Source organism: Rana temporaria, chromosome 4 (genome assembly GCF_905171775.1).
Source record: "Rana temporaria chromosome 4, aRanTem1.1, whole genome shotgun sequence".
NCBI classification, from domain to species: Eukaryota; Metazoa; Chordata; class Amphibia; order Anura; family Ranidae; genus Rana; species Rana temporaria.
Window position 1 is genome coordinate 103191996 of NC_053492.1, and position 72089 is coordinate 103264084.

General features: G+C 43.7%; 1 protein-coding gene across 1 annotated transcript; it reads left to right on the forward strand.

The window, feature by feature from the left end:
* Positions 1–30305: 30305 nt before the first annotated feature.
* Positions 30306–53395, forward strand: LOC120936400 (C-C motif chemokine 2-like). The gene is made up of 4 exons (XM_040348690.1): positions 30306–30448; positions 38751–38871; positions 42649–42847; positions 52952–53395. Exons 1-4 carry the CDS (start codon positions 30355–30357, stop codon positions 53012–53014), a joined length of 477 nt encoding a protein of 158 aa, XP_040204624.1. The 5' UTR covers positions 30306–30354; the 3' UTR covers positions 53015–53395.
* Positions 53396–72089: the final 18694 nt, after the last annotated feature.

A 72089-nucleotide genomic window follows, 5' to 3' on the forward strand; every position in this document is an offset into this window, starting at 1 on the left:
GGACTGCACTAAGGTAAAGGTAACTATTTAGGGGGAAAAATACCTTTACAACCCCTTTAAGTCTCTTTGTAAGTCTTTTGACTAAAATGGCATTTTAGTTTTAGTCTTATTTTAGTCTTTTGACTAAAATGCTATTTTAGTTTTAGTCGTATTTTAGTCATCTCAATTGTTTTAGTTTTAGTCATATTTTAGTCTACTAAAATGGTATTAAGTTAGTAAAGCGGAGTTCCACCCATATAAAAGTCGGCAGCTACAAAAAGTGTAGCTGCTGACTTTTATTAATAGGGCACTCACCTGGGCGCCGGCATCATGGCTGTGGGCACCCGGCCGGGTACGCACTGCGCATGCGAGAGCCGCGCTGTGCGCCGTGATTGGCCAGGCAATCATCTTGGACCTGTGACGTGTCTCAGATGATTGCCAAGAGGGGGGGGGGGATAGGTGAACTTTCTTCTGGCGCCATGGACCCCCGGGAGGAAGTGGGAGCTGGAACCCTCTAAAAAGACGGTTTCCGCTCCCCCAACCCCCCCCAAAAAATGGCATGCCAAATGTGGCATGTCAGGGGGTCACCTGCCCTTAAAGAGGAAGTTCCATTTTTGGGTGGAACTCCACTTTAACTAAAATGTTTTAGTCGACAAAATTAACACTGCTGAGAAGTCGTCACTTCTATAGGAATCATAATGCTTGGTCAAAGAGAAGAATAAGAGAAAAAATGGATTAAAGTAATTTTATTTTATTATTTTATTGGGGTTGCCAAGCCACCAAAAAGTACCTGCCCAGAGAACAAAAGGGGGGTGGTGAGAAGTTATAGGAAACTGCAAGTATGTGGCTTAGATCTTGAGCTAAGAAGTGGAAGCAGTAGCTGTGGTTTATGTATACAAAAAAAGCCACCCGCCCCTACGCTAACTTCTTCATCTTCCAGTACTTTGTCAGTAGCCAGCGTAGATATGCCACAAGAGATTGCAGAATCAAAGTGTCCTTAGAGTTTTATTTTTATAATAATGTACACATCTTAGCAAACTTATTTATGGTGGTTTGTTATAGCTCCTGCTTCTGTCCCTGTATTATCTGTGCACTAAATTAGGAAACAGAATTTCCAAGATTTGTTTTTGCAAGCGCTTTATTCTTGTATCATTTCCTGTCCTTGACCCCTGACAGGGGTGTGTGACATGAAGGCCAACCCAAGATATATGACTTCTACATACATCTTTCATGTTAACAGTCATTGTATATTGCAAGACAGTTAAAGTGGTTGTAAACCTCAGACATGAAACATGAGCAAGGCACATCTCTCTATATAGTGTACTTGGCTCAGTTAAGAGCGCTAAAGCCCTGTACCAGTGTCATCTTAAGAGCATTATAGGCCCCCGGGCAATACAGTGCACTGGGGCCCTGTCTACACAATCACGCACAAGAATTTACTGACAAAAATCATAAAATTTACTGGCAGAACCACATCATTTACTGCCAGTGCAAAAAAAGTACCTAAAATTACAGTTTTCAGTGCCGAACAATGCAAATGTCAGTATTTAAACTATAAAATGTCTTCATTGACATGAAGGTCAGGTTACTATAACCCAGCCAGCACAGAGTTTCCTCTTACATCAGAGTCTGCAGGATTCCCCCTTACAGTGAAAGGGAACTCTTATGTAAAGGGGAACGCTGCAGATCATGATCTAAGGAGGGAACGCTGATGTGGAGGGGGGCTCTGGTGACCAGAGACAACCTTATATCAGAGTTCACTGCTTTCTCTTTCCCACTTACATCAGGGTCCGCAGACTGAGTTCCCCCTTGCATCGTAAGGGGGAATCCTGCAGACTCTGATGTAAAGGGGAACTCTGATGTGGGGGGCACTCTGGTGACCAGAGACCACCTTCCGTAGAGTAAATACACTAAGGTAAGGGGGGTCACTAGGCATGTGCAAAAGGGAAAATTTAGTTTTGTTTTGTTTCGTTTTAATTAGTTATTTAATTAATTTTGTTAAGTTAGGTTCGTTACATGTGTTAAATTAGTTTTCGGAACTTTCGTTTCGTTTTTCGACCGAATTTCGAAAAATCCGGTCGAATTCGAAAGTATTTAGACCGGATTCGACAACAAATAGTCTATTTTCGAATATAATTTCGAAATTCGATCGGAATTCGAAAAAAAAAAAATTCAAATTCCAGAACGAAAACCCGCGGACGAAATTCGATCGGAATTCACAAAAAAAATAAAAAATATATTTTTTTTCGAATTCCAAATCGGAAACCCGCGGACGAAATTCGATCGGAATTCGGAAAAAAAAAAAAAAATCGAATTTCGTCCGCGGGTTTTCGATTCGGAATCGAAAACGTTGGTTCGGATTCGGTAAATTCATTAATATTGCAATTCGGGAATTCGTATGCATCCGAATGTCCGAATAATGAAAAATTCGTACGAATTTAGATTCGGAACGAAACGAAATGCACATGCCTAGGGTTCACTAATATAGGAGGGGGAACCTTTATATCAGTGCCCCCTTACATTTTTGCATTCACTCCCCCCTTACATCAGCAACCCCCCCCCCCCCCCCGCACTAGTGGAGGACCGGATCTTCTCTGTGATTTCCGCAAACTGGGCATTAGCAGTTCTAACCCGTCACTCTCCACAATTTTTTACTGGAGTTGCTGGGCAGCCGGTGGGGCCCCCCAGGCAAGCGGGGCCCCCGGGCAACTGCCCAGCGTGCCCAATGGAAAAGATGGCCCTGCCCTGTACACACGATCAGTCCATCTGATGAGAACGGACTGAAGGACCATTTCATCGGTTCACCGATGAAGCTGACTGCTGGTCTGATGTGCCTACACACCATAGGTTAAAGAAGCGTTCGGTTCAGAACGCGGACACGTAAACCACGTACAACGTCACTATAAAGGGGAAGGCCAAAGCCTTTGGCGCCACCCTTGCCTCTGCTTTTGCTGATTCCGTGTTACCGCGTGTTAGTGAAAGTTTGGTGAGAGACGATTCGTGCTTTTCAGTCCGTTACAGCGTGACGAATGTGCTATCTCCATTATGAACGCGAGTTTTACAAGAACGAGCGCTCCCGTCCCCTCATTTAGTCTGAGCATGCGTGGACTTTGAACCGATGGTCGTGCGTACTAACCATCGGTTTTGACCGATCGGTTAGGCGTCCATCGGTTGAATTTTAAAGCAAGTTCTAAATTTTTCGACTGAAGGATAACGGACCGATGGGGCCCACACACGGTCGGTTTGGACCGATGAAAAGGTCCTTCAGTCCGTTTCCATCGGTTTTGACCGATCGTGTGTACGCGGCCTAAGTGTCCTATCTGTGTACTCGTTTGTTCCTCTGTTATCAGCATAAAGCTTTACTGACACCAAGAGAAAAAAAAAGGAGACCAGGTAGGGATCTCTAGCTTATTGACAGCCTCAGCTCTGTTCCTGTGTGCTGTGTGAAGGTGGGTGTGTTCCTTCCCTCCAATCAGCTCTCAGAGCTCTCCTTACTGAGCTCTGCAGTGTGTAACTTCAGCTCTCCATCCCTTTTTCTGACAGCTTAGACAAGCTTTTAGAAATGTTGCACTTTCAATTGATGTAAAGAAGAGAGGGTGCAGATAAACAGGTACAACTTATGTAGGAGGATTTGTTTCATCTGTGTACCCCCGGAGGCCAGCCACTTCACTGGGTTTATGTAAGGGTTTACAACAACTTTAAGTTATGCAAGACCAGTTTGCAGGCCAGTGTGCAGGTCAGTTATCACAGTGAGGACCTTAGTTTAGGCAGCTCTCTCTGATGGCCATGTTTCAATCTCACTGCAAAATCTTCCTTAGTTCTCCTGTGTAGTGCAAGGGTCTGCCTGATGGTATTTAAGTTGAATGGATTTTTTAGAAGGACCTGTAAACTACATACTTGTTGGTGATTCTAATGGAGATTGTAAGAAACCTGTCAATCACATTGTAATGTGTGTAGCCAGCTGTAGGAAAATAGGACACATCATTAAACCCTCTGTCTTCCTGTACTGGCACAGAGGAGAAAGTGAACAGATGCCAAACCAGCACGCATCAAGGTCTGTTGTAGCAAGAACCAAAAGAAAGAAAACCCCCCAGATGGGACTTTAAAGGGTAACAACTCAAATACACAAAGTAATAAAGATAATAATAATTTATTCAACAATTATACAAATGATTAAAACCACATGATAAGTGCACGGTGCTTACATTTCCCACGAGGATCCAGTTGAACCCAACGCGTTTCGGGACTCCGTCCCTTCGTCAGGGGCTAATATCCGAGTGGGATCACACTATATAATAGAAATGACATCTTTTAAAAATGATTGTACATGATACATTGAATGTCTATACATACAAGCATTAAAAAACACGGTGATCACATAGTACACAAATCGTACCCATCAATGCACTGTATAAGCTCCTGGCCGAACTGGCGTGTGCCCCAGTGAAGGCAGAGACACAACTCCCGAGGGTCAAAGACACACGGGTAAAGGGGGTCCACCAGAAAAAATTCCAACAGATCTCAGATGCGCCGCACAGATGTGGGAAGAGATGCCACAACACCGACTCCCAGTTCCTAGACACAACAGAAATGATAATGGAGTGTGATATAGACTGAAAAACCCCTTTGTAAACCTAGCCCCCAGCCAGTAAACTCCATGGGGTAGATTCAGATAGAATTTACGCCGGCGTATCCATAGATACGCCGAGTAAATTCAAATCTGCGCCGGCGTATCTACTTTCTGTATTCAGAAAGCTAGATACGCCGACATTAGCCTAAGATACGACTGGCATAAGTCTCTTACGCCGTCGTATCTTAGGGTGCATTCTCACGCTGGCCGCTAGCTGGCACTCCCGTAGTTTTCAGCGTAGAGTATGCAAATTACCTAGTTACACCGATTCACAAACGTACGTGCGCCCGGCGGTAGTTTTTTACGTTGTTTGCTTAAGTCGTTTTCGTCGTAACGTTGCTCCTGCTATTAGGAGGCGCAGCCAATGTTAAGTATGGACGTCGTTCCCGCGTCGAAATTTGAAAATTTTACGTAGTTTGCGTAACTCGTCCGTCGAAGCCAATGACGTCCTTGTGACGTCATGTAGCGCAATGCACGTCGGGAAATTTTAGGGACGGCGCATGCGCAGTATGTTCGGCGCGGGAACGCGCCTAATTTAAATGATCCACGCCCCCTACCCGGATCATTTGAATTAGGCGGGCTTGCGCCGGGGGATTTACGCTACGCCGCCACAACTTTACAGGCGAGTGCTTTGTGAATCAAGCACTTGCCCGTAAAACTTGCGGCGGCGTAACGTAAATGTCAGATTTGCCCGATTCTACGTGAATCTGGGCCCATGTCTATATTATCTGCAATGTTTGTTGAAAAACAGAGAATCCCCCTAAATTGTTACCTAATAATGGTAGGTAGGTTTTATTCCAAACTTGCCACTGGTATCACTGGTGAGCAACACTAAACACATGAGGCACCCAGTGAGGATTTTTTTTGTTTATTGTTTGATAGATGATATCCTCACTGGGTGCCTCATGTGTTTAGTGCAGTCCTCCTTCACTTACCTCATCCTTCCATTTTACTTTTAAATGTCCTTATTTCTTCTGAGAAATCCTCATTTCCTGTTCTTCTGTCTGTAACTCCACACAGTAATGTAAGGCTTTCTCCCTGGTGTGGAGTGTCGTGCTCGCCCCCTCCCTTGGACTACAGGAGAGTCAGGACGCTCTCTACGTTGCAGATAGAGAAAGGAGCTGTGTGTTAGTGGGCATCCTGACTCTCCTGTAGTCCAAGGGAGGGGGCGAGCACAACATTCCACACCAGGGAGAAAGCCTTGCATTACTGTGTGGAGTTACAGACAGAAGAACAGGAAGTGAGGATTTCTCAGAAGAAATAAGGACATTTAAAAGCAAAATCGAAGGATGAGGTAAGTGAAGGAGGACTGCACTAAGGTAAAGGAAGCTATTTAGGAAATACAAATTGTACCTTTACAACCCCTTTAAAGTGTTACAAAACCCAGTAATATGAAAATACTTCATCCGCCCCCTGGCAGTGCCCACAGCTTATAAATCTTATTTTTACATAAAAATACTGCCACTGTATACCTTTTTGGCTGATGTGTATACCACGGTCACATGATAACTGCAGGGTCTGCCTAGTGCTGAGTGTTTAGGTAGGAGGAGATTTCCACTATAGCCTGTGTCCTTATGCTGTTATCGGAGGCGGATCATCCATCAATCAAGATGTGACATCCCACGCACTGTGTTCTTTTTTTAGTTACTGGGCATGGAGGAGGAGGGAGGGGCTGGGCTGTCATATAGGATCTGTAAACATACCCACATATGTGATGTCAATATCATGTCACCTGAACAGCTCAGCTCAACAAGGAAATGTTCTCTCTAGCACTAGAGACCAAACTGAGCATGTGCAGCAGGACTACTCTGACTGTGTCTTATCTGGCCTTGCCCACAGTGACCCTGCAGAAGGGGTCTGTGCATAGAGGATCAAAGAGCCCTTTTACACAATGCAGAGGATTAACCCCTTAAGTTCCACAGTGAGTATAACAAGCATGATATTCTGCATATACTAACAGATTTTACTGTTTTGGGTTTAGTAACACTTTAAGATCAGGTAATATTTATTCTTCTCACCTCAGATAATTAATTACAATTAGAGGCTCTGTTGGGTTTTAATTGCAGTTTGTATCCCAATTTGAGACATTTCCCCTCAGTCAGTGACAGTGACAATAACATTGAACTGTCAAAGTCTGGTTCCCTTATGCCCCGTACACACCATCAGAATTTCCAATGGAAAAAGTCAGATGGACTTTTCCCATCGAATTTTTCGATCGTTTTTTCATCGAAAATTCTGATGAATTCCATCGGACTTTAGATATAGAACATGTTCTATATTTTTTTGATGGAATTCCGTCGGAATTCCGATGTGATTTGGCCGGGCAAAAGCCTGATCGTGTGTACGCGGCATAAGAGCTGGTTCACATGTGCAGCTATCATAGTTGCTTCTCTGAAACGCGATCTACAGTAGATCACTTTTGATAGGGCATTTAACAGGCATTGACACAGTGCTATGTCACATCCTCGCTGCCTGTTTTAACACTCAGGTGCCTCACCACTTAAATGGGTACAAAAGGTGCACCTTTTACTTTTGCCAGAGCTGCAAAGCAAGGCACTGTGGCCACAGCATGCATGCCCATGGCCCAAGGCCAGGTTTTAACACCTGGAATCCAGCGCGGTGTCTTCACCCCAACTGATTTTTCAATAGACTCTCGGGTGCTGCCGCCGCCATTTCTTGTAAGGGAAACTGGTAGTGAAGCCTTGCATACTGAGTATGCATGAAGTGTGCTGTGCTTTGTGATTGGCCTGGTGGTAAGGGAAGGAGGGCAAACTTCCGGGGGGACTTTGCCGTGGTGAAGTCACCAGGAAGTGGGAGCGGGTACCTGTCAAAAACAGGTGCAAAATGTAGCAGTGGGGGGGGGGGGGGGTTTAATAGCAAACAAGCGGAGCTTCCCATTCTGAGTGGAGCTCCGCTTTAACATTTATTTCTACTATGAGGATAGGCGAGTGTGTTAAATATAGGTGATATTGGAGGTGGTTTTGGCACACACGTTTTTGTATGAATTGCAAGCAAGCTGTGAAAACAAGATACCCCAAAAAAAAAAAAAAAAACTCTAAATAAATTAAAAATTATAAATTAAAAGTGCTGTGTATCCCACGCCTCCTAAATGAAAAAACGACTAGCTAATAATTAAAGTGATTAATTCACAAAGCACTTGCGATGAAAACTACGCCCGCGGCCTCCAGCGCAAGGCGAGCCAATTCAAATGGGCGTGTGCCATTTAAATTAGGCACGCTCCCGCGCCGGACCTACTGCGCATGCTCCGTTTTCTAACTCCCGCCGTGCTTTGCGCGCTGTGACGGCATTTTTTCAAACGGCGACGCGCGTAGCGTACTTCCGTATTCCCGGACGTGTTACGCAAACAACGTTAAATTTTTCATTTCGACGCGGGAACGACGGCCATACTTTAGACAGCAATACCTTTGCTGACTAAAGTTAGGGCACCTAAAACGACGACTAACTTTGCGACGGGAAACTAGACTAGCGGCGACGTAGCGAACACAAAAATCCATCGGGGATCCGCCGTAACTCCTAATTTGCATCCCCGACGCTGGTTTACGACGCAAACTCCCCCCAGCGGCAGCCGTGGTACTGCATCCTAAGATCCGACAGTGTAAAACTATTACACCTGTCGGATCTTAGGGATATCTATGCGTAACTGATTCTATGAATCAGTCGCATAGATAGAAACAGGGATACGACGGTGTATCAGGAGATACGCCGTCGTATCCCTTTTGTGAATCTGGCCCATAGTTCATACAAACCATCCTTATGTACTGATCCTTCTTCTTTCAGATACGGTGACACCCACCACCTTTCACCATTGCGCTCACCTCAAACAATGACCTGTTAATTCAGGTCAAAACATACGCAGTCCCCAATGGGGTACATATCCAGGCTCCTCTCTACCACTCCTCCTTGTATCCTCTGTTATTCTTACACACTTCTCCAGGCAAATGGGTGTGTGGCCCTTTAAATCTGTGGGCGTGTGTCTAAATGCACACTTGTACAGAATGGAAGGCTCTCATGGTGTAGAATATATGGTGAATGCCTTTTTATTAAAGTGGAGTTCCACCCATAAATATAACATTACTTAAGTAGTTTTAAAAAAAATGTCATTAGTCCTTTATGAATTTTTTTTATTTTTTTTTAGATGCCTTCAAAGTGTTGTTGCTAGGCAGAATAGTTAATCTTCCCACTTCCTGCACCTAGGTGCTTAATGCTTCCTAACCTACACCGCACAGACTCCTGGGAATGTAGTGGGTGTAACTTTCCAGGAGTCTGTGCACTCCCCAGTCTCAAAGAATCATGTGACTTGGACAGCACAGGTGCTGAAACCTGATCTGACACTGCTTGTGCAGCACTGAGCATGTGCGAGATCTGCAAGGCTGTAATCCAGGAACTCATACAGTCTGGCTTCATGATGCCTACACTTAAGATGGCCCCAGTCAATTTCTATTTTATAAAGTGTCTAAATGCTGTAACAACCTAACAAAACGGACCTTAGTTTACAGACTAACTTTACTAGAATACATTAAGCTTGTGTATTACATGGGTATTTATATTTAAAAAGTGAAATTGTGGCCGGAACTCTTTAAAATAGATTGCGCTTACATTTAAAAATGGGTCAATCTTTTTGCCTGGCTTCCGATCCATTGCACTGCATCACCCGACTCCGCCCTAGGCGTGTCGTCACCTAATACACATAGCAATACACATGCCAACTAACAGCAGATAACATCTAAAATTAATAATTTGTACATGTATGGTCACCCTAATGCCCAACTCCAATCAAAACATTTTACTTCTTTTATGTAGAGCAGGGAAGAGTTATTGCCTCCAACAAGCTTTATTGCCATCTGTGTCACCATTGAGGATATTCTCAAGGGGCAGGAAGTGATAAGGAATCTCTAATAGTAATATCTGTATTTATTAATGTTTTTGTGTCTGGAGTTGAGTTTTAAGTTTAGGGGGATAACTTTCCTTCTCTGGGTGAGACCTGCACTTCATAGACAGAAGTTACACAATGCTAAAAAGGAAATATTAAAATGCAGATAACAGGAAAGGCTGGGAGGATAACAGATAGTAAAAAAGTATGAAGTTGTGAGCGCTTGAGAGCAACATGTACTGATAACATAGAGACTCAGGAAAATGCTTGTCAGCTTGATGGAAGTCTTTTTCAGTTTCAATAAGTTTTTATTTAGAAGTCTTACAAGCAATACAGCCATAAGTATAAGTTGGCAGTTATCATTGTACAATATACGAAGACAAGACCTGGGTGCAAATATAGTACATTAGAATTAAGTCTCACGGTGATCAATTTAGAACGAGAGAGGCAGCCAAGGAATTATTGTATTACGCACTGTCATTTTAATTGTCTGAAATAACTGTTGCTTTCCTCATACACTAAAGCCTTGTACACACAATCGAATTTCCATCGGACAAAGCTTAGGACTTTTGTCCGAAAGGGCGTTGGCCAGGAACTTGTATTGCATACAAACCACAAAGAATTATCGGTCAACAAACACAAAACAATGTGGTTTTTCAACTCTTTAGCGCCACCCTTTGGGCAACTTCTGCTAATGTTGTGGTGAGCATTGCTTCTGAGCATGCATGTTTTTTACTTTGGAGTTTAGTCCAACGGACTTGTGGACACACAATAGGAAAACCCAACAACACACATTGGCCCGGATTCACAAAGCACTTGCGCAGACGTATCTCGAGATACGCCGCATAAGTGCAAATATGCGGCGTCGTATCAATGCGCCGGACTCAGAAACTAAGATATGCCTGAAAATAGGCTTCATCCGACCAATGTAACTTGTCTACGCCGGTGTAGAGTGGGCGCATATTTACGCTAGACGTATTTGGCGCTCCCATTGATTTTCTATTCACATATGCAAATGAGGGAGATACGCCGATTCACGAACGTCCGTCCGTCCGACGCAGTGTGCGTAAAGTCATATGCCCGGCGTAAAGTTATGCCCCATAAAGGAGGTGTAACTCAGCAGCATCCATGCAAAGGGCTGCAACAGGGAACACAAGCCGACGTATTTTACTCAGTTTACGTAGGACGTGAATATGACTAGGCGTAGGTTACGTTCACGCCATAGGCAGTAATCCGACGTGATTATGTGCATGCACACTGAGGCCGCGTACACACGGCCGAGAAACTCGATGGGCAAAACACATAGTTTTGCTCGTTGAGTTCCTTGTTCGGCTGTCAAAAAACTAGTCGAGCCAAATGTTCCCATTGCCCAACGAGGAAATATGTTCTCTTTTTGGCTCGACGAGTTTCCCGACGGGTTTCTCGGCGAAAAGTGTACACACGACCGGTTTTCTTGGCAGAATACATCTCCCATCGAGTTTCTTGCTGAATTCTGCCGAGAAAACCGGTCGTGTGTACGGGGCCTGAGATGCACCAATGGGACGGCGCATGCAAAGTTGGCGATTCGTATCTGTCTGGCACTCGGCCCATCATTTGCATGGGGTCACGCCTCATTAGCATGGCTCACGCCCACTTCCACTTACGCCGACTTACGCCTTGGAAACCCAGCGCAGATTTGGGAGGAAGTGCTTTGTGAATTCAGTGCTTGCCTTTCTGCGCTGCGTCGGCGTAGCGTAAAGGAGATACGCTACGGCGGCATAAATATGCGCCAGTGTCTGTGAATCCGGGCCATTGTTGTCGAAAATTTTTGAAACATTCTATCCCAAATTTGTTGGCGGAAAATCCAACAACAGCATACAAATGGTTGGATTTTCCGACAACAGCCTGCCATCACACAATTTCCATTGGAAAATCCGATCGCCTTTAGAATGTTTACTTTTAGCACTGGGTCTGAAAACATTGCTAATACCTTTTAAAAGCATGTAAGAACTTTGGAATTAATCTTCATACCAATATGTGTAGATTGACACTAATGCAGGGTTCCTGTGATTTTAAAGCATTTTTTTGCATGTTTCGTACCTTCCCAGGCTTGAGCATTTTTGCTTTAGCTAATGGAAATTTAGTTACTAAGAGATGGTCGTTTGACACCAAAAACAACCATTGGGGCTGGGTTCACACTGCAGAACACAGCGGCTTACAGCAGGAGTCCGCTGTGTCTTCATTCACCATTTCAGGTCCGATTTCAGCCTGAATTTGGACCTGAAATTAACCAAAAGATGCACAGGACTCCTGTGCAATTTGCACTAAAGCTGCTGTGGAGGTGTGTGAACCGGCTCCACAGAGAGCCAATCACAATCTCCTGCTATGCAATTTGAAACCCGCATCCAATTTGCAATAGTGTGAACCCAGCCTAAAGCAAAAGTACAACCATAGCTTGTTTGATTGTACTTCTCTTGTGGATCACAGGAGTGCAGTTCATTCTGCACTCCTGTGACTCGTTTTCAGCAGACAGAGCCGGTCCAGGCGTGGGAAAGATCACAGCCGTATGGTCCGGATCCGCCCACATACCTAGACCAGCACCCAGCTCAGCTTTTCATCTGGGCTGTTTTTTTAGCACATTGGGGGTTATTTACGAAAGGCAAATCCACTTTGCACTACAAGTGCAAACTACAAGTGCAAAGTGCACTTGAATTTGCATGAAAGTGCACTTGGAAGTGCAGTCGCTGTAAATCTGAGGGGTACTGTAGATCTGAAATGAGGGGAAGCGCTGCTGATTTTATCATCCAATCATGTGCAAGCTAAAATGCTGTTTTTTATTTTCCTTGCATGTCCCCCTCGGATCTACAGCGACTGAAATTCCAAGTGCACTTTGCACTTGTAGTTTGCACTTGTAGTGCAAAGTGGGTTTGCCTTTCGTGAATAACCCCCATTGTACTAAAAAACAGCCCAGATGAAAAGCTACGCTGGGTGCTGGTCTAGGTATGTGGTCGGATCCCGGCCATACGGCTGTGATCTTTCCCGCGCCTGGACCGGCTCTGTCTGCTGAAAATGAGTCACAGGAGTGCAGAATAGTGTTTATCTAGCTGATTAAAAAAATATATATATTTTTAGTTTTAATCTCTTAAAAATTTGAGATATTAAACAGTTTTCAGCAGTTTTATTTCTTACTAACATCTGATTTTGTCATCTAACTTATAACATAAGCCTTGAGAAACAGAAATAGTCCCTTTCTATGCTGCTCATTCTTCCTGTGCCCATGGAAATAATGTTTTCTAGAATTTCCCCCTGTAAAACAATATAAAGGAAGGAGGTAACAACACTTTGACCACACAGCCATCAGTTAAGAAGAGTGAAGACACAATTATCTGTGCATATAGAATCACAACCATTTCCTTTACTCAAGCTCATACTGTGCATTAGGCTAATAATAATTAAAGAAATATATATACAATTTTTAAAGAAGTACAGCCAAAGCTCATTTGGATGTACTTTTCCTGGGGATCACAGAAGTGCAGATCATTTTGCACTCCTGTGACCAGTTTTTAGCAGACAGCGGGCCAAAGTTCACTGTCTGCTAATGTCACAGAGCAGGTCCAGGCGCGGGAAAGATCGCAACAATGAAGTCAGGATCCACCCACGTGCCTGGACCGGCGCCTGGCTCAGACTCTCAACGAGTCACTAAGAGCTTGAGCCAGCCGCTGCCTCTCCCTCCACAGCCCAACGCTCCAGTGACTAACAGTCACCAGCTCTCTGTTCAGGGAGCTGTGAGAACTGAGCGATAAGCGGTGCCCTGCCCTGGTTCACACTGGTTAGATTTGATATGCCAAATCGCATGTCAAATCGGTGGCATTTGCCGGCACTAGCACCATCCTAATCAGTGCGACGCTGCATCAGCGGCGCTGCACCGATTTCAAAACGTTATTTTTTCCCATCCCCGCACAGTAAGAAACACTCCCTAGGGAACACATTTAACCCCTTGATCGCCCTCTAGTGTTAACCTGTTCCCTGCCAGTGACATTTACACAGTAATCAGTGTATTTTTATAGCACTGATTGCTGTATAGATGTCAATGGTCCCAAAAAAGTGTCAAAAGTGTACGATCTGTCTGCCGCAATGTCGCAGTCCTGCTAAAAATCGCAGATCGCCGCAATTACTAGTAAAAAAAAATGCCATAAATCCATTTCTCTATTTTGTAGATGCTATAACTTTTGCTTTTGCTTTTGCAATTTTCGCTTATTGTGATTTTTCTTACCAAACATATGTAGAAGAATAGATATTGACCAAAACTAATAAAAAAATTGTTGTTTTTTTGGGGGGATATTTATTATAGCAAAAAGTTTAAAAATTAGTTTTTTTCAAAATTGTGGCTCATTTTTTGTTTATAGCGCAAAAAGTGAAAACCCAAGAGGTGATCAAATACCACCAACGTTTGGGTTTGGGTACAACATCGTGCAATTGTCAGTTAAAGCACTTTAGCGCTGTGTCATGAAAAATGGCCTGGTCAGGAAGTGTGTAAATGCTTCCGGGGCTGAAGTGGTTAAATAACCTGTGAGGGTTAAGGTAAGTAATACAACCTCTTAATTCCCCCCCCCCCCCAAGCATTTAACTCCTGTACTGCAGGGGGGTCCCACTGTAAGGATACGTATTACCAAATTCCCAAAGTTCCTGGTAGTCCTGCCATGACAGTCTTAGTTAAATCCGGACGTAGATAGATTAGAATTTGTCCAGGCGGTGCAGCAGGAACTGGCTGAATTTCAATCCATCTATGGACAGGCTGGTTGTACTGATCTATTGATTGACTTCAGTACAACCAGCCCGTTGGGTTTTTTCATTCAATCACTTCTGGCGGCTATAGCCACCAGAACTGATCATTGTATTTTGACAGCTGGGAAACCTCCCAGTGTCAGAATACAATAGCACAGTGGGAATAATTCCCCTATCAACACTGACTGTGGTTGAAGGAAAGAAAATTGCATAATGTATGCCTACCGTAGGCATCGTCTGTTATGTAGTAACAATGCTCTCTTGGGCCCGGATTCAGAAAGCCCGCCATAACCTAGTGAGGCAGGTTCTGTATTCAGAAAGAACCTGCGCCTAAGTTATGGCGGCGTAGCGTATGAGGGCCGGCGTAAGCCCGCCTAATTCAAAATAGGAAGATGTGGGCGTGTTTTATGTCAATTCAGTGTGACCCCACGTATCCCAGTGCGCATGCTCCAAATTACGCCGCAAAGCCTCATTGGTTTCGACGTGAACGTAACTTACGCAAAGCCCTATTCGCAAACGACTTACGCAAACAACGTAAACAACGCAAAATTCAACGCTGGCCCGACAGCCATACTTAACATTGGCTACGCCTCATATAACAGGGGTAACTTTACTCCGAAAAAAGGTAAGGTAAACGACGTAAAAAAATGCGCCGGGGGGACGTACGTTCATGAATCGGCGTATCTACCTAATTTGCATATTCTACGCGTAAATCTCCGGAAGCGCCACCTAGCGGCCAGCCTAAATATGCAACTAAGATACGACGGCGTAAGAGACTTACGTCAGTCGTATCTTAGCCAAATTTCGGCGTATCTTGCTTTCTGAATACAGAAAGAAGATACGCCGGCGCATGCTAGAATTTACGCGGCGTATCAATAGATACGCCAACGTAAATTGTTTCTGAATCCGGGCCTAGCTGTCTCCCAATTGCTCTCCTATGTTATTACTTTTTCACATGTCTCCAGTGGGGACCATAGGCAGCAATGCTGACGATCATTGTGCAGACATGTTCCACAGTTGTCCCAAACAGAAGACTAGCTCTGAAAAAAAATTAAAGACTGTATTAGAACAAATAGCAATTGTTTGTGATTCACATATTCATGGTAGGCTGGCATCAATGCAAGGCATGTTAACACGCAACATCACACTCTGCAATCAACTGCTAGTGTTGGAATGGGCCCTGAAGTATAAAGTAATACATTTAAAATTAAAAAGATTGTTTTTCTATGATAAATAATATTTAAAATATATGTTAACTGTATTATTTGTTTTAAAGCATAAGCGGTTGCTTGTAAAATGTTTATAGGAAGTAGCAGTAAGAATGCACAGGTCAAGGGTTACTTTAGATAAGATGACCTACACAAGGGGGTAGCTGGTAAACATTGTTTTTTTTAGAAAAGGATACATCATTTAATACGCATGGGAAATTATCTCATATACCACTCTGTGATCAGTTAAATCATTTTTTTACAAGCTCGCTTTTGGGAGTTAACCATGTACAGCGACTAGTTTAAACTAAAAACAAATCAGATATATTTTTGTCTTTTATAATGAAGTATCAATAATAGTATCAATAATAGCTAAAGCAACTAACTTCTACCGCCCTTCATTCTTCGCTTGCGGTGGGAGAACAATTAAAATTCATATGGTCCAGTCATCAGTACCTGGCAGTTTTCCAAAATGTCTGAGCCCACTTTTTCCAGAACATTATGCTGCCCAACTCAAGTTAATGCAGGGAGAAAGCCCCACAGCATCATGGGAGGCAAGCTTTTTACTCTTAGACATATTTTTTCAAGATATTGTAGGGAGGAGTGGTACATCTGTACAAATATAAAAGACGCAATTTAATGCGGCTCTGTATTAATTAATTAATTATTGAAAGCACATTTAGGGCTAGATTCAGGTAGGGGGACGTAAGTTTGGGCTGGCGTAGCGTATGTTATTTACGCTACGCCGCCGCAATTTAGAGAGGCAAGTGCAGTATTCACAAAGCACTTGCTCCGTAAGTTGCGGCTGCGTAGCGTAAATCTGCCCGCGTAAGCGAGCCTAATTCAAATATGGAACAGGGGGGGCGTGTTTTATGTTAATGACTAGTGACCCGACGTGATTGACGTTTTTAACGAACGGCGCATGCGCCGTTCGTGGACATATTCCAGTGTGCATTGCTCCAAAGTATGCCGCAAGGACGTATTGGTTTCGACGTGAACGTAAATTACGTCCAGCCCCATTCACGGACGACTTACGCAAACGACATAAAATTTTCAAATTTAGACCCGGGAACGACGGCCATACTTAACATTGGCTAGGCCAGCTATTTGTTCGACTAACTTTACGCCGGAAAAAGCCTTACGTAAACGACGTAAAAAAAATGCGCCGGGTGCATGTACGTTTCTGATTCTGCGTATCTAGTCATTTGCATATTCTACGCCTGAACTCAACGGAAGCGCCACCTAGCGGCCAGCGTAAATATGCACCCTAAGATACGACGGCGTAGGAGACTTACGCCGCTCGTATCTTAGCCTAATTTAAGCGTATCTGGTTTCCAGAATACGCTTAAATTTACGAAGGTGTATATTTAGAGTTACGACGGCGTAACTGTCTCTGAATCTAGCCTTTAAAATGCAAGCAGTGTAAATTCATTTGACCATGTGTCAGCCTCTTGAAGCCCCTGCATAGCAGAGCTAAAGCCAGCTACAGATGACTCAAATCTCGGCCGGTTCAGGAGGGACTGGCTGAGCTTAAAACCTAGTATGGGGGAGCTGATTGTATCCAAAATGATCGTACAACCAGCATGCCTGATTTTTAGGATGTGATTATTGCCAGTGGCTATAACCGATAGCAATAATCACTGTGTTATCCTGGCTGGGACAGCTCCCCGCACTCCCTGCCGAGAGAACCCAATGACTCTGAAGGATGCACCCATGGTTGCAGGAAAGAAAATTGCATCATCTATGGCCAGCTTCAGACTGGGAGTGGGAGGGTTAGCACAAGGATCTAGAAAGCTGTGCTACAGTGATCATGAGCTGATAAGGATCTTGATGGTAGGAGGAGAGAGCAGAGTAGCAGATGAGCTCATCAGTGTTCTTCAGCAAACAATTATCAAAGTGACAAAGAATCACTCCATATTTAGAACAAAAGATTACAGCGCACACATACAAAAATGACATTTAAATCCTGCAAGGCTATTTAAAGCACCTGAACATATTAAGCAAATAAGCAAAAATATGGGAATCTGCTCACACTATAAAGCCATATAGTGCTTAAGCCCACTACTGCGTCAAAGTACTCCATTATCAGTGGGTCCTATACTATTCATAGAAGGGAAGATCCCACTTCTCAGCCATGGGAGCAATACACTCCTCTTTATGGGAGAAATAAAAGGACTCCTCCTATATTATATAATGTCATTTTTGTATGTGTGCGCTATAATCTTTTGTTCTGTTTGTATGGTCTTATAGCAGCACCATCTTTAATGTAACGCATTGTTCGGGTGTGCCCCCCAAGTATTTGTTTGTCACTCCATATTTGATCTCCTTTGTTTCCCTTTATCCTAGTGCTATAAAAATACTTTTTCCAATGAAGAATTTTGTATTTTTTGTAGCATCATCTATGGTTTCCCTAAGCTTATGAATATGTGACCCATAGTAATCTATTTTTGAAGCTGGGTTCTTTTTAGTAATCCATAAAAAATTAACACAGGTTTGTATTACCGTTTGTGTCCATATTTCTCACTACTTAGGCCCCGTACACATGGTCGGACAAAACCGATGAGAATGGACCGAGGTTCAGTTTCATCGGTCCAAACCGACCGTGTGTATAGCCCATCGGTCTTTTTTCCTTCGGTCCAAAATTTTAAAACATGCTTCAAAACCAAACCGATGGACCGCTGCCCGATCGGTCCAAACCGATGGTTAGTACAGAAAAGCATCGGTTCAAAACCCGCGCATGCTCAGAATCAAGTCGACGCATGCTTGGAAGCATTGAACTTCGGTTTTTTTTCAGCATGTCGTGTGTTTCACATCACCGAGTTCTGACCCGATCAGATTTTGAACTGATGGTGTGTACACCCATCAGACCATCAGGCCACTTCAGCGGTGAACCGATGAAAACGGTCCGTCGGACCATTCTCATCGGTTTTGTCCGACCGTGTGTAACAAGGCCTGAGAGGTCTATTAACCTCCTGGGCGGTGTTCCCGAGTCTGACTCGGGGTGAGATTTTTGGGCTAAAATCGGTAACCCCGAGTCAGACTCGGGCTTGCCTCGCTGGATCCACAGGGAGTGTTTACTTACCTTGTCCCTGGATCCAGCGATGCCACCGCGCTGTGTGAGCGAGCGGGACCTCGCTCGATTCACACAGCGTCCTCCTGTGCCGCCGATCTCCGTTCCCTGCGACGTTACGACGCACGGGGACGGAGAACGGCGCCAAATTCAAAAAAGTAAACAAACACTTTACATACAGTATACTGTAATCTTATAGATTACAGTACTGTATGTAAAAAAAAACACACACCCCTTGTCCCTAGTGGTCTGCCCAGTGTCCTGCATGTCGTTTTATATAATAAAAACCTTTTTTTCTCCCTGCAAACTGTAGATTGTCCATAGCAACCAAAAGTGTCCCTTTATGTCAAAAATAGTTTTAGATCAGCTAGAAAACAGCGATAATAAATTATAATCACTTGCAGAATTGTGCGATAGCGATTTGTGGGGAAATTCATCATAAAAAAAAAAAATTATGACAATGACAATTCTGCAACTGAGCAAATTTCAGTGATTTTGATTTGATTACATTATTGAATAATTTTTATTATAATTGTATTATTATTTGTTATAATTATTTATAGTTATTTATTATATTATAATTTATAATTTTGTTTTTAAAAAAATGTCATACCTGGGATGCCTATTAGAATCTTGTTTGGTCAGATTTAAGTGAGTTATTTCTAAAAATTACAGACCTACAATATAAAACGCCAAATTTCCTTGCAAATAATGGTACCGCTTTCAGCATGTTTTTTCTGAAAGAATCATACCGCCAGGGAGGTTAATAGAAAATATGATGTGCGAATGTCTCATACATTTGCACAGCTGTCCAAAATATTCCCCATATTTTGCCTAATGCATTTAATTCCTATGATCGTCAGCTCCATCTATTGGCCATAATGCTGTATTTTCCTGATTGAGGTATTTCAGGGAAATATCATATTATGGCCACGAGATGGAGCTGATGACCATAAGAGATAAAAGTATTGTATTTCATCTGTGTATTTAGCTGTTTGCCTGGAGATTAGCTTTAAAATTGAACTGTGGGAAATATTACCCTTGCAGTTGAGCTTCTCCTGCACTGCAAGAGTGAATTGCTCATTTTTATCTAGGGAAACAATAAAAAGCCATGTTTCTAACCTTGCCACTTGCTTCTTCAGCAGCCAATGCTCCAGATTATGAGTGGACCTTCGTTGTCCTTACTAGTGGTCCTGACCTGTATATGACGCCAGAGTCCCTGAGAATGATTGAGTGACGCAGTGCCCAAAGCATGCAGCTGGGAGGAAGCATGTGGTAATGACAGATTAGGTAAGTAAACTGCTTTTTAGGCTCAATGCACACTGCCGTAAAATTGTTGCTTCTACAGGAGTTTTGTGTTCTGCCTGTAGAAGCAACTCAATGTTATCCTTTGTGTCCATGCACATTAGGACGTTTACAGGCATATTTAGAGGATGTTTAGAAGCAGGGGAAAAAAAACCTTCTCATTCGCGTTTCTGATTGGAGCTCACTGGCAGAAAAAACGTAAAACTCTCCGAAACTCGTCTAAACTTTGTACAAAAAATGCTCTATATGGAAGTTTTTTACTCCAAAGTGAACAAACGTTTTTAGCCCAGTGTGCATGGAGCCTCAGGTTCACCTGAACAAAAATGAACATTTACCTGTGGATTTTATCAGTTCTGCTTTAATTTTGCGTCAAGGGCTCTTTCAGCATAGGCGGTAGGTTTGAGATGGGAAAGTAATTAAGGCAGCTAAATGTTGTCTGCGGCTTGTCTTTAGACATGGGACTTACCACACATAGAGAAGTGGTGTTGTGTGAACAGGAGTATTGCACAGTGTCACATATCTGTGTCTTCAGTCATTATCTCATCACATTTCAGCCTGATCATATGCCTAGCAAGAGGTATGAATCACCCTGACACAGAAAGAGCTTACTATTCATTAAATCTGACTAATCAGAAATCAGCTGTCATTGTTCTTGCCAGGTCACATAGGAATGTGAAGGACAGCTGGTCTCTATGGGATGCACCACCATGTCTGTTGCATAAGATTTATAAATGAGCTCTCACTATTAGGGATGAGCTTCGTATTCGAGTCGAAAACTCATTTTCGACTCGAACAACGTAGGTTCGATCGTTCGCCGAATTACGACAAGTTACGTTTCACAGCCCATAATTCACTGCGGCATCACAGTGCATTGTTGTTTGATGATTGGCCAAGCATGCTTGGCCAATCACAGCTTGCAAAAAACGGAGAGCCATAATTGGCCAAAGCCAGTTGACTTTGGCCAATTTCTGCCTTTTTTTAGTACACGCCCCATACTATAAAAGGCCGCCTGCAGGTTGGCCTTGTGTAGTGTGTTGCGGTGATTAAGAGAGAACAGAGAGAGACAGAGAGAGTGTAATTTTTTGCAGGTAGATAGAGCAGGCAGGCTAGTTAAATTTACAGTGTGTAGAGGATATATATGCATCCCAGGTGTTGTATATATATTTATACACTGTATAGTTTAGCTAGATCAGCTCTTCCTAATTTACTGGCAGGCAGGTGATTGTGCTAGCTGCAGTATTCTCACGTAGTGTATTGCTATTTTTCTCAAAGATTTTCACACCTATTTTACAGGGACCAGACATTACATTAAAGCCGCAAGCAGTTTTAAATTACTTTTTTCTTATAGTAATCTCATTTTGTGCAGGGACAGTTCTAAACATGTGCCACTTCACAGGCATACTATAGACACCCAGCAGGTACGATATTTAAAGAAATTTTTCATTTTTTTTATTTTTATTTAAGCATCATTAAAATCACTGCTCCTGAAAAAACGACCATTTTTAAAACTTTTTTTCCATTGATACATGTTCCCTGGGGCAAGACCCAGGTTCTCAAAGACGTTTTCACAAGCATACTATAGACACCCAGCAGGTACAATATTTAAAGGAATTTTTCATTTTTGTTTTTTATTTTTATTTAAGCATCATTAAAATCATTGCTCCAGAAAAAGCGACCGTTTTTAAAACTTTTTTCCATTGATACATGTTCCCTGGGGCAAGACCCGGGTTCTCAAAGACGTTTTACGACAATAACTTGCATATTAGGCTTTAAAATTAGCACTTTTGAATTCGAACGTTTGAGTCCCATAGACATCAATGGGATTCTAAATGTTCGCGCCAATGGTCGGTCCGTTTGAAGGTTCTGGTGCGAACCGAACGGGGGGGGGGTGTTCGGCTCATCCCTACTCACTGTATGTAATGTGCTTTGTCGCATAACACTGTAAAATCACTCATGCCGCGTACACAATCGGACATTCCGACAACAAAGCCGTGTATTTTTTTTGACAGATTGTTCGCTCAAACTTGTCTTGCATACACACAGTCGGACAAATGACACTACGACAAGCCGAGAAAAATGAAGTTCAATGATTCCGAGCATGCGTCGGAATTGTATACAGACGATCTGAATTTGTTGTCGGAAAAATTGAGAATCAGCTCTCAAACATTTGTTGTCGGAAATTCCTACAGCAAATGTCCGATGGAGCCTACACATGGTCGGAATATCCGACCAAAAGCTCACATCGAACATTTGTTGTCGGAAATTTTGACCGGTGTTTGGCGTCTGGTAATGTCCTCAAAAACATAACAGGGGGTATCATTTTTGGCTCGGCATATGTACAACTGGACAGAGAGGGACCTCTGGTAAGTATTAGGAGGGCTGGGGGAGGCTGCTGCACACAGAAGGCTTAATGGATAGAATCCATTAAGATAAAAAAAAACTGACTTTCATAGGCGTGCGCAGCCTATTGCATTAGGGTGTGCACCCCAAAGCTCAAACACACATGAATGCCACCGGCTGTCACAGGGAGGAGGCTCTGGTGGTGGGAGACAGTTGATTGGGAGCATATTACGCTACACCCTAAATACAAGTGTAATGTGTTCCTAAAGTTGAACCTAGCTTTTAATATAATGGTGGCATTTACACTGGCCCCTGGCACCCCCCAACCACCCACCTGGTGCCACCCCTGTATAATGCTAATTCACATGGGGTGATTAGGGTGTGCCCAGGCACTTCCGGCACACCCTGTGCGCACGCCTATGCAGACTTTACAATCCCTTTAAGGCTGCTACAAAAGTTTGCAATGCTTTGTTGTAATTTGTTTGTAAAGTCCCCCTCCAACTAGTGCAGTGACCTCTATGCTGTAGTCCTACCCAACCCATGTTTCTTGGCTACAGATGTGTAAGCACTTGTTTTCCCTGCTCAGGATCACAATAAATACATCATCAGATGTTGTAACCCGTCCCCACTCTGCTAAAATGTGTTTTTGGGCTACATACAGTATATATACTCGAGTGTGTGCCGAGTTTTTCAGCCCTTTTTTAGGCTGAAAATACCCACCTCGGCTTATACTCAAGTCAGTACCTGAATTCTTGACAGGCGTCCAATTTTTTTTAAAAGTCACGGCTTCCTCCTGACGTTTTGTTTGTGATAGGCATTTGACACTGTGTTCCACCTATCACGGAGGACCTCTTATCCTCGGACAGTTTCCCAGCAGACACTGTGTTCAGTGTTCCGCCAATCGCGGACATCCTCTTGTTCGAAGGATGAAAGAATGTCCGTGATTGGCGGAACACTGAACACAGTGTCTGCTGGGAAACTAAGTCTAAGGATGAGCGGACCTCCGTGATAGGGGGAACACAGTGTCAAATGACAATCACGGAACGGAACGCTAGGAGGAAGCCGCGACTTTTAAAAAATATACGCCTGTCAAGAATGCAGGTACTCGGCACAGTCTCCATGAATAGGTGGAACACAGTGTCAAATGCCTATCACGGAATGCCAGGAGGAAGCCGCGACTTTTAAAAAATGGACGCCTATCAAGAATGCAGGTACTCGGGCATAGCGAGACTGCAATGGGCACATTGAGGTATGGCACAGTGAGACTGCAATGGGCACAGTGAGGTATGGCACAGTGAGACTGCAATGGGCACAGTGAGGTATGGCACAGTGAAATTGCAATGGGCAAAGTGAGGTATGGCACAGTGAGACTGCAATGGGCACAGTGAGGTATGGCATAGTGAGACTGCAATGGGCACAGTGAGGTATGGCACAGTGAGGTTGCAATGGGCACAGTGAGACTGCAGTGGGCACAGTGAGGCATGCAAATGGGCATTGTTGACCCTCTTTTCCGCTTACAGTGGCTGCTGCATTCTCACCCTCGGCTTATACTCGAGTCAATACAGTTTTTTGTGGTAAAATTAGGTCCTCGGCTTATACTGGGGTCGGCTTATACTTGAGTATATACGGTACCTGTTTATTAGAGGCTCCAACCGCTCCTCTCTTTATCCAAGACAAAGAAAACATTTTGGCTGGAGCTGGGCTTTAACATGGATAGTGCTTGCACAGAAGAAAATTAGCATATTAGTTAGATTAGTAAGTAGACTCTTAGGGCCAGATTCACAAAAGAGATACGACGGCGTATCTCCTGATACGCCGTCGTATCTCTGTGATCCGTCCGTCGTAACTATGCGGCTGATTCATAGAATCAGTTACGCATAGATAGCCCTAAGATCCGACAGGTGTAATTGACTTACACCGTCGGATCTTAGGATGCAATTCTAGGCCGGCCGCTAGGTGGCGATTCCATTGCGGTCAGCGTAGAATATGCAAATGACTAGTTACGGCGATTCACGAACGTACGCTTTACCCGTCGCTCTAAATTTACGTTGTTTCCGTCGAGATACGCCACGTAAAACTAAGGCTGCCCTCTAGGTGGTGTAACCCATGTTAAGTATGGCCGTCGTTTCCGCATCGAAATTTAAAAATTCACGTCGTTTGCGTAAGTCGTCCGTGAATGGCGCTGGACGCCATTTACGTTAACGTCGAAACCAATGACGTCCTTGCGACGTCATTTAGCGCAATGCACGTCGGGTAATTTGACGGACGGAGCATGCGCAGTACGTTCGGCGCGGGAATGCGCCTAATTTAAATGGTGCCCGCCGTATTTGAATTATGCGGGCTTGCGCCAAGCGGATTTACGTTACACCGCCGCAAGTTTACAGGTAAGAGCTTTGTGAATCAGGCACTTACGCTGTAAACATGCGGCGGTGTAACGTAAATGGGATACGTTATGCCGCCGCAGCGTAACGTATTTGTACCTGAATCTGGCCCTTAGTACCTAAAGCAACAATAACTACGTTTTGATCAAACATGACAAATGTTGCCATACAGTATTGGAACTGCAAAACAATACTGAGACTAATACAGGTGTGCCTAATATATATTTCCAGCATAACTCTCAAATTTCTGATACTGTCGTAAGAGACACATTTGAGAACAAAATGTCTCAAAAAAGGCGCACCCTTCCCATCACCCAGGTCACTAGACTTCCTAGACGTTTCCTGTGAATTTGCAACATGTAACACCCACGTGAAGAGACTGGGAACACCTCCTCTCACTTTTAGGTCCCTTGCTAATGAGGATCTCAGATAAATTGCTTAGCTCCACATGTGTAATGTTAACCGGTTGTACTACCATACCCACTAATGCACCATAACTTTACAGTGTTGTTTATTCCCTTTCCTATTATGTTTTTTTCTCTCATCTTTATTAATGAATCTTGGTGTGGGGAACCTCAGAGGTGTGGACATGAATTTTTAAAGGGGCAATACGGAGAACAAATATGGAAGGACTTTGTAAAGATGTTGTAATGGCAGTAATTCACAGAATTCGTATGTAATAAATCACCAATCAGTGATATCTTCTTGTAGCATCTCCCTACTTTCCAACTACTCTAATAGCATGTCCACAGGCTCTCAACATCTTCTGCAACAAGTCCATAGTGTATGAGAGTCTTTGGTAGGATTATATACACTAAATATATTTATTGAATATAATTTATGCTCTGTTTCAAATTCTGCTTTATAAGTTGGCATACCTCCTTAGACCCCTTCTGTCTGAACAGTACAGTCACTTGTTGATTTGGCACCATCCACAGGCAGCTTAACTCTTCGACAAGACACTGAAGTTGAAGTCAACACAATTTACTTCAGCTAATTGCAGTACAGAGGATGTGTTTCCAGTCTCTTGACGTGTAAGAACACAAAGACTTTAATAAGCCCTGTCTCTATGGATAACTAACACGGACTAAGGGAACATAGAAGAAGTGGGAAGGGTCTTGCTTGGAGTAACTAACTGGCACTAAACAGCAGGGGAGGACAGATGATAATACCAAAATCTTCATCAGTAAACAAGTTTTAGAGCCGGTTCACACTGGGGTGACCTGGGATCTGACTTCAAGTCACCCCAATTTGCTCCAAGTCGCGCGGTTGTGAAAATGAATGGAAGTGAATGGAGACGTCTTAATGTACACTACTGAAGTCGCTCCGACTTCAGAAAAGGTTCCTGTACTACTTTAATCCGAATTGTAGGCGACTTGTACCCATTGATTTTAATGGAAGTCACCTCAGATGTTGGATCACTGTCTTAACTGAAGCAACAATACAGATAACATACATGTTGCCCCTGTGTGAACGGGGTGTTAGTGGTGCAAAACCACCACAAGATGTTAGCATAACAATGCAAAGCAATAATAACCTATTCGTTCAATACAACAACAAAAATACACAAAATTGGGGCTTAACAGTGAAGCTGCTTGGTGGTCCAGGCTACCCTTGAGGTCCTCTGTATCTATTACAGTGCCCACCATTGACCTAAAATGTTCTTATCTTTGTGGACAGAAACAAATACAGACATACAGCGGGGAAAATAATTATGTGATCCCCTGCAGATTTTGTAAGTTTGCCCTCTTACAAAGCAATGAAGGGTCTACAATGTTTTATCATAGATGTATTTTAAATGATAGAGACAGAATATCAACCAATGTACTCTTGTAAAATCTTGAATGAGAACCTTCTTCCTTCAGCCAGAACACTGAAGATGGGTCGTGGATGGGTCTTTCAGCATGACAATGACCCAAAGCATACCACGAAGGCAACAAAGAAGTGACTCAAGAAAAAGCACATTAACAACTTGTCCACCGGGCCTATTTTGGCACTTCTCTCCTTCATGTAAAAATCAAAAATTTTTTGCTAGAAAATTAATCAGAACGCCCAAACATTATATATTTTTTTTAGCATACACCCTAGGGAATAAAATTACGGTCATTGCAAATTTTTTTCTTGAACGGTATTTGCGCAATAATTTTTCAAACGCCTTTTTTTGGAAAAAAAAAACTGTTTCATTAATTAAAAAATAACAAAACAGTAAAGTTAGCCCAATTTTTTTGTATAATGTGAAAGAGGATGTTACGCCGAGTAAATAGATACCTAACATGTCACGCTTTAAAATTGCGCACACTCATGGAATGGCGCCAAACTTCGGTACTCAAAAATCTCCATAGGCAACGCTTTAACATTCTTTGCAGGTTACTATTTTCGAGTTACAGAGGAGGTCTAGTGCTAGAATTGCTCTAACGCACGTGACGATATCTCACATGTTGGGTTTGAACGGCATTTACATATGTGGGCGGGACTTGCATGCGTGTTCGCTTCTGCGTGCGAGATAACGGGGACAGGGGCGTTTTAAAAAAAAAAAAATTATTTTATTTACCTAATTTGTTTTATTTTTACACTTTTTTTTTACATTTTCTTTTTTTGATCACTTTTATTCCTATTACAAGGAATGTAAACATCCCTTGTAATAGGAATCAGTGTGACACGTCCTCTTTATGGAGACATGTGGGATCAATAAGACTCCACATCTCTCCTCCGGGCTTACAAGCATGAAAAAAAAATAAAAAACAAGCATGAAATTGGTGAAAAAAAAAGTCACCAATCACATGCCGACAGCCGCGATTGCGGCTTTGTTTACTACCGGGTACTGGGCATGACGACATAACGTCACGCCCGGGCCTCCGACGGTCATAGAGGTGACTGGTGACCATCTGGTCATGGTCACCGGTCATCTCTTTGCTTTCCAGACAGCGCCGACCGATTCGCTCTCCAGGCCCCCGATGGCACGGGAGAGCCCGGAGAAGCACCGGATGCCTATAAGAACGATCAAGCGGCAGAACTTATCCCAGGGACGTCCTCGGTTGTCAAGAGGTTAAGGTCATGGAGTGGCCTAGCCAGTCTTCAGACCTTAACCCTATAAAAAAATGTATGGAGGGAGCTGATACTTCGAGTTGTCAAGCGACAGCCAAGACATAGTGTGGATCTAAGTCTAAGTATCTGTGGATCTAAGGCATCTGTGTCAAGTTGATGTAAACCCGAATTCTTTTATTTATTTTTTGCTGTCACAATGTAGAGTATAAGATTTCCTATCATCTGTGCCCAGTCTTGCCACAAAGAGGTAATCCAGATCTGAGCAATCCTCTTTTCTTTTTTTCAGTGAGATAAACGGACAAACAGGAGGAAACTTTTGTCCGTTCTTCCCCCTTGCTGTGAATGACAGGTTATTTACATATTTCATGCACTAGCCTGAGACAGGCATTACTTTTTAATTCCCACCCCCACTCCTTTTCTGAAGTCATGTGGTTACTTTTCTGGATTTTGACTGGATGTTGGTGATCATAGCAGAATTTAGTGTAAGGAATCCACAGGAGAAAATGCATGTTGACAAGAGGAGTGTAGAGGTGTGCGGGGAGTCTACTGACATCACGACTCCACCCACAGAGCTCCAGACAACAGACCCACCCACAGAATCTGCAGTTTTTTAGTTCTTATAACAGACAGAGGGGAGACATTTGACAGGTAAGGATACATGCAGGAGGCATGTATATCCTTATAGATCAGCACTATGGCAGTAGTTCAGAAAGGATGAGTGTGGGTTTACATCCACTTTACGGATTTATAGCTGGATTCAGGTAGTTGAGCCTAACATTAGGCAGGCGTAGCGTATCGCATATACGCTACGCCGCCGTAAGTTAGAGAGGCAAGTGCTGTATTCACAAAGCACTTGCGTCCTAAGTTACGGCAGCGTAGCGTAAATGTGCCAGCCTAAGCGCGCCTAATTCAAATTGTGAATAGGTGGGCGTATTTTATGCAAATTAATCGTGACCCGACGTGATTGACGTTTTTTACGAACGGCGCATGCGCCGTCAGTGGACATATCCCAGTGCGCATGCTCCAAATTACGCCGCAAAGACTTATTGGTTTCGAGGTGAACGTAAATTACGCCCAGCCTCATTCACGGATGACTTACGCAAACGACGTAAAAATTTTAAAATTAGACGCGGGTCCCACGTCCATACTTAACATTGGCTGCGCCATCTTTTTGGTGGAATAGCTTTAGGTCTGAAAACGCCTTACGTAAACGGCGTATCTTAACTGCAACGGGCAAGCGTACGTTCTTGAATAGGCATATCTCGCATTCTAGGCGTAAATCAGCGTACACGCCCCTAGCGGCCGGCGGAAATAGGCAGCTAAGATACGACGGCATAGGAGACTTACGCTGGTCGTATCTTAGCAACATTTAAGCGTATCTCAGTTTGAGCATACGCCTAATGTTACGACGGCACAGATTCAGAGTTACGACGGCGTATCTACTGATACGCCGGCGTAACTCTCTCTGAATCTAGCTATTAGAGAAGATCTGTAAAGAAGAGTGGACCAAAATCCCCCCTGAGATGTGTGCAAACCTGGTAACCAACTACAAGAAACGTCTTACCTCTATGCTTGCCAACAAGGGTTTCTCCACCAAGTACTAAGTCATGTTTTGCTTAGGGATCAAATACTTATTTTACTCACTGAACTGCAACACAAATTATAACATTTGTGTGTTTTTTCTGGATTTTTGGTCGATATTCTGCCTCTTTCATTTAAAATACACCTATGATAAACATGACAGACCCCTCATTTCTTTGTAAGTGGGCAAACGTACAAAATCTGCAAGGGAAGAAATAGTAATGTTCCCCACTGTACAATCAGTTTGTCATGAACTTAAAGCGGTAGTTCCCCCTCCAAAAAAGTTCTACCCTTAGTCTGATGCTCATTTTGTCTAGGGGAATCGGCTAGTTGTTTTAAAATCGACGCTGTACTTACCGTTGTAGAGAGCGATCTTCTCCGTCGCTTCCGGGTTTGGTCTGGGCGTTCCTTCTTGATTGACAGTCTTCCGACATTCTTCCGACGGTCGCATTCATCGCGTCACGATTTTCCAAAAGTAGCCGAACGTCGGTGCGCAGGCGCCGTATAGAGCCGCGCCGACGTTCGGCTTCTTTCGGCTACTCGTGACGCGATGGATGCGACCGTCGGAAGCCTGTCAATCAAGAAGGAACGCCCACTCCCGAAGACCCATACCCGGAAGCGACGGAGAAGATCGCTCTCTACAACGGTAAGTACAGCGTCGATTTTAAAACAACCAGCCGATTCCCCTAGACAAAATGAGCATCAGACTAAGGGTAAAACTTTTTTGGAGGGGGAACTACCGCTTTAAGAGATATTCTTCTGTATGTAGCCATTCACAATGGTCAAGATCAGCAAAAAGAATTGACAATACAATTAAAGGTACATAGAAAAGTTAGGAATAAAAGCAAGTTAGAGAGATTTAGGACCAGAGGACTGTCCCTTTAAGTGAGAGACAGCGGTCAGGAAACCAGAACAGTCATTCTGGACTAATAAGCAGCTTCAGTGTCTTTATTCATTGACAAGGGAATCTGAATTTGACGTAAACAGCTGAGAATTTTCTGATTCAGTTTTTATTTTCCTTTTAAGTAAAGATTTTCCATTCAGTGCTGCAACTCTCAGGACTACCCCCTCCTCTTAGAAGGCGGAGGTGAGAAGCCAACTATATATATGACAATGTAGCCTTGTCTACATGAACATTTGTCAGTGGTCAGTGCAGGAAAATGCTCCCTCCCAGCTCTGCGCGCTGTGTATTGCTGCTTGTGGTTACCTGTCTCAGCTATGGCGTGTCGTGTTCAAAAGAAACTCATATTGACTGTAAGTATCACACTGCTGTCTATAATTCCTGATGAAAATGGAAAGAACATATTTTTTGCATTGTCTGAGTCTTCTAGGACTCACACTGTAAGGGATAATGTGAAAAGAGCAGTGACTCTTAGCAACCAATCAGGAATCATCACTCATGGTTCTGCTTGCACTATACCAATAGGTAAAATGTTGATACATTTTAATGAAAATCACTTTTGTTTTATTTTCTAAAGCATTAGAATTGTGTTAAAAATTGTAATAACTTTTGTTAGCATTTCTAATGGTTAGTGGGGTCAAATCAACATTTGTTTTCAACTATAGCAATGAGAAAATAAGAAGGAGCAGGATAGTAAATGTTCTAACAGTGTATTGGGTTTTCGTTTGGGAAATTACATTGATTTCAAAATCAAATGCGAAAAGCAAAAGCAATTTTGAATTACTTTCCAACGACATTTGTAAAGTCATCGAATTTACTGAAAATTTCCATACGAACCTTCGTTTGGAAATCAACCATTGTATGGCCAGCTTAAATGTAGGTTTTTATACGTGTTTCAGTGCCAGTTTGGGGGCAATTTAAAAGACATATGTGCGGGTTCATGCATTGATGTCTTGCGAAATCGCCAAAAGTACTGCAGAAACAACTTTTGGAAATCGGTGTGGCGCCACAAAGTATTCGTTGCACCGATTGTGACAGTGCCGTTGCCAGCAATAGGCTGAGATTCGGAATGCGATTTGACATGTCAAATCGCGCCGATGTGAACGGGGGCTAAAAGTGTCTATTAATAAAGTACAAAGGGGTAGATCCTCGTACAACGGCGCATTAATGCGCCAGGGCGTAGCGTATCTAAGATACACTACGCCGCTGTAACTTACTTTTTGTTTGTTTGAATCCTCAACGAATTTGCGCCGTAAGTTACGGCGGCGTAGTGTATCTGTTGCGGCGTAAGGGCGCGGAATTCAAATGGAAGTGATGAGGGCGTGTTTTATGTTAATACGTCGTTACCCCGACGTAAACAACGTTTTTTTTTAACTGCACATGCGCCGTCCATGGGGGTATCCCAGTGTGCATGCTCGAAATTTAACCGGAACAAGCCAATGCTTACGGCAGTGACGTCATTCTACGCAAATCCCTATTCGCGAACGACTTACGCAAACGACATAAAAAAATCTAAATTGTACGCGGGAACGACGGCCATACTTAACATTGAGTACGCCTCATAACAACAGCGTTAACTATACGCCGGAAAAAGCCGAACGCAAACGACGGAAAAAAATGCGCCGGGCCAACGTACGTTCGTGGATCGCCGTAACTAGCTAATTTGCATACTCGACGCGGATTTCGACGGGAACGCCACCTAGCGGCCGCCTAAAAATTGCATCTGAGATCTGACGGCGTACTAAAACGTACGCCTGTCGGATCGAACCCAGATGCCGTCGTATCTTGTTTTGTGGATACAAAACAAAGATACAATGCGGGAAATTTAAAATTACGCCGGCGTATCAGTAGATACGCCGGCGTAATCCTTTTGTGGATATACCCCAAAGTATTTCTAAAAGAAGGTTGGGGACTGGTGATACTCAGTGCTACTATATGCAAGAGTTCACCTGACAGCCCAAGGTTCTGTTCTGGCTTTTTGTAGCTTTACCTGGAGCAAGTGCAATGGTGCTATCTACAGGTTCATGAAGGGTTTATTGAACCCTATAGGGCTTGTGTACACAGGTGCTTGAAAATGGAAGATGATACACATGACAGAGTATTGCCAAAACTATGTTACAGAACTACAAGTCCCATGAGGCATTGCAAGGCTGACAGTTACAAGCATGACTCCCACAGGCAGAGGCATGATGGGACTTGTATTTCCAAAACAGCTGGAGGGCTCTCAAGCTTTTACAAACAGATACTAACCTTGGATGTATACTGCTTTTTGCTACAGCCTTCAAAGTGCTTAATACCAGCTGCAGAAAGATTGTATGAAATGTTATTTGGTTAAATACTTAGGGCCAGATCCACAGCCAGGCGGCGCAGCGGAACGTAACCTATTTAGGTTACACCGCCGCAAATTTTCGGGCAAAGTGCCCGAACCACAAAGCACTTACCTTGAAATTTGCGGCGGTGTATCCTAAATCCGTCCGGCGCAAGGCGGGCCAATTCAAATGGGGCCAGTCCCATTTAAATTAGGCGCGCTCCCGCGCCGGACGTACTGAGCATGCTCCCGACGCTATTTTCCCGACGTGCCTTGCGTTACGTTACGTTGCGTCGAGTTTTTTGAATCGCGACGTGTAAAAAAGAGATGCGGTGGGAAAAAAAAAAATTTAAAAAAAAAATTGACAGCGACACGGGAAAGAAGGGTATACTTTTACATGGTGTACTAAGTTTACACTTTGTAAAAGCAGCCCTAATTTTGCGACGGCAAACTAACACTTACGGAGACTTAACGAAGGGAAAAAGCTTTGTGGATCTCCGTAAGTGCTAATTTGCATACCCGACGCTGGATTTCGACGAGAAATGCCCCCAGCGGCGGCCGCGGTACTGCATCCTAAGATCCAACAGTGTAAGTCCATTACACATGTCGGATCTTAGGGATATCTATGCGTAACTGATTGTATGAATCAGCCGCATAGATAGAAACAGGGATACCACGGCGTATCAGCAGATACGCCTGTGTATCCCTTTTGTGGATCTGGCCCTTAGGCTGTCCATACATTATACAATTGTCTTGTACAATTTCCTTTAAAATGACCAAAACTATAAAATATGGGGTCAAACCTAAACACTTTCAATTTGTATGCAATTAGGCAGACCCTTGCAAAGTGTATAATATATGACCAGCCTAAATCTTTGCATTACCTACCATCACGTTGCATTAAAATTAACTTTGAAAATGAACAGAAATTACACATTTTAAATGAATGACCGTAAAACTGACTCACTCATGCAGTCTTGATCTATTTTTCCTATTCACCCAAAGTACTCTCTATGGGGTTTTCAAGAAAACTGGAAAACCCCATTTGTTTAGGAGCTCTCTAAGTATAACTTAAAGCGGGAGTTCACCCAATTATATATTTTTTTTCCCTTTTCCCCTTAGATGGATGCTCGTTTTGTCTAGGGGAATCGGCTAGTTGTTTTAAAATATGAGCAGTACTTACCGTTTTCGAGATGCATCTTCTCCGTCGCTTCCGGGTATGGGTCTTCGGGAGCGGGCGTTCCTTCTTGATTGACTGTCTTCCGAGCGGCTTCCGACGGTCGCATCCATCGCGTCACTAGTAGCCGAAAGAAGCCGAACGTCGGTGCGGCTCTATACTGCGCCTGCGCACCGACGTTCGGCTTCTTTCGGAAAATCGTGACGCGATGGATGCGACCGTCGGAAGCCTCTCGGAAGACAGTCAATCAAGAAGGAACGCCCATTCCCGCAGCCCATACCCGGAAGCGGCGGAGAAGATGCATCTCGTAAACGGTAAGTACGGCTCATATTTTAAAACAACTAGCCGATTCCCCTAGACAAAACAAGCAGGAATCTAAGGGGAAAAGGGGTCATGTGCGGGTGAACCTCCGCTTTAAAGCAAAACATTTTTTTTTCCCCATTCCCTTTCACTTCCTATAGGACAGGAAGTAAAGGGAAATTTCCCCAGATGGACACAGGTGGAAAAAAAATCACATAAGGATTATAACCCTCCCTTACCCTATCCCAAATAAAAAAAAAATGCTTTAATTAATAACCCCTCCTTTTGGGTTTCTCAGAAATGTGCAATTACAAATTCCACCTGCTGTGGAACATCGTGCAATCTGCAACGTAGTGCAATCTAAACAATGTATTATCCTCAGTGGAAAATTGTATTTTGGTGATCAATCTTCAGTCCACCAAAGACTTATGCCCCGTACACACCATCACTTTATGTGATGAAAAAAAACGACATTTTCTGTGAAGTAAAAAATGACGTTTTTGAAACTTCAATTTTCAAAGACGAAGTTGCCTACACACCATCGTTTTTCTCACAATGTTCTAGCAAAGCGAGGTTACAATCCACCACGTTTTTCCATTGAAGCTTGCTTCATAAGTAGCTTCTGGGCATGCGCGGGTGAAAAAACGTCGTTTTAAACGACGTTTTTTGCTACACACGGTCAATTTCTGTGAAGTAAAAGTTGACGTTTTGAAAAACGACACATAAAATTGAAGCATGCTTCAATTTTTTTTGGTCGTTTTTTAGAAGACATAAAACGACGTTTTCCCCCACACACGGTCAATTAAAGTGACGTTTTTAAAAACGTCATTTTTTTTCATCACATAAAGTGATGGTGTGTACGCGGCATTAGGCCCACGTACGCCGTCGTAAGTCCGAATGTGCGCCGTAGTATCTATGCGCCTGATTCTTAGAATCAGTTACGCATGAATTTTGCCTTGATACAAGCGGCGTAAGTCTCCTACGCCGTCATATCTTGGGGTGCATATTTACGCTGGCCGCTAGGGGTGCTTCCGTATATTTCCGCGTTGAATATGCAAATGAGCTAGATACGCCGATTCTCGAACGTACGTGCGCCTGCTTATCAAGATACGTCATTTACGTAAGGCGTCTGACCGGCGTAAAGTTACCCCTCATAAAGCAGGGCTAAGTCATGTTAGGTATGGACGTCGGAAACGTCCGAACAGCGTCGTATTTTACGTAGTTTGTGTAAGTCGTCCGTGAATGGGGCTGGGCGTAGGTTACGTTCACGTCGACTAAGCATTGAGCGGGCGTAATTTACTTTGAAAATTCGATGTGATACTGAGCATGCGCGCGCATGCGCCGTTCATTAACCGCGTCATTTACGTGGGGTCACGAATCATTTACATACAACACGCCCCCTACCAGCCTAGTTTGAATTAGGCGGGCTTACGCCGGCCCATTTACACTACGCCGCCGTAACTTAGAGCGCAAGTTCTTTCAGAATACGGGACCTGCCGCTCTAAGTTACGGCGGCGTAGTTTATCTGAGATATGCTACACCCGCCTAAAGACAGGCGCTTCTTTGAGAATCTGGCCCTTAAAGCGGAGTTCCAGCCTTTTTTATGTTTATTAAAAGTCAGCAGCTACAAAAAGTGTAGCTGCTGGCTTTAATTAAACAGACACTTACCTGCTCTACTGTCCTGAGAGCGGCCTGCCCGGAGCGTCGCTCCTCTCCCCCCTCTTCGCCGACGCCTCCATTCTGACTGTGGACACCCAGCTGTGACAGCTTTCGGCTTCACGGCTGGGCACTCACTGCGCATGTGCGATCTGCGCTGCGCAGTAGGAGTGGACAGGCGATCGCCTGGGACCTGTGATGTGTGCCAGACGATAGCCTACAGGGAGGGGCCGCCTAAGGCCATATGACGAGTCGTCTAAGCGGTCCCTGGGCGGAAGGAGGAAGTGGTATGGGAAGTCCCACTCCTAATGAAAACCTCACTCCCCCCACCCCCCAAAAAAAATGACATGCCAAATGTGGCATGTAAGGGGGCGAGGAGTAGTTTAAGCGGAAGTTCCACTTTTTTTTTTAAGTGAAATTTCCATTTGTTAAGAAGAACATTCCCCTCTAAGTGAACAATATCCATATAAGTAAACTGATGTCTGAATAAGAAAATATGCCTTTATTTTAACACATGATGCCGGTTAAAGGCCCTTTTCACATGGGGGTCATCAATTTAATCAAATAAGGCTTGTCTTTTCTAATGCCAGACAATTTCATGAGTCGTATGGTAGAAGCTCCAACTATAAATAATGCTCTGCTGGACCTACTCATTTTAAACAATGCAGAGCTGATTGCAGATGTGTAAGTAAAGAATAAGTTAGGTTATGTTGATCACAAGGCAATTACAATTTCTGTAAATTAAAGGAAAAGGAGGAGTTAGGACAAGAATATTCAATGTCAAAAGAGCTGTGCTCCATACTACATGATACTAAATTGGATCAAATTCTTGCAAACGAGAACAGCAGTGAAAAGTCGAAGTGCTTTGAGGACATATTAAGCAACAGCATTTGTCAGTGCATTTCAAAAGGCAACATAAACTAACATAAACACATATACACATTGGTTAAACTGGATAAACTAGTGTCCTTATTCAACCCTACTATATGTAACTATGTGTTTTGCTAGGCAAAAAAACGTATGAATATTGATTCAGGTTACATAAGCTAACATATCTATTTTCAGGTCAGTTTACTTCTATTTTTTAGGCCCTTTGCACACAGGGCTGTCCAGCTGCAATGTGTCTCTACCAGCATTTTAGTGCGCAAGGAAGAGACAGATGTAGCCTCTAGCTCTGCTACAGGCAGACTGTCAAAGTCTATAGCAGGGCACAGCTGGTCGGGGTGGAAGGCTTTACCAAGTGGTACTGTCCTCTAAGACCCTGTGCATTAGGAGATGATGGTCCACAATGAAGAACAGTCACTTTACACCAAATCAAAATACCAGTGTCCACCTTGAAGACGCAAACAACCTAGCAGGGACATCTATTTTGTGATTATTGACTGAATGTGAAATGATCTTACGTTATTAATGTATTTATTTTATCTGTTACAATAGCAAAACAAGCAAACTGTCCATCTCACCAGAAATCTCACCACCAGAGTGACCAGAATAAGAAATAAATGGAAAAGTCAGCTTAGTGTGGACTGACCACCTAATAATACATTTCTTTTATAATATGCGACAGGCTGAAGGGCAACTCCTAGCTAATTTAAAGTAATTGTAAAGAATTAAAAAAAAATAACAAAACATATCATACTTACCCGATGCTCCTGGCTGCTATCTATTGGGGCACTTGTGCGGGCTAGATCCCGAGCTGGGCTGTGTTTGTTTAATGACACACACAGTGCAGCTTGGCCCTGTTCCCTGCTCTCTCCTTACAGGATTTGATTGACAGCAGCAGGAGCCAATGGGTCCCACTGTTGCTTCCATGTCCAGTGAGGAGGGAGAGAGAAGAGAGAGCCTCTGCTCTCAGGCACATTGCTGGATTGCTGGATCGAGCTCAGGCTCAGGCAAGTATAAGGGAGGACTGGGGAGGGAAGCTGAGCACAGAAGATTTTTAACCTTAATGCAGAAAATGCATTAGGGTGAAAAAAAACTATTACCTTTTTAAGAAGTACGAAGTGGTGCATCATTGGGTAACGCTGAGATCCTGCTTTGATATAGCCTTTAAAGTAGACCTAATACTCTTTCAATGAATTGCTCCAGATTTGCTAGTATCAATATATTAATTCCAGCCCTTTTATTACTCTTTATACATTCATACTAGCAACACTGTGAACATAGTCAGATTTTTAGCACGCCATTATCCACTAGCAGTAATAATTGTGTTCTGCCAGCCAAGAAAGCTCCCCATTGGCAGAACACATTGGTGCTGCTGGAGGCATTCGCCCTTCAACACGGACTATGTTTACGGAGGAATCAAGTGATTTTTTTTTTCCCCGTCCTGGAAGAAAAGAAAATCAATTCACCTATGACATGCCTTAGGCCCCGTACACACGGTCGGACCAAACCGATGAGACTGGCCCGTCGGACCGTTTTCATCGGTTCACCTCTGAAGTGGCCGTACGGCCTGATATGTGTACACACCATCAGTCCAAAATCCGAGCGGGTCAGAACGCGGTGACGTCAAACACACGACGTGCTGAATAAAACGAAGTTCAATGCTTCCAAGCATGCGTCGACTTGATTCTGTTCGGTTTGTTCCGATGGGGCAGCGGTCCATCGGTTCGGTTTTGAAGCATGTTTAGAAATTTTGGACCGAAGGAAACCAGACCGATAGCCTATACACACAGTCGATTTGGTCCGATGAAAATGAACTTCGGTTCATTCTCATCGGACAAAACCGACCGTGTGTACGGGGCCTTAGTGTGTGCAGTGTTTGCTGGGATGCTAAATAAGAAAGCCCAGCACTAGCTCTGCATTCATTGACTTCTGCTACACTAGAGATCTGAATGCCACTGTCTCATGACTTACCCAACTGTATGTATTCGGATATCTGCTTATATGGGTCTGTGTTGAAGGCATAGTGGCTAACCAGCCTTCTGAAGCACTACAAAAACCTGCATTGGTCATCTGGCTAAAAGTTTTAAAAATTTAATTCATTAGCAATATTTTTATATTTAACTTGCTATCTTTTAGCCAAACTCCTGAACATAATACATAGATATGGAAAATATATGGAAAACATAATACACATTTGCGTTAAGCAGTTAAACGGTACTAGCAGGTGCATTTAGCATAACCAATGTGGCAACAAAAGGAAATAATATATGTATATCCTCCAACGTGCTCCATAGATATATCGCTAATAATGTTTGCTTTTGTATTTCAGATCGCAGACCGATTACAGTCCAAATTACTTGTTGTACTACAGTGTCAACAGCAAATATAAAATTTCCAATAGTAAGCTACAAGATCCAGCAGGTAGCTAATCGCTGTGTTTATGCCGTCATGTGAGTATTTAGTACTATATGTTTATTTTACTGGACTGGCAGGGACAGCATATAAATTACAAATAGGATTATGTATGAAGAATGTGCTAACAAGAAAATGGGTTGTTACTCACGGTGACCAGTCAGAATCCAGCTGTCAGTAACTATCATGTTTGCAATGAAGAGTTTATAATAGTAATCTGGACGCCAAGAGCAATAAAATGTTCTGAGCTTACAAGTCTGTAGGAAGGCCTGCATTCGACATGCTAAATCTAAACATTTAAAGGGGATTTTCCTTTATCACCACCCAACACATGTGCGGCAGCAAAAGGGTGGCCGCACATATAAGTCGCTGTGCGGCTGATGTTTATGTGCTGAGATTGTGCTTCCAGCACAAAGACCGAGCTGACGAAGACAGCTCTTGGTTTGGGCTAAAGACTAGTAGCCAGCAGGATCCTTCCCACCCTCTGGGCGTTCCTAACTGTTTAAAGGGAAGCCAGGGCAGATGCAAAGGGGTTAAAAAAAATCCCTATCTGCTTCTGAGCGTTTCTAATTTTCGGTTTCACCTTATATCACACATTTAGTCATAGTGGGAATCGGTAAAGGTCAACTTGTTAATGTATCACACATTTTGTCCGCTTTTACACACTGATATTCTATTAATTGCAACAAATAACAAACAATAGCCCTTCACAAATACAAGCGCTTATGATGTCAGTGAAACTTAATGAGATATATAACACACCTCCTTCAATTTAATCATACAATTGTTGCCAATTAAGACTGAACCCGCTACCATTCAACCTGCTAAACAGCAGGTATCAAATACATATAAAAACAAATCGAACGAGGCAACGCTACATATAAATTGATACTATCAATTTAAAAATATGCTATATCTGATAAAGTGCATGTGCAATAGCAGGGTTCAAATGAAATTTACAATAGGTGATTAACCCCAAGGCACTGTATGGTAAGTCCCATTAAGTCATAGATCTAATTTAGCAAATTCTCAACGGCGATATACCACCAACACCTCTACTCGTAAGACTACGGGGGGATAGACCGCCCCTTATGTGAAAACTCTTACCAGACAACTTTGGAAAATAAGCATCAATCAGTGTGACGGGAGTCACTTTTGGGCTAAGGGTGACCAAGAAAATAATGAACACTGAGAATATATCTTGGATTACTTAAAATGGGACAGTATAATTTATCCACAATATCTCCCAGGATATATATAAAGACTATTCTTGGTTTGTTTGATTCTGAGCTCAGCATGTTAGTGGAGAGAGCTGATCACATTGGCCTCTGTACAATGTAGGAGACACGCCGACTCCTACTAAAGCTCCTGCTATTGTGAGAAGATGTCCTGTGTTTAAATTTATGATAATGTATCATCTACTGTGTGAAGCTCGGTGACAACAAGTCTGACCTGGAGTGAAATCCTGATTTATCATAATGATTACCAGGCTGCTTAAAGGGATTAGTTAATTAGCTCATGTTAATTAGGTTTCTGGTCACAGGTGTATAATGAGCAGGAGGTATGCACCTCCTCTTCTACTGTATATAAGACTTGTATTCTGGTTCTAATAAAGAGTCTGATTCCTTCTTGACCCTCAATACAGCACCTCGTCTCATACTTGGGGGGAGAATTATTCGTACAGGTTTCTTGTTTGGCTGATTGGAGTGTTCAGTAGCTGCCTTTGTGTTCAGGAATGGAATGTCCTAAATGGCTTTAACCCCTTTCATACTTGGGGTGTCGTTACAATCAGCAATCTCGAATGTCACCTCTGCATGGATATCGCCTCACTCTCACTCTGTAGCACAGGGGTTGGATCTCACACTAATGAATGGTGACTTAAACACAGCATTGACATTTTTTGGATTTTCCAGAGGTGTCCAGAGCATCAGCGATCTAACGGGGGACCAAGAGCACTCAGCGCAGACATCTGCTGGACCAAGGCAAAATGTCAATGCTGTGTTGATGCTTATTTTCCAGAGTTGTCTGGTAAGAGTTTTCACATAAGGGGTGGTCTATCCCCCTGTAGTCTCACGAGTGGAGGTATTGGTGTTAGATTGCCATAGAGAATGTGCTAAATAAGATCTATGACTTAACGGTACTTTCACCATTGACTTTGGGTTACAGTTATTTTGGGTTAATCAACTATTGTAAATTTCATTTGAACCCTGCTATTGCACTTGCACTTTATCAGATATAGCATGTTTTTAAGTTGATAGTATAAATTTATATGTAGTGCTGCCTTGTTTGATTTGTTTTTATAGGTATTCTGTTAATGTTTGATCTTACGTTTGTTAAACATTGTAAGTAACCAGGAACAAGGCTTCCAGATGAGATTTCTGCTTATGGAAAGTCCTGTAATTTGTAATAATAATAAAATGTTCTGATTTGTTGGTACAAAACCTTTCTGAGGCTGGTACAGGATTACAGGGGAAATAGTGATACCAGGTTTTAAATAAAAATTCTGAGTTCAGATTCATAGATCAAACCTACATTGGCCATTCAGCAGCTGTGGCATAGCCAGGTGGACCTGTGTGTCTGAAGGTATTTCGGGGCATAGGGTGAAATGTACAACATACTCCTCCGCTAGAGTCAGCTGACTGTGTAATGTCACAGGTGCCTGGTCAAATCGTGAATAATCTCATAGATGCCTTGCTGCCCTCTAGGACTAGGGTCGTCCTGATAGTGCTGTGAGAATAGACAAGAGGGCACACTGGCCTAGTGCATTATCCAACAGATTTATTAAAAAATATATGAATAAAATCATAAAGATGTCTACTCACAAACATACTGTAAGATGAAAACACGTTCATTCGGCCACATATGTGGCAATCTCTAATCGGTTGCTCAAATCACCAAACCTGGGAGTGGGGGTTCTTGGATGAGACCCCTCAGACTGAGGAGTTTAGAAGGACAGGCCTTCATTAGAGCATATTTTTGAGGCCTGTGCACCCTCTTTTTAAAAAAAAGACTGGTAAAAAGGCTGGTAACCTGTCAGTCCTATTTTGTGACAAAAGCTTACTAGTCTGTAAATAGTCTGCACTTGAGCCCTGCCAGTAATTGGGTAGCAACACATAGCCACTTAAAGCTGTATTTCGGGCAAACTAACTGTTATACTTAAAAGAGAAGTAAGGTATTATAAAAAAAAATAAACAATCATACTGGTCCTCCAGGACTTTTCCCAAGCCTCTCCTATCCTATGGAACTCCCTACTCAAATCTGCCCTGTTTGTTTTTGGACGATGCCTGAAACGGCTTCTTTTCTCTGATTCCATCTGTACTGAATTGTATTATAACTGTACTGTCTGCCCCTCTGTTGTAAAGCACTGCGCAAACTGTTGGCACTATATAAATCCTGAATAATAATGATAATAATAATACTTCCCTCGATGGCTGAAGCACCGATGGCTGACTCTCTCAGTGCTGCTTTGCTTGGGATGACATAGACTGATATCAAGAGAGGTTCAAGTACTTATGCTAGTTGTATGTAAAAACACTACATTATTTTGATAGTAATACACGACTGCATTAAAGTGTGTTTGCCTGGATATCAGCTTTAAGGGCATAAATGGAATTGTAAACATTTCCACCATCTGCTGCAGATTAAAAAGACTGATATACGCAATTTTTTGTAAACCAGCATTAGCTTCATGTATCTTTGTGCAAGTAAGGAATAAACAATATGGGAGTTGCATGCACTTTTTTCTAAGTCAGTGAACCAGCATTCACTTCAGTTTACTAAAAACAATCAATTTTTTATGCTGTCAATTTTTTTAGATTCCGCACAGAGGCCAACGGATCCTTCTGTGCTGACCCCAAAGCTAGATGGGTGCACAAAAAAGTAAAGGAGCTGAGCGGAGGGACTGTCCAACTACCGAAAAGTGGAAAGGGTAAGAAAGGTGGCAAGGGAGGAAAACGTGGAAAGAAGCAGAATAACAAGAACAAAAAGAAAATTCAAAAAAAGAACACAAAGCCGGTAAGTAGTCAAATTAAATACATTCTTAGCTATACTTTAGAGATCAGTGTATTAAAATCTGGGGTTCAGAGGCCTTTCAATGCAGTACTAACCTGCATCGAAACTGAAGGCTGCCAGAACTGTTAAAAAAGAACTGCAGGATTTTTTTTTTTCAAACTTACACAAGCTTGACTGAGAGCTGGTTCACACTGGGGCGGCACGACTTGCCAAGCGACTCAGCAAGGCAATCTGCCCACGACTTCAGAGGCGACTTGCAAAATGACTTCTGTGTTGAAGTCAATGCAAGTCGCCCTGAAGTCGTCCCAAAGTAGTACAGGAACCTTTTTCTAAGTCGGAACTCCCCCACCAAAAAAAAAAAAAAAATGATACGCTCATATGCATAATTACTAAACCGCATGTTTTATTTTTTTTTCGATCCACTGTACCTTAGTAATCCTTTGTTACTGGCCGCTTCCTGTATATGGATTCATCGAGTAGTGTGCGAGTATTCCGTCACTTCCTCGATGCCGCAACGTCTCCTGGGAGCTTTTGTCATTGTTCCCAGGAGACATTGCGGAGGTCTGCCGCAAGTTATCACGGGAAGCAAGTTCTTTCTAAATCCTGCGATAACTCACTGCAGACCTCCGCAATGTCTCCTGGGAACAATGACAAAAGCTCCCAGGAGACGTTGCGGCATCGAGGAAGTGACGGAATACCCGCACACTACCTGATGAATCCATATACAGGAAGCGGCCAGTAACATAAAGGATTACTAAGGTTCGCCTGCCCCTGACAGTGACTCGATCTGGGCATCGCCGCTTAGTGAAGGATTGGCTCGGGCGGCTTGGCTGCTCTCGACTGCTCTAGTCCTGCAAAGGGAACTGCGTTCCTGCTGTGAAAAAAGTGCAGGAACTCCGTTCCCACGCGTTCCCGCAGGACTTGAGCCATATATGGATACTTACACAGAGCCAAGTTGATCAATTCCTAGAGATCCATTTTAAAGTCATTCTTTCCCACTGGTTTCAATATGTTGCAAGGCATTGATATGAAAGAAGTATGTATTTCATAAAAGTTAGAAGTCCTCCTCTGCATAGTCAGAATAGAAAATGAATCACTGGACTTGCTGCATCTACTGAAAAACAAAAGTATTAAAGTTGTAAAGCGCTGCACAAACTGTCGGCGCTATATAAATCCTGAATAATAATAATAAAGCCAGAGGAGACAGCATAACAACCAAGCAGATAGCATTTTCAGAATCTAAAAGTCAGCTATGGCAATACCCAGAGGAAAGGTTTCCTGTAACACCCAATCTTTACCTTCCTCCAGTGCGTATGATGTGGGGTTCACAATGTGGGAAAGCTATTTTGCCACATTATTTTTGCTATTGCTGTTTTTTTTTTTTTTTTTTTTTTTTAAATTCTGGTGCATTAGTGGAAACTATGGCATATTTCATAAACAATGTAAGTCATTATCAGCTTTTTATGGAAATGTCACATTTTTACAGAACATATATATCATGCCATAGAAAGTTGCAGCTATCTGTATAATTGGCATATTTTTATATACAACTGCTGAGGTCAAATCAATTCGCCCTTTATGAGTGAGTTTCATAAAAATTGATACAGCACAGACCCTGACAGGATTAATGGAATCAAAAGGCCTGTTCCCTGCAGAAGAACAGGTAGTATTCTCCTCTCACAGGTGGACCATGTCTTCTATCTCTCATCCATTTCAGTGCTACAGCCACCATCGGTTTCTTCAGCTGGCCCAAAACGTGGCAGGGGAACTGCAAGGGGCAGATGAGGCTGCAGTGCTAGAACTGACCTGAAATAGGAGAAAATGGCCACAGGAAAGGCGAATATAATACCTTTTTTATTTTTGGTAATTGTCCCTTTGAATTATCATTGTACAGCTATATTAAAGCTGAACTCCAGGAATTATACAGTTTGTATAATTATATTGGTCTAGCTTGGCACACAGTAAATATACACTGGAGAAGCTGAAAAATCACTGTAGTAGTCAGCGCTACTACAGTGAGATACAATCTTCTAGGTCCTGCTCTGTTCTATGCACACTGATCACTGGGGGAAGCTCACTTGTCCCGACCAACATTTATTAAATGCCTTTGATTTTTTTTGAAGAATATAATGAGTTCTCTGATAGGACAAGGTGGAGAGGTGGGGAGGAGATTTTACAATCCCCTCATTCTAATCAGAGAATACATTGTATTATTGTAAAATATACCAGGTATGCAATGGATGGTAACTATGCCAAGGGAGCAAGTGAGCAGAGGGGAAACGGCTTGCACTGAACAGAGCAGGACCTGAAAGATTGCAGCTATCACTGTAGTAGCACTATGGCTAGCCTCCTGTGGAGCCATTGTGTTCTCTCAAGGGGGATGCGGGGGAAGCCGTCACTGTATGGAGAACACAGTGATTATTGTTATTTGTTAGTGACTATAACAGCTGCTATCAATAATCGCATGTAAAATCTGACAGGCTGGTTGTACCCAAGTTGATTAATCACCTTGGGTACATTCAGCCTTCACATACATTTCAGCCGGTTCCTGCTAAACTGGCTGGGATTCGAGGCGCTAATAGGCTTCAAAAAAGGATGGGCTCGGGGTGCAGAGCACTGAACTCCGACCCCACCCAGTTGTGTAACAAATGTGAATAAATATTTGCTAATCTCACACCGATTCTCCTCCCAGCAAATCAGCAAGAGGGTCATGATTGGTCAAAAGGAGAAGTGACCTTATTGGCCAAGGGGGAGGAGGGAGGAGACACATGGGAAGTGGGTCGTGATTGACCGAAAGGAGAAGCAATCTTATTGGCCAAGGGGGGGAGGGAGGAGACGCACAGACAGAGGAGACCCACCAGCTGCCACAGTCAGGCCCCGTACACACGACCGAGTTTCAGAACTCAGCCAGAAACTCGATGGAAGCCGTATTCTGCCGAGGAAACCGGTCGTGTGTACACTTTTGGCTGAGGAAACCGACGAGGAACTCGTCGAGCCAAATAGAGAACATGTTCTCTATTTCCTCGTCAGTCAATGGGGAAACTTGGCTCGCCGAGATCCTCGGCGGCTTCACAATGAACTCGAGGAGCAAAACGATGTGTTTTGCTCGTCGAGTTTCTCGGACGTGTGTACGGGGCCTCAGGCTCCAGGGGTGGTTCACCATCCATCATCCAGCACTCTCTGGCTCGGACAGAGGAGGGGAGATCGGAGTCATTACTGGCAGGACATCTGCCTCCTAATGTAAGGAGGCCTTCCGTCTTCCGCGGCGGGGAGGGGGTGTTTCCCGCATTCATGTCCGTCTCCTGGGGGTGGGGGTAACAACCTTGTCTTCCACTGAGGGGGGGTGGCGGTGGTTTTCTGCCCCTTCCACCCCAAATTATCGAGCACCAGCCGCCACTGCACCCAGCCGTTCTGTTTATTTTACCTATTTTCTTTAGTGATTGAAATTGAACTCTGTAAGGTATCATCTGCTACTGGATATCAATTACTTAATACCAAACTGCTAAATAAGCCTGTGTGCTCTGTATTCATCGGATGATGTCATTTCTTGTGCAATCCTGTACAAAAACACAATAAATAGCTGTGCTGGATGTAACTCGACTATGGCCAGGCAGGGAGAGTTATTTTGAGGTAATCTTTCAAGTCATTTAGGTCAAGTTTAATAAAACATCTAAAAACACCACTCCAAAAAATGATTTGCCTTAATGCTCAAACCATGATTACGAAACCTGGAAAGCCCCGCAGTGGTCCCATGTGGGGAAGTCCCTGTGACCAAGGCTTCAGCGCTGCACCTGACTTGTAAATGACATAATGACATAATGATGTAATCTCCTGTTTATACACTGTGTGGATTAGAACCGGCTCTACAAGTTCCATTCATCCACTCAAAGAATGCTAGATACAATGTAGCCAGCAAAAAGTGATAGAATGATATTTAAAACAGGATAAATACATACAGCGGGGAACCTAGAACCAACTGTAGTTCTAATGTAACATACAATGGATTTGAAAAAGCCTCTATACACAAAGCTAACACACAAGGATAAAGATCCTTATTTTCCAAAAAAAGTGACTGTTAATAGCTGAGTACAGTGAAATGTGAAACTTACAGTTCCTTATCTTCGTGTTAACGCTTTGTGGATTGAGCCTATTGCAATACATATTTACATGCCTTTGTGTATTTATACACTATTTATACACCATTGTGTTGCGTATACTGCAACCCAGAGCTTCCTTTTTCTCCGAGAATTGCCTCAGAGCAATGTCCCTTGGTTTCACCCCCCAATTTTTATGAAATGTGTTAATAACAAGAAAAGCAGCAAAAAAGGCCCCCCGCAGCCAGCAACATCAGCCCCCTCAAGCAACAAAAGACCTCCCCAGCAACAATAGACCCCCCAGCAACAAACCACTTCCCCCAGAGCAACAACAGATCCACATTCATAGGCGTGCGCACAGGGTGTGCCAGGTGTGCCTGGGCACACCCTAATCACCCTGTGTGGTGCAGAGCATCAAAATATACTGCGTTAAACATGCAGTGACGCACAGAAAAATACAGCATTAAATGGCACATAACACACCGAAATATACAACGTTAAACGTGCACTAATGCACAGAAATATGCTGCATTAAACGTGCAGTAACACACTGGAATATACTGCTTTAAACATGCAGTAATGCACAGAAATACACCAAAGCTCCCTAATGGGGCTCCTAAAATAAAATAAATATATAATAAAAATAAAAAACTACTAACACTGTCCACTGCCCTACTGACACCAATCTCTGCCCTACTGACACCGTCCACCGCTCTGCTGACACCATCAGTATACTGTATATACACATGCAAATAGGTTTGAGCTTTCGGGTGCACACCCTAATGCATTAGGCTGCGCACACCTATGTCCACATTGGAAACAATAGATCTCCCAACAGCCAGCATTAATAGACACTAGCCCCCTCCCTCAACAGTAGATTCCTCCCAGCAACATTTGACCTCTCCCCCAGCAATTTAAGACCCACCCCCTAAACAATACATCACTCCCAGCAATATAAAACCTCCCCTAAACAATAGATACCTCACAGCAATTGAACCCCCCCCCCCACCAAGGAACAATCGACACCTCCCAAAACAAAAGATTATTACCCCAACGACATTATATCCCCCAGCAGCCAGCATCAATGGACCCTCCAGCACACCCCAGCACCCATTACATACATTCAGTGTTGAAGAACTGAGTTCACCCACGTTCCAGCTGGAAAAAAAGAAGCCCTGCTGCAACCAATGAAAACTATTTTATAGTTCACCTGCACTGATAGGCTAGGTATGTATGAATACAGGGCAGGCAGATTATCCAGGTGTGATTTCATATATGAGGCAATCAGTATTACAGTACAAAGCATAAGGTTTATAACTCCTGCATATCACCCTTCTTCAGACACGGCTCCTATGGAACGGTACATAACTGTTTTAACATGTTGTGCTTCCCAACATGTGCTTCAGAAACAGCTCCTATGGTGTGGAAGACCCTCTCCATGATCTGAATGGCCGCCATACTTAAGGACTTGATCCCAGGGGGCACCAAAATAGGGAAATTAACCACAATTAACCATAGTGTGCGCTAGTATCTGTTCGGGGGGGGGGAGGGGTGGAACCAGGTATTTCTGCAAAGAATAAGCACATTTGGTGTGTTAGGCCCCATACACACAATAGAATCCATCCGCTGAAAAATCCCAGCGAATGGGTTTCAGCGGATAGATCCTATGGTGTGTACACTCCAGCGGATCTTTTTCCGCGGATATTTCTCCCCTGGGATGGATTCCAGCAGATAAATATTTGCTGACATGCTAAACAAATCTATCCGCTGGAATCCATCCCAACGGATGGATCCGCTGGTCTGTATAGACTCACCAGATCCATCCGTCCGAAGGGATCCCCCACATGCGTCGTAATGATTCGACGCATGCGTGGAATTCCTTTAATGACAGCGTCGCGCACGTCACCGCGTCATAATCGCGGCGACGGCGCGACACGTCATCGCCAGAGGATTTCGGCGCGGATTTCAATGCGATGGTGAGTACACTCCATCGCATGGAAATCCGCACAAATCCTCAAGAGGATTTATCCGCGGAAACGGCTGGACCGTATTCACGGATAAATCCTCTCGTGTGTATGGGGCCTTAGAGTAGTTAGAACACCTGTGATCTCTGCCTCTGCTACCTTAGCAGTTACCTTTTGCCAAAGGTCCCTCGGAGCTGCACAGCTCCAGAAGATGTGTAAATAATACAATGACAAACATTCAACTTTTAATTAAAGACATCCATGGACTTTTCTCATGAGAAGAGTAAGTGCTCATTTCAATCTGAAAGACAATTAGTTAAAGTGGATGTAAACCCAAAAAATGTTTTTTTGATGTCACGATGTAGAGAATACAATTTCCTATGATCTGTGCCCAGTCTTGCCACACAGAGTTAATCCAGCGCTGAGCAATCCTCTTTTTATTGTTCAGTGAAATAAAACAGACTTCCAGATAAACACCAAAGTCCTTGCTTGAGTGACAGGTTATTTACATATCTCGTGCACTAGCTTGCAGACAGCTTCTTGTCTATGTATATTTTGATGGCTGTTTACACTGAACTGTGGATCACCCCTTATTTTGAAAACATTTAATCAAAACACAGGAAAGACAGCCAATCCTGGGAGAGCTGGACGGGAGAGGGGATGGGGATGTGAATTGTGCACTTTACAGAAGCTGTGCTTGTCTGCAAGCTAGTGCACGAGATATGTAAATAACCTGTCACTCAAGCAGGGACTTTGGTCTTTATCTGGAAGTCTGTTTTATTTCACTGAACATTAAAAAGAGGATTGCTCAGCGCTGGATTAACTCTGTGTGGCAAGACTGGGCACAGATCATAGGAAATCGTATTCTCTACATTGTGACATCAATGGGTTTACATCCACTTTAATAGGAAAAACAAAAACAAAACATCTATACCTCATCATAACATTTGTAACTTCATTTGTAACTTTTTAATCCATTAATGCCTGACTATTGTTACATTTTTTGTTTTGATTGTTTGCAAACAATTACTAATTAATGAGCTCGTGATACCATGTGATATTTGATTATGCAATTACAATAACCTAACCCCTGCTCTGCTAAATTTGGCCACTGTTGTTCTCACTTCGAAGGACCTGCAAACAAACACACACATTAGTATCCAAATGAGTTTATCTTCTTCCATGGTCTCTGGAAAAAGAACATAAAGACAGTTATTACACACAATTATCATAACAATTGACTTTTAAGTCCCCCAATCCTTTTCCCATTAATTGTAATGCTAGGGGAACAATTGCCATATTTTCCTATACTAATCAGGGAGTATTGGTAAACTTTTCCATATTACTCAGGAACAATGGCAATGCAATTTGCATCCAACTACATACAGTACAAGCCAGAATGGTAGATTAGCCCAGGGGCAAATATTGGAATGTTCATCCATGTTGCTGGCTGTGTTTAGGGTGTGGGCTGTCATTTAATATCTCTTCTTCAGAACTGTGTGATGTGTCCCAGCTGCTATCTTTCATATCAGGCCTTTGCGCTATGCTGTCCCCATCCTGGGTGGGGGTTTTCATTTCAGATACCTGTTTTTCTGGGGTTTCTTGCTCCATGCTAGCAATGTTAAGGGCTTTACAAAATCTACAGTATGTCCATATCTATTCCATTTAGAACGTCTGAACTCTCTCTGCCTTCCTGTACCTCTGCTTATTACAGATACATCTTCCTTTGACCCGTATTCCCTATCACTGGACTCTTGACAGAGGTCTTACAGGATATTGACAACATTTTGGTAGGATCTAGCATTGCTCAGAGCCATTCTAGTGGGATAGCTTACATAACATTTATTGGCCATTGAGTATATGAAACTTGCATCATCCTCCAATAAGTCAGGACAGTTGAACACTTCCGTATACAATGCAAGATACTCACTGCAGAACAATATTGGGTCATCTCATACCATTATCACGACTGTCTACAATAAGCTGCAACTCTTTCCTCCACACCTCTGCATCTGCTAAGTTATCATTAACCTCAGGGCCGTCTTTAATGTTGATTGGACCCTGGGCAAAGCATTTCTTGGGGTCCCCCCCCCCATTCAATTTTGCTCTCCACCTGCTTTGAGACATACAATAAATATCAGCTAGACTTAAAATCAGTTTACTGTATCAGATCAGGCAGTGATTGCGATTGGTTGCCAATGGTTACAGCATATCATTACCACTTACTGACTGGTTGCTAGAGGTTACACAACACATTACGGCTCACTAATTAGTTGCTAGAGGAGCTTTGGTGCTGCTAAGAGATTATTATAGGAAGATCTACAGAAGAAAAAAGTTGTCTCACCCACTCACCTTCATTTTATGTACAACATTAGGTCAAATTGCATTGAATGAATGAATGGGTTGGGGTTTTATGGGGGTCTGTGAAAGTGTTGGACAGTTACCAAATGGGGGCCCATCTGGTAGCTTACCCATTTTGGTGTCAATTCTACCAGGGCTTCAGTCACTTTGAAAGTCAGAAGGTGCTCAGTTTGGAATTTGGAACTGTCCTCGAGCTGGTGGGGTGCAGTGGGGAAGAGTGAATCATGGTCTAACGGCCACCCTTCTGATAACCAACAATTATCATGGTATGTATTGGGTACAGTTTAAAGCTGAAGTTTAGATATGGCAATTTTAAGCTTAGACCTATGTAAGTATGTGCCATAGCTGTGGGATCCCCATGGAAATTTGAAATCACTATAGTAGGCACTGCTACTACAGTGATTTATGCTAACTTCTGCGTCCTGCTCCCGGGAGATGCCAGTCAGAGAACATTTTGCATTTTCTCAATAGATTCAAAGTGTTCACTGATTGGATGTGGTATAGATTGTGAAGTCACTGTCCGTGGACTCTACCTCTTCCAGTCAGAGAACGCTATGCACTCATTGAGAAAATGCAAAGTGTTCTCTGAATGGCGCTCATGCCATGCAAACATGTTCACTTTGCAGCAGGGCAGACCTTCAGCACGAAACCCAAGAGCTAGGCTAGTAGAGCTCACTGCAGTAGAGGATCCCACAGGTACGGCACATACATACTTACACTGGTCCAATTTGTATCAATGTACAAATTGCCATACCTAAATATCAGCTTTAATTCAGTTATTTTATTAATGAAATTGTTAGGTTAAATCCCTATTGAATCCTCTTTATTTATTACTGTGATGCAACCAAACTGCAGAAACAGTAATATGTTTGCTGCTCTTTTAGACTGTTATGACTCCTTAAAGAGGAACTGAAGTCTGCTCACATAATTTGTAAAAAAACATCTTTGGCATTCTGAAGCTTCCCTTCTATCACTTTTCATATTATTGTTTATATACTGTGAAGCGCGCCTCCAGTCCTGTGGCTCTCATTGGCCCTCTTGTGACTCATCCCCCTTCCCTTCCTGGCAAACTCTCACAAGATTGAGAGAGAGAGAGAGCTGTGCATGATGTCATAAGCCTAGGCTAATGACCAGACAAGAAACAGAAAGTGAGCTGTATAAGGTATTTATTTACTGGCAGAAAAAAAATGTTTTACTATCCAAAAGGGAAGAAGATTTATGGATATAGATGGAAAGATGAAAAAATTACTGAAGTTGTGGCAGAAGTGTGGCAGAAAAGGGCAAAATACAAGTCCAAACCCAGTTCTAGTACACGGTGCTTCATGCCTCCAGCAGTTTGACATGCCTCCCTTCACACTGATCCAATCAACAGTCCTGCTCAGTGAGTTAGAGCATAGCTGATTGGAGCAGTCGGCAGGGGGGTGATTTGGCTATAAATATAACCAATGTTTTTTGTCCCTGTATTTATTATTTGTGTCAATATGGGGGGGGGGGGGGGCAAATAACAAATCAGTCGTGGTAAATCCAAACTTGGTCTTATGTTAGGAGGTGCTTGCAAAATGACGCATCAATCATACCCACTGCAACTCAGTATTACCACAAGATAATGGCCTTCTACTTCTTGGAAAACAACATAGCAACACATATCTGCAGAACATCACACTTATTTCACACCTTTTTTTTTTCAGCCTGTGGCATCCGCCTGGTTCCCATCTACAACAGCAGCAACCACTGTTCAAGTAATCTCATAAAAGAATGACATTCAAGATTTTTTTGCACTAGGCCACAGCTGGACTGCCCCCTACAGACTGTTCTCAAACAATGCATCTGCTTCCAGGATACAATTCTGTATTTATGTGTTTTGTATTTTTATTAAGCTAGTTTTTATAGATTTTATGTATTTATTTGCCAACTGGATTTTATAAGTGCAAAACGTTTGAATTCATATTAAGCTATAGTTTTAGTAATATAACAGTATTGATAAAAACATATATTGGATGAATGACTGACAATGCAGGTATGGTTTCCGGGTTCAAACACAATTTGTTTTTCCAATTTGGATACACGTGCAAAAACTTAGAACCTCTGTTGGTAGTTTCTATTGTTTTTTTTTTTTTTTTTTTTTTGATAAATAGCTGGTTGTTAAAGCGGTGGTTCCCCCTAAAACTAATTTCTAACAATAGATTCGTAAGACCCGTTACACTGCGGGTAGGCTGGCTTTTTTTTTTTTTTTTTCGTACATACCTCGATCTCCCCGTCTCGTCCCTAGGCGGTGGGCGGAACTAGTTGATTGACGTTCCTCGGAGGGGCGCGTACGTGACGTCACGACTTTCCGAAAGAAGCCGAACGTCGCTGCGCATGCGCCGTATAGAGTCGGCTCTATACGGCGCATGCGCAGCGACGTTCGGCTTCTTTCGGAAAGTCGTGACGTCACGTACGCGCCCCTCCGAGGAACGTCAATCAACTAGGAACGCCCACCGACAAGGAACGAGACGGGGAGATATCGGTATGTACTAAAAAAAAAAGCCAGCCTACCCGCAGTGTAACGGGTCTTACGAATCTATTGTTAGCAATGTGTTTTAGGGGGAACCACCCCTTTAAGCAGCGGGCCGCTGCATACTTAACAACCAATGACTCATCAGTTGTCAGCGAGCTTCCTTGCTTACAGCTGATTGTGTAAAAAAAAAGCCAAAAATGAAAAAGTATGGGGAAAAAAAACGGCGTGGTGTTCCACCCCCACTCCAAACTAGGCCCTTCCACCCTTCTTGTGATGTCATGGACCAGTGAGTGCTGTGTCTGTGATGTCACAAGGTGCTTTGGGGTGGGGGGGCCAATGCTGTTGAGGGCATGTGGCCTGGTATGGTTCAGGAGATTGTGGGGCGCTTGCTCATCCCTCCCCCCTTTCTTGACCAGCCAGACTGCATGCCTGGATAAGGGTCTTTTATGGACTTGGGGGGGGACGCCATTTTTTTTTAAAACATTTCCAAAATCCAATACCAGACCCGCAGGGCCTGGTATGGACTGAGGGGGACACCACACTGTTTTTTAATACTTTTAAATTGCAGGCTTTTTCTTTTACAATCAGCTGTAGATGGGAAAGCCCGCTGACAGCTGATAAGTCATCGGTTTTGAAGGACAGGACGGCCGGCTACCCAACCAGCTCAAAGCGGTAAATTACCACATTGACTAATGCAGTAATTACCGATACATCGAACAAATACCACATGCAGTATTTAACTACAAATTCTTAGTGAATTGAACACTTGTACAATTGTTACCGCATGTGGTATTTTACCACATATTATTTTCCGTTATGTAACTCTTATGCCTAGTACACACGAGAGGATTTATCCGCGGATACGGTCCTCCGGACCGTTTCCGCGGATAAATCTTCTGAGGATTCTGATCCGATGGAGTGTACACACCATCGGATCGAAATCCGCGCCGAATTCCCATCGCGATGACGTGTCGCGCCGTCGCCGCGATGATGACGCGGCGACGTGCGCGACGCTGTCATATAAGGAATTCCACGCATGCGTCGAATCATTACGACGCATGCGAGGGATGGGTTCGGACGGATCGATCCGGTGAGTCTGTACAGACCACCGGATCGATCCGCTGGAGCCGATTCCAGCGGATAGATTTCTTAGCATGCTAAGAAAATTTTTATCCGCTGGAAATCGGTCGGCCCGAAATATATCCGAGGATAAATATCCGCTGGATCGTACACACCAGCGGATCTATCCGCTGAAACCGATCCGCGGATCAATTTCAGCGGATCGATCCTCTCGTGTGTACGGGGCCTTAGTAAATCGACCCCAATGATACCTATAGATCTGATTGTCTTTACTGAAACTGTAGACTCAACCTTATCTACAGTGACTTTGTCCCCATTTTAGTCAACATTTCCATATAGCACATACACAGTGAAAATGATTATTCCATTTTTTCAACAATTGCTTTTGATACTTGGCAAGTGGCATTATTTTAAATTTAGGGTAAAACCTTACATTGCATGGTTGTTAGGAAAGATGCTAAAATCGATCACATGACTTCTTCAAAAAACATAGGGGTAGATTCATGTAGAATGGCGTATTTTTGTGCGGGTGTAACGTATCCTATTTACGTTACGCCTCCGCAACTCTTACAGGCAAGTGTTGTATTCTCAAAAGAAAGTTGCGGCGGCGTAGCGTAAATAGGCCGGCGTAAGCCCGCCTAATTCAAATTGTGAAGAAGTGGGCGTGTGTTATGTAAATTATCCATGACCTGATGTGATTGACGTTTTTCATGCGCCGTCCGTGGAATTTCCCAGTGTGCATTGCTCCAAAGTACGCCGCAAGGATGTATTGGTTTCGACGTGAACGTAAATGACGTCCAGCCCCATTCACGGACGACTTACGCAAATGACGTAAATTTTTCAAATTTCGTCGTGGGTACGACGGCCATACTTAACATTTGTGCGCCGCATATACGCCTCATATAGCAGGGATACCTTTTCCCCCGGGAAAAGCCTAACGTAAACGGCGTAACTGTACTGCGTCGGCCGGGCGTACGTTCGTGAATTCACGTATCTAGCTGATTTACATATTCTAGGCGTAAATCAGCGTACAATGGAAAGGGGGGGGGGTTATGCATACGCATAGGTGGGACTTTGAGTGAGGCACATGTCTGTGCTTCCATCCCTAGTACAAAAATAGAGCAAGGAGGTTGGGACTTTAAATGAAGTTCACGACAGGGTGGGAGTGCAAAAGGAAAACATGTTTATTAACATGCAAAACAAAGTGTGATATACTCACAGAGTCATAGGGGCTGAGCATGTAAACATAGCAGTAGAGGACAATAAAGATACATGGTAATGTCAACCAGGAACTTCATGACATATGGGTATACATATGAACCATGGACACAGGGACATACAATGCCATCAAAAATTAATACAATACAGTATGAAAAACAACAAACAGCTTCCCATGAGTGGGGGATAAGCACACCAGTTTCCTTGAGTGACACAATGCGATTAAAAGACTTGAGGTAGAGATTGTAGATAAAAATTGTAGATATAAGTGGCTATTGACTCAGATATGGAGTGGGGTGGCATCCTTGAATGGCCCGACGCGTTTCGTGCTGTAGTGCACTCATCAGGGGCTGATGCTTCCAAATCTGGAGGGTTGGATAGTATTTTAGTCTACAGTGACTTAAGCATAGAATCAGGAGCATAATTGATGGTCCTAGATTTACATACCTAGACGATGGTGTGGATCGAGGGCGAGAGCCTGGTGCTAAGCCGTAGCCACGGAGGGGATGTCAGTCCCGGAAACTGGGGTGACTGCGCCAAAGAGCAGCCGGGATGCAGGGCTGGAGAATGTCAGGTGGACATGTGGCCACAAGCAGGGGTATAGAGCCAAGCATGTAGTCAGCAAGGGGAGAATGCCAAGGATCTGTATATAAATATATATAGAGACATATGGTGAGACAGCATGATCCAGACTGTAGTCCGGTGGTGACTAACCAAAAATAGCAAAAAAGTTTTACCTGGGTGTGGAATAACCCGGTGCTGAGGGTCCATAAGTGGTATGGCATCATCCCATGGGTGTTTAGACAGGCTGTATAGACGCAGCCTATAAATACCCCCTGATCCCAGTGTGCTGGCCGCTCATTGGAGCACACCGACGTCACGCTAGCCGGCCACATGCTCGGAGGGCCTATGACAGGGCCGAAGAGGTCCGCCCCCGACACAGGTGATCCCCCATCAGCTGTGAACGGCTAGAAGGAATCACCGCGATCGGCGTCATGACGTCAGACTGACATCAGACGCGGACCACGTGAGCGTGACGTCGATGCGCTGTGGAAGCCGCCCAGTGCCCCAAGGTCCACCCCGCCCAGAGGGCGGGAGGGGGGGCAGGAGGGAGACCTGCAGAGCGCATCGCAGCTTCCGGGTATGTGACAGCATACCGAGGCTGACGGCAATGTCATAGCATCTCACCCGATCGGCCTGTTGAACCGCATCGTGGCAAGTCTCTCAAATAAAGTGAAGATGTGAAGTGCAAATAGGTCCCCTAATCAGGTACATGGCCAGAAGGGGGAACTAGAACTTCCCACATAGCTGGCAGGGGAAAACTGCCAGCTCAGTCAGAGAACCTCCATCCCTAGTGGATACAATGGAAAGGGGGGGGGGGGTTATGCATACGCATAGGTGGGACTTTGAGTGAGGCACATGTCTGTGCTTCCATCCCTAGTACAAAAATAGAGCAAGGAGGTTGGGACTTTAAATGAAGTTCACGACAGGGTGGGAGTGCAAAAGGAAAACATGTTTATTAACATGCAAAACAAAGTGTGATATACTCACAGAGTCATAGGGGCTGAGCATGTAAACATAGCAGTAGAGGACAATAAAGATACATGGTAATGTCAACCAGGAACTTCATGACATATGGGTATACATATGAACCATGGACACAGGGACATACAATGCCATCAAAAATTAATACAATACAGTATGAAAAACAACAAACAGCTTCCCATGAGTGGGGGATAAGCACACCAGTTTCCTTGAGTGACACAATGCGATTAAAAGACTTGAGGTAGAGATTGTAGATAAAAATTGTAGATATAAGTGGCTATTGACTCAGATATGGAGTGGGGTGGCATCCTTGAATGGCCCGACGCGTTTCGTGCTGTAGTGCACTCATCAGGGGCTGATGCTTCCAAATCTGGAGGGTTGGATAGTATTTTAGTCTACAGTGACTTAAGCATAGAATCAGGAGCATAATTGATGGTCCTAGATTTACATACCTAGACGATGGTGTGGATCGAGGGCGAGAGCCTGGTGCTAAGCCGTAGCCATGGAGGGGATGTCAGTCCCGGAAACTGGGGTGACTGCGCCAAAGAGCAGCCGGGATGCAGGGCTGGAGAATGTCAGGTGGACATGTGGCCACAAGCAGGGGTATAGAGCCAAGCATGTAGTCAGCAAGGGGAGAATGCCAAGGATCTGTATATAAATATATATAGAGACATATGGTGAGACTCTGTGAGTATATCACACTTTGTTTTGCATGTTAATAAACATGTTTTCCTTTTGCACTCCCACCCTGTCGTGAACTTCATTTAAAGTCCCAACCTCCTTGCTCTATTTAAATCAGCGTACACGCCCCTAGCAGCCAGCGTAAATATGCAGTTAAGATCCGACGGCGTAAGAGACTTACGCCTGTCGGATCTAATAGAAATCTATGCGTAACTGATTCTATGAATCGGGCGCATAGATACGACCGGACAGACTCAGAGATACGACGGCGTATCTGGAGATACGCCGTCGTATCTCCTTTCTAAATCTGGCCCATAGAATATGAAGGATTTGCTCCGGGATAAAACTCGCCATCCTGTCTGTTTACCCAGATTCCATGTGGGGAAGACTTTACCCACATTGGGTTGAATTGCGGTTTGATGTTCTCTTGTGGCTTTAATGTCAAATTGTATTTAGTTTACAAGTTTTAAAAAACATTTTGTAATGCACTTTCACTTTTATTTTTCTCTCATTGGCAATGTTGGTTCTGTTCATGCACAATAAACTTTAAAGATTGTATCTGTTTCATAAGCATACCTGAATACAACTGAGCCTTATCTATAAAAGAAAACAAGTTGCAAACAAACTGTTTTACAGCTTCCTGCTTCTCTGGTTTTTAATCTAGCATTGTTGACCATCCTCCTAGACATTTCTGAAGCTGAAAAATCTGATTTTTGGATTCCCTGCAAAATAATTTTCTTGCAGTACATCATAGGACACAGAGCATATTCAAATTCATAATGATAGGGTTATTCTGCCACCTTCAGGTGTTTTGAACACTAGCAAAAAAAAGACAGGAAACCTATTTCAGCTAAAACCTCTCCTTGTTAAGCAAAGCTCCAGTTTTAATTTACACCACAAAATTAATTTTACAGTTGTAACACCTTAGGGATCAGTAGTCCATCTACATTTATTCTTCTCAATTAAATCCCTTGCTACCACAGAGGTGTACTGCAGGTCCAGGCCCAATTACAAAGGGCTATCAAGTAAAGACATACCTCCCAACTGTCTCTGATTTCGAGGGACTGTCCCTGATTTGGAGCAATGTTCTCTGTCCCTCATTCCTCCTCATTTGTCCCTCATTTTGGTCTGATCGCTATAGATGTATATAAAATGCACTTTTTATCTATCAAAAAGTGTTTCCCAGTGCTAAACCTTTCACCTGATTTGTAAATTGCTGCATTTGTAAATTCCAAAAGCCAATATAAAGGAATAGTGGTGGTAAAAAAAGCACTTGCAAGTTTAACCAATCTTATTTTGTTTGTACAATTCTCCTTTAAGGGGGCGTGGCAAGGTGTGTGTCCTATGCCTGCATACTTTTGCTGATAGGTGTCCCTCATTCCCATCTCAGAAAGTTGGGAGGTATGAGTAAAGACACTGGGACTTATTCAGAGTGAGGCCTAGTCATGCCGATGGTGTTACAGGAGACTAAAGTTAGATAGTGAAGTAGTGTGCTAGAGGAAGTGTGCTTAGGTAAAAGACTGTCAAGTTTAGAGTCAGCCATCTTGTTCTGCTGAGAAGTGTGACACAGTTACTTTTATTCTGCCAAACAATATTCATTCTATGGGCATCCCATGTCCCTTTTCCTCAACCAAGTTCAATCCCCTAATAAAAACAACAAAAACAGGCAAGAGACTGTTCATTGACTGAGAAGTGTGTCTATTGGAGGTCTGGGAGCAGGGTTAAATGTGTGGATGCTGTAACATGTAGCAACCCCGCAGGGCCATTGCTATACAGGCAAACTAAAAATCTTTTTTTTTTTTTTGCACATGCAAGGACACAGCATCTTCCTATTCATAATGATATTAGCTCAGATGCTTTAGAACTACATTTCCCATCATACTCATGCACTCTGCAGGGTGGTTGAGCATCATGGGAAATGTAGTTCCAAAACATCTGGGGTGCCAAGGTTCGCCATCACTGCCCTATAGGAAATGAGGGAAGGGCAAGTGGCAACCAGTCACCAAATCATCAAACCCGAATATGTAAAAACCCCACTCGGCTTCCTGAAAAATGTGCCGACCGAAGGAAGCACGCTCAGTGACTCAAGCATCCACTTGGTAAAATAATCAATTGAAGACTAGGTAGCAGCTGTATACACTTGAGCTACCAAAGCCTGATGATGAATAGTTCAGGAGGTATCAACACTCATAGTAGAATGGGAACCCCATCTTTAAGCCATAAACTTGAGAAATACATTTCCACATCCAACGAGAAATGGTAGATTTGAAAACTGCATGACCCTTCCATGGTCCTACAGGAAGCACAAAGAGCAGTTGACTTCAGGTACCATCTGACAGCACAAACCACATCCAAGGTGTAAAGGCCCTTGTCTCCTGTCTTCTGAGGGTTAGGACAGAAGTATTGTAACACAATGTCCAGGTTAAGATGGAACTACCTTAGGCAAAAATGACGGCTGAGGCCATAAAACCACCTTGTCATGGTGGAGTACCAGGAACAGCTCCTTATAGGAAAGAGCAACCAATTCTTAAACTCTGAGAGCCAAAGTAAGGGCAATCAGAAAAAGAACCTTCCGAATCAGAAGGATCAAAAAATACCTTGGATGGGTTCAAATGGAGAGTTCAGCAATACAGAAAGTACCAGGTTGAGGTTTCACTGTTTAAAGGGTCACTAAAGGAAAAAAAATGTTGCTGAAATGACTGTTTACAGGGTATAGAGACATAAAAGTTAACTGATTCCTTTTAAAAATGATTAAAAATAGATTAAATTCAATCATATAATGTATCTCTAGTTTCACTTTCGGTTTTAAACTGGTTTCATGTTTCTGTGAAGTAAAGAGACCCACAGAACAAAAACAAACAAATCCAGGGCAGTGTTTTGTTTTTAAAATGAATCTGATTGGTTCTGTTAAGTTTTAGACACACAGTAATGACAGCTTAGACCACCGTGAGAAAGCTCCCAGTACTGTGGTTATAAGGAGGAGCCAGACAAGCAGGAAGTGTGGAGATCAGAGCAGAATTACAGCAACTTCAAAGCAAAAACTAACAATAAGGACTTGAAACCAGTACTGCAGTAAGGTAAAGGAAGCTATTTAGCTAAAAAAAAAAATTCCTTTAGTGATCCTTTAAGTGTTGTAATCCCCACACTCTGTGAAATTCTGTGAATCAACTTTATAGACTGCTGCTAGGGTATAAGGTGTGTATTCCTTTCAAATTGTGTTGCGCAAACCCATCGCTGTCTGGTTACAAAATATCTATTGTGTACTTGCACTACATCTATTACATAAATTCAGTGACAGTGAATCAACCAAAAACAGTTCCAAATGCAAATAATAATAAGTCTTTCAAAGTGCTTGTAAATGTGTTTTACTTCCAGTGCCAATGTTGACAATAAAGTGCCATGCTGTGCTCCCCGCCTTATGTTCCCTCACTCACCAACTTTTTGTGTGTTTAGCACTTGTAATAAAAGGCTAGTAGTCGCCCTCAGTTTGTTGTACTGTAGATGGTTATTTTTCTTTTCCTCTCAGGGTTTAAGCAGGTCAGGCAAGGATCCTCCTGTGAGTTTAGGGAAATAGAACCAGGAAAGATCCATAGTGTATGTATCGGTACCCCGACTTCCAAGGGCTTGATGGTGACCCCCAGAGCCAGGGAGGACTGACATTCCTCCTTAGGGTGTAGGTTACTAGGCATATTGGGTGTGGTGCAAGATGAAAAGATTGGGCGACAGTCACTTTTTGTAAAAACAAACAAAGAGAGTTTTATTTCTCTAGACAGTGTGAGAAAGGGTGAGGGCTCAGGACACCCTTAGGCAAATGCAATAGCAACTAGGCAAACACTGTAGAACTAGGCAGACAGCAATACAGATAAAGGGCATTTAAGCTAAATGCAGCAATCTGTATCTTGCAGCAACTGCTGTCTCCTATAGCAACAACTTCTCTAAGGCCTCGTACACACCAGCGGATATGTCTGCTGAAAACGGTCCGCCGGACCGTTTTTAGCGGACATGTCCGCTGCGTCCACTGCCGGATTTCTGTCTGATGGTTGTACACACCATCAGACAGAAATCCGCGCGGACACGATACGCGGTGACGTGGCCGCGCCGCGCTGATGACGCGGCGACGTGCGCGGCCCTGGAAGGTCAATGCTTCCACGCATGCGTCAAATCACTTGTCTGATGCTAAGAAACATGTCTGATGCTAAGAAACATTTGTCCGCTGGAAACTGTCCGATCCGCCGGACAATTGTCCGGTCGGCCGTACACACGACCGAACATGTCTGCTGAAACTGGTCCGTCGGACCAGTTTCAGCAGACATGTTCGGTCAAGTGTACGGGGCCTAACAGTATCCTGCTGTAGATCTTCCAGTTTAACTCACAGTATCCCACTGTAGATCCTTAAGCTCAGCTCACTGTCTCTCACTAGACTTCTTGGACTCTCAGCTACCTGCTGGATCCCTCAAGCTTCACCCACAGCTAACTGCTGTACTTATCTTCAAGCTTTACTCACAGCTACCCGCCCTACTCCTTCAATCTTTACTTACAGCTACCCGCTGTCTTCCTGGATGAGTCTCCACTGAAGTTTTCCCACTTACTTTACCATCCCCAGCTAGTGAAGCGTCTGCTCTGGTACTCCTTCAGAACTTCATCCCTTCCAAATGTAGCGCTACCCCCGAAGGAGCCGCTGGTTAGATTTGGGATCGGCGTATTAAGTTACCTCTATGTAGTGTCTAGGGGTGAAGGTAGTGAGCAGAGCAGTAATCGAATGTCCAATCTGTAATTAAAGGGTTTTTTGAATGCTTTATTTTCCTGGCCCAACATGGCCAACATCAACTTGAAGTAGACATAAAAGGTTGATGAAAAGAGAGTAACCTCGCGGGGGCAGGCTTTGGATAAGGAAAGCAGTCCTGCCTTCTGTAATTGAATCAGTACGTCGCCACTCCAGCCAGAGTGGGTGAAGTGCCCCTGGACAGACCTCTGCCACAGGCCTGGCAGCCAGAGCGTCACTTAAGGTTGCTGGGAGGAACAAGTCTCTGCCACAGACTTGGCTCTGATTAAATGTTGAGACCTCTGCCACAGGCCTAGTGCAAGTTTAAGCTGAATGATAGAGCGAATCCTCCCAGTAGATCACGTCAGGGTCACCGGCTGACAGTTTGAGTGTACATGTCAATGTCCGGTCACCAGATCCCCGATGGTTCATTTAAGCCCTTTTGGATAACCTGCCTCCGGGTTCTCCTCAAGCCGATCCCCCATCGAACAGCGTACAGCCTGGGATCCTCTCAATAAAGGTGGGGACCCAGTAAATCACTGGGGCCCCTTGGTAGCATCAGTCGCTCCAGGCCAGGAGGGCCCAGAGTCAGGAACTCCGCGTAGCACGCGACCCCAGGCCAGGTAGGCCATAGTGGTGGGGCCCGTGATGTGCGCACACCCTAAAGGTGGGTGCCGCACCCGGAACCAGGAACCCGCAAAGAAACCAAAACAAAAATACCCCTCCCCAGCAATTGGCTGCTGGGGAGAAGCGGCTCCACCTGGACCCCTCTGGTGCCACCTGCTGCCCAGAGATGAAACTGCATCCCCAGAACGCAGACTGACCCACAGAACAATCCAGATTTGGCGACAGACAAATTTGACAAAAATCAAGAATGAGAGCAACATAACTCTTAGAATGAGAGCAACATAGCCGTGGAGCGCAAACAGCCACACGTGCTGCGGTATACTCCGCTGGACTGCATGTCTGCATGTTTCTTATCTGAACCATACCCGGAAAGTGTTTATTGAGGCGGACAACTGGACACTATTTGGTGCTTATTCTTAGCAGCCTAATGGCTGTTATTTGTTTTGTTTTATTCTAATTGTTTTTAAGGAATTTTTTGATCAACATTTTTAACTTGAAACTTGGTATAATCCTTTTTTTCTGCTATTAAACCGATTACCAAGTACCTACAATACTACCCTATGTGGATCCTTCTTTTTGTTTTTTATACATCAATCACCCACTAAGTTTAAGATACGGTGCATTGGAGAGATATCAGCTTACAACATACTGGGCATCCGACCAGAGGACATCATCCACCACCAGGTAGCAAACTGAAGCTCATTCAGTAAAGCTCTACACCCCCTCGAGGGGACATCTTTCCGGTGAGTGGGGACTTAATAGGGGGGATCGTGAACCACGTCAAAGTGGGAAGACGGGAGAAATGCCTGCAGGGATTTAAGGAAAAATTGGCTGTCCTTCTTGAGCGCATTGTTAATACTCCTTTGCTTGCGGAATGAACTGTTTTTTGTTTAGACATCTTTAATCTCACTTCAGATATTATTATATATGTTTATATATATTTTTTTCTCTGATATATAATCTTTCTCTGATATATAAGCCATATTATCCTGTTTGGCACTGTTTTGCCTGACCCAGTTTGGGAATACTAACTACGAGTATACCACCATTGGGGAATTTTATGTATTATTGGGTGGTCATAGACCTGAATATCCCCAATTGAGGAGTCAGAGGTATAGATTGTAAATCCGTTTGTTATTGGTGGAACACAGGAATTTTTTCAGTGGACGCATCCACCACCATACAATTGCACAAATATACACCCAGCTCTTGGCACAAATAGGAGCACACTATCACAAAGGGTGGCACACCCTTATTGTGGGATTCACGTTTTTTGCTATATATATAACTATTAGCACATATTTTCTTTATTAGAGCAGTGATACAATACGACACAACAGAGTTCAACGTTCACAATATTTTTTATTATTTAGAGATTTATGATATACACGTTTATTTTTATACACATTTTTAAATCAGCAGTGGCAACCACCACCTTTTCTCACTTTTGTAGCACTTTACAACTAACAGGGAACTGATCGGATACACTTGTCAACATATTAATCTTTCCATCACTGGGTTAAAGAGTGACACCTAGTGGATGAAGTAAAATTGACACATCTCCAGTATTGTTATATTTAGGAAAGGGGGATATCAAGTGTGGACTAGTGACTAGTCCCTTATTCCTTTCCTCTCTCTTTTTTTCTCAGTTTATTTTTAGTCTCTTTTTTATTAATTTTTTGGAGCACACACGGGGTGATCATAATAATCAAGGAACCACGCGGGTATACACTGAACATTGAATACCAATAAAAGGGGAACCCTTACCCTAGTGGTGGCTTCACACATGAGCCAACCTTAGGAGGGAACCCGACATTGAATATTGAATTAATTACCTGTTCATAACACTTTGAAGTAATACTCTTATACCAACCTAGCAGCGCCAAGTTCCCTGAATACAAATTTTATCTACAACATAACTCTTCTCATTCCCCCACTAAATTTAACATAACGTCCTTTCTGAAAGTAAAGGGGCGCTACACAAACATGCCTCAACAGGAGTGGTCGTCCCTTTGTGGCAACTGCTTTTCATTTACCTCCAGCAATGATCAGGCTCCCCTGGGGCTGAGCCTCTAACACACACGTTTCCGCCCCAGGCTTTGGGCTTAACCTTAGCTGCTCCTCCTTTGCGAAACCCTAAAATACTGGATAGGCCTTACATAGACCTAGCAGCCAGTATGACTTCTGGATAGGCTTCAGGCCTAGCAACCAGGAGTTACTCGACACACACCCTGGCCATAGCCCCGGGCGGGAAGAACCCCAATCACTGTAATCCACCAGTCTACTGCCAAAGGCAACAATGCCACCTATTGACATAAGAGAGAAACTACAAATTAAACTAAGACTTAGGACAGAAATCAATTGATCAAAACTACCAATTAGCCAGGCTATTTACCACCTAGCCCAACTAGATTTATTAGCAGCCCTGTTTAGGACCAGGGTGCTACATGTAATTACATTTTTTTATTTGTAAAATTGCACACTTACAAATTACTCCTCTTGCATATGGGCATGTGTAAACAGCACTTTGGAACTCAAAAATCGCGGTCTGCATTCCAGAGAGTGGATGTCACATTACCGGAAGTGTCCACCTGCTTAATCCATTTGGCTCCGACCAGGAAGCATCATCAGAAGCTGTAGATGTCGGTGCCTATTTCATACTTATACTACTTAAAGCGGATCTCCACTCTAAAGTGGAGTCCCGCTGATCGGAACCCTCCCCCCCTCCGGTGTCACATTTGACACCTTTCAGGGGGGAGGGGGGTGCAGATACCTGTCTACAGACAGGTATCTGCACCCACTTCCGGCCCTACGATACGGGCAAAGGACGGGTTTTTTCCTTCCTTCCCGTCCGTCCCCCCGTTGTATGCTGGGAACACTCGGCTCCCAGCACACAGCGGGAGCCAATCGGCGGGCGCAGCGCGACTCGCGCATGCGCCGTAGGGAACGGGGCAGTGAAGCCGGAGCGCTTCACTTCCTGGTTCCCTCACCGAGGATGGAGGGGGGAGCAGCAGGGTGACGAGCGATCGGCTCGTCATCTGCTGCGGACGGCGCTGGACTCCAGGACAGGTAAGTGTCCTTATATTAAAAGTCAGCAGCTGCAGTATTTGTAGCTGCTGGCTTTTAATATATTTTTCCCGTGGCACATCCGCTTTAACTCCTCTCACTACACCCATATGTTCTCCTTCCTATTCCTCCTACTATACGCGCGCTTATTGCTTGCTATTTGGTCAGTTTCTCTCCTCCCATCTTAGGATCACCTGCTGAAAAGAGAGGGAAAAAAAAAACATCTAAAACAGTAGACATGGGCGCCGTCAATAAATTTGTTTTGTTTCGTTCCGTTCCGTATTAACTGCTATTTCATAATTCGTGTCCGAATTTCAATTTGGATTCGTACAAAATATGAATTTTCGTTAGATTCGTTACATTTTCGTAAAATTACGAACATTCGTTATGATGAATTTACAAAGCAAACCCAGGAAGTCAGTGCTGCTGACTTCCTGGGTTTGCTTTTTAAATTCGTCATAACAAATGTTCGCAATTGTTATGAAAAGTTAACGAACCTAACGAAAATTCGTATTCAATACAAATTGAATTTCGGACACAAATTACGAACTAACGAGCTACAAACAAACCCAGCAGGAACTCAGCACAGAACAGGGATGGTGGGAGCCCCTCATAATGAGCACAGCACAGGGATGGTGGGAGCCCCTCATAATGAGCACAGCAAGGGGTACAGCCCCAGGAGGAAGTCAGCACAGCACAGGGATGGTGGGAGCCCCTCATGATGAGCACAGCAAGTTGTACAGCCCCATGAGGAAGTCAGCACAGCACAGAGATGGTGGGAGCCCCTCATAATCCGCACAGCACAGGGATGGTTGGAGCCCCTCGTAATGAGCACAGCACAGGGATGGTTAGAGTCCCTCATAATGAGCACAGCACAGGGATGGTGAGAGCCCCTCATAATGAGCACAGCAGGGGCACAGCCCCAGGAGAAAGTCAGCACAGCACAGGGATGGAGGGAGCCCCTTCATAATGAGCATAATGATTCGACGACTGCCATTGGATTGAATACAAATTTTTGTTGAATGTTCATTAACTTTATTATGAGGGGCTCCCACCATCCCTGTGCTGTGCTGACTTCCTGGGTTTGCTTATTCATCATAACGAATGTTCGTTAACTTTTTGTAACAATTAAAAACATTCCCCTGCTGTGCTCATAATGAGGGGCTCCCACAATCCCTGTGCAGTACTGACTTCCTCCTGGGGCTGTACCCCTGCTGTGCTCGTTATGAGGGGCTCCCACCATCCCTGTGCTGTGCTGACTTCCTGGGTTTGCTTATTCATCATAACGAATGTTCGTAATTGTTAACGTCAACGAAATGTCGTATTTTGTAAAATACACCACTCCCAATATTGCTTATATTTTGTTATTGTGATCACTTTTAATGTTTTGTTGGTTTTGTTGGTTTGTTATTAAAAACCACATAAAAAAAAAAAATAGTTTGTAATTTTCCTGCAACTTGTGGCAAAATATAAAATATTCCATGGACTCAACATGCCTCTCAGCAAATAGCTTGGGGTGTCTACTTTCCAAATCGGTGCATTTGGGGGGGTTTCGTGCTATTTTGGCATTTTATAGCCTTCAAAACTGTGATAGGTAGTGAGGAGTGAAATCAAAAATTTGCGCCCTTAGAAATCCTGAAGGCGATGCTTAGTTTTTGGGGCCCCGTGCGCGGTTAGGCTCCCAAAAGGTCCCACACATGTGGTATCCCTGTACTCAGGAGAAGCAGAAAAATGTATTTTGGGGTGCAATTCCATATATAACCATGGCATGTGTGAGTAATATATCATATAATCAAAATGTATTTTTTGTCATTATTCAATCACTTGGAACAAAAAAAATTACCAGTTAAAGCAGCGAAGTGACAAATTGTAAAAAGACCACCGGTCTTTAAGCTGACAAATGGTCCAGGCAGAAGTGGTTAAACCAGATATTCCTGTCGGAGAGCCCCTTTACATTAGGTATCCTCAACGTGTCCCCTTCAGACTACCCTTTTCAATCAGGTGTTGCCATTGGAAAGCCTCTTTAACCACTTAAGCCCCGGACCAATATGTTGCTAAATGCCCAAAGGCGTTTTTACAATTCGGCACTGCGTCGCTTTAACAGACAATTGCGCGGTCGTTCGACGTGGCTCCAAAACAAAATTGGCGTCCTTTTTTCCCCACAAATAGAGCTTTCTTTTGGTGGTATTTGATCACCTCTGCGGTTTTTATTTTTTGCGCTATAAACAAAAATAGAGCGACAATTTTGAAAAAAATACAATATTTTTTACTTTTTGCTATAATAAATATCCCCCCAAAACATATATAAAAACATTTTTTTCCTCAGTTTAGGCCGATACGTATTCTTGTACCTATTTTTGGTAAAAAAAATCGCAATAAGTGTTTATCGATTGGTTTGCGCAAAATTTATAGCGTTTACAAAATAGGGGATAGTTTTTTTGCATTTTTATAATTTTTTTTTTTTTTACTACTATTGGCGGCGATCAGCGATTTTTTTCGTGACTGCGACATTATGGCGGACACTTCGGACAATTTTGACACATTTTTGGGACCATTGTCATTTTCACAGCAAAAAATGCATTTAAATTGCATTGTTTATTGTGAAAATGACAGTTGCAGTTTGGGAGTTAACCACAGGGGGCGCTGTAGGAGTTAGGGTTCACCTAGTGTGTGTTTACAACTGTAGGGGGGTGTGGCTGTAGGACTGACGTCATCGATCGAGTCTCCCTATAAAAGGGATCACTCGATCGATACACCGCCACAGTGAAGCACGGGGAAGCCATGTTTACACACGGCTCTCCCCGTTCTTTAGCTCCGGGGAGCGATCGGGACAAAGCGGCTATAAACGAATAGCCGCGCCCTCGTCCCGGGTCGCCACCCGCGGGAATCCGCCCGCCGCACGCAGCGGGGGGGGGTACCGATCGGACCCCCCACCCGCTAGAAGGCAAGGACGTATATATACGCCCTTCTGCCTGTCCGTGCCATTTTGCAGACGTAAATAGTCGTGCGGCGGGCATTAAGAGAACGATGGGGATAAAAAAAAAAAAAAGATACTCACCTAGGAGGCTACAAAATCTGTCCCCCGCCGCCTCTAAGGGCCGTACACACGGCCGGACTTTCGGCCAACAAACTTCTAAATCAACAAGTTTTCACATTTGTCCGAGCGTGTGTACGCTCCATCGGATCAACTTTTTCGTGTTTCGTCGGACAAAAAGTTCGGTCTGCAAACGGACAAACTTTTCGACAACAAAAGTCCGATGGTGCCTAGTCCGACCGTGTGTACAGCAAGCCATCGGACTTTTGTCCGGAGTACAAACACGCATGCCCAGAACCAAATCAACCAACAATAGCAGAAGTTAACCAAAGGGTGGCGATAAAGAGCAGAAAATGTTGGGAAAGTTTTAGAAAAGTTTTCAGAAAAGTCCGAGCGTGTGTATGCTATGGGTGTGACCGGAAAAATCTCTTTGGCTCCTGCTACTGTCAGTCACAGCCAGTGAGCTAATGAGGAGAGAGCAGCACCGAGCCACAGCTCTATGTGTCTCATGGACGCAAAGAGCTGGGCTCAGGAGCAAGCACACAGCAGTGCCCACAGAGCACGCGACTTGCTATTGGGGGCACTGGCTGAAGAGAAGGAGCCAGGAGTGCCAGCTGGGGCCCCCAAAATGAGGAGGATTGGGACTACTCTGTGCAAAACCACTGCACAAAGCAGATAAGTAGGACATGTTTGTTATTTAAAAAAAAAAGCCTTTAAAGTGGAGCTCCACCCTCCACCTCCACTCCTGCGATTCAGAACCCTCCCCCCTCTGGTGTCACATTTGACACCTTTCAGGGGAAGAGGGGTGCAGATACCTGTCTAAGACAGGTATTTGCACCCACTTACAGTCACACAGTCTGCGGGTAGACTGAGGGCAGGACGTCAGATCACGCCCCCCCGCCGCGTTGTGTTCTGGGAAACACTGGGCTCCCAGAACACAGCGGCGAGACAGTCAGCACGGCGCAGCGCGACTCGCGCATTCGCCGTAGGAAACCGGGCAATGAAGCCGGAGCGCTTCACTTCCTGGTTCCCACACCGAGGATGGCGGGCGGGCAGCAGAGTGACGAGCAATCGTTCGTCCTCTGCTGCGGACGGCGCTGGACTTCAGGACAGGTAAGTGTGCCAATATTAAAAGACAGCAGCTGCAGTATTTGTAGCTGCTGGCTTTTAATATTTTTTTTCAGCGGACATGCGCTTTAATGTCACTTTACCCAATCATGCCTGGATATGGGAGGGGTTCCCCGAAGCAGAGTGAGATTCTCTGGACCTGGGGCTCCCAGGAGTACCTTGGGACTTTTGCCTATGCCATAGTTCACCCCTGCGTGTGAGCTCACCCCTTAAGAGATGCCTAGTTGACCCTAACCAGTATTCTCCAGCTCCACTTCCCACTACAGGCCTTACAGCAATGAGTCCCAGAGCAACCACACTGACACAAGCCAGTTATTAGGATATGTGCCCAACATACACAAAGCTTTACTTTCTCCATCAGCTCACCCCCCACAGCTATTACCTTTTGTATCAATTGGCCCTCCCTTTTTAGATTGTAAGCTCTAATGAGCAGGGCCCTCTGATTCCTCTTGTACCAAATTGTAATGTAACTGTAATGTCTGTCTTTATTTTGTTAAGCGCTGTACAAACTGTTGGCGCTATATAAAACCTGTATAATAATAATAATAGTCAAATCTACTGTATTTTGTATATACACACTTACTTACATTCATCCTAGTCCCAAGTGACAGTACGTTGCTTGGTTACCAACAGTCATTAGATAGGTGAGAAGAGAGAGGTGTAACCTGTACCTTTACAGGAGTTGCTCAAAGTCCTTCATCCCAGAGGCATGTCCGAATGTGAAGGAGAGAGGACACGTAAAAGAGAGCTCTGGCTTCCAGGCTGAAAAATCCTTGGTAATTCTCCTGCACTAGGCAATATCCTGTGAAGCTAGCCACTGCCTCCTTTGGTCCTAGGCTCCCTGTCACTCACGTGCGGTGGCCATCTTGCCTTCGGGAACCAAGTGGGTTTTGTCAGTGCAGACAGATCTGTGGCTACCGCTGGACAAGGAGCAGGATGGTGGAGACCTTCTGCAGCCTAGAGGTATGGAACAAGTAGCGGCAAAAGCCTCCACCTCGGCCATAGAAGAGAGTTAATGGGCAGAATAGATACGCTGGCCATGGAGTGCGGTTTTATCAGACAGGACCTTGACAAGTTCAGGGGCAGTGTACTTCTGCTGAAAACTGTATCTCTGATATAGAGGATAATGCAGCCACCACCAATCAAAATGTTGCTGAACTACAACGCACAGTCAAAGTATTGATGGCG

Bases quoted from the DNA above. Each gene is read 5' to 3' on its own strand.
- LOC120936400 (XM_040348690.1), top strand. From the start codon at position 30,355: ATGCTCCCTCCCAGCTCTGCGCGCTGTGTATTGCTGCTTGTGGTTACC. The intron at 30,449-38,750 runs GTAAGTATCACA...TTTGTATTTCAG, and splicing joins AAAAGAAACTCATATTGACT to ATCGCAGACCGATTACAGTC. The intron at 38,872-42,648 runs GTGAGTATTTAG...CAATTTTTTTAG, and splicing joins CGCTGTGTTTATGCCGTCAT to ATTCCGCACAGAGGCCAACG.